Source organism: Nomascus leucogenys, chromosome 2, assembly GCF_006542625.1.
Source record: "Nomascus leucogenys isolate Asia chromosome 2, Asia_NLE_v1, whole genome shotgun sequence".
Lineage (NCBI taxonomy): Eukaryota > Metazoa > Chordata > Mammalia > Primates > Hylobatidae > Nomascus > Nomascus leucogenys.
The window spans coordinates 112050560-112122648 of record NC_044382.1 but is presented as its reverse complement, the minus strand read 5'-3'; positions in this window follow the sequence as shown (position 1 = coordinate 112122648).

Genomic DNA, 72089 nt, shown 5'->3' with positions numbered 1-72089 from the left:
ACAATAATTCTGTCTACTTGCAATCCCAGCACTTAGGATATCACATTTAAATGCACGACAATGGAAAATTTTATACAATATGGCTTTTCTCTAACCATTCTATCATTGAATTACACAGGGGAAATCTTTAATTGAACTGTTTGAACTTAAGTTTTCTTTGTAGCACAACAAACATGTTTATTAGATCTGCTCCAATAAACATTTAATAAAAGCCACTTTGACTTTTAAATTAAATAGGCCCTACCTCTAAATTTTCCAGCCTGGTACTCCATGTTTCTCAAAAATATCTTTTGTATTCCACTGATTTTGATTTTCTTGAAACTGTATACTTGAGACAGCAGTCTTCTATTTTCCAAGTGAGAAATTTTAATTGGTAAATTTAAAGCAACCATTATCTCTCAGTATTCAATGTTTATCTTCAAAAGGATGCTTTTACATTTGAACGACTTCCAAGAACACATAAGTTGCAAAGACGTCTGTCACTATTTAAAATAACAGGATTTGTGCTTTCCTATCATATTTCAGAATATGTATATCAGTATACAATTTGGTTTCTACCAATGCCTTAGAGTCCATACTTTCCTAATTAATGTGGATTTTTGAGATTATTTGTGATATTTAATTATATAAGTTATTATAGAACTGTTCTTATCTTGCTTACACATTTACTTTGATTCTTTTTATCTCATAATGCTGATGGAACCCTGTTGTAAGGACTGTTAAACCAATTATATTGCCATGAATGGTGATGGTTAACAATGATCTGGATCTTGTTTGTACATGGCCCCTTCTGCTGAAAAAATAGTTTGATTCAAAATATATTTAAAATCTGCTACTGTATCACAAAGGGGAAAATAAAGTTACCTTCCAAGTAAATAAGTTTTCAGGAGACATGACTTTAGTGAAAATAGCAGATTAGAAACTTCCAAAATTTTTCTTCTATATGTAAGCAATTAGGAATCTTGCAACAATTGTCAGAATCAACTTTTTCAGAACTCTGGAAATTAGCCACAGGCTTGCAGCAATTCTGGGGCTATATATCCAATAAAAACAGCTGAATCTCAGTAAGAACAGTTACCTCTGTGGCATTTTAACTTGTCTCCATCACTATCCCAGTTCTCTATCTTGATGATAACCCTGAAAACCACCAGTCTGTAATCACAGTGAAAACCAACAACCTGACAGCCAACAGAGGAGCAGAAAAAGAGTTGTAACTCTTTCAAAGCCCAACTTACTTTTCATTATTTGACCTGCCAGGTGATTCTCTGGAAGATCTCATTTGCAAAACTGTCTTTTTTTACATTATTTTGAGCTCAACCAGTATGAAAAACCTTTTCCTTGGGGTGTATATTGAAAAAAAATACAGATAATTGTTTAACTTTGCAGTTCCCTGGGGCAGTAGACAAGAATTAAAGCAAACAAAAGACTAATCAAAAAGCTTACAAGAAAAACATGGAGAAGTATATATCCATAGGGTCTTTGAAAAGTTCAAAACTATTCATGGCAAATAATTTAAATAAGCTACTTTAACACGTTTAAAAAGTAAAAAGAGCCATGACTAAACAGAATTTATGAACAGTATTGTCACATTAGAGAATGGCAATAAGGAGATGGACATTATATAAAGAAAACAAATAGAAATTCTGTAATTTAAAAATAAAAAAACTAAAATGAAATCCTCACAATGGGAGCTAAACAGCAAATTTAAGAACATAGACAAAATAATCAACAAACTTGAAGGTAGGTCAATTTAATCATCCAGATTGAGGACAAGAAAGAAAAAAAAAAGAAAAGAAACATGAACTGAGTCTCAAAGACCTATGAGACATCACCAAGCCTGCCGATACATGCATAATGGAAATCCAGTAGGAGAAAAAGAGAAAGAATGGAATAAAAAATATTTGAAGAAATAAAAGCCCCAAAGTTTCCAAACATTGAGGAAAAATGATTCCACAAATCCAAGAAATGTAACAATCTCTCAGTAGTGAAAATTCAAACAGTTCCACACCTAGACTCATCATAGTCAAACTATTGAAAGGCAAAGACAACAAGAGAATCTTTAGAGCAGTAAGAGTGAAGTGCCTTATCATGTATAACAGATTCTCAATAAGATTAACAGCTGATTTTTCATTGAAAACCATGGAAGACAGGAGGCTATGGAAACATATTGAAAAGTGCTGAAAGTAAAAACAAACAAACAAAAAGTATCAAATTAAAATTCTGTATCCAAGAAAACAAATCTGGAGAAAAAAATGAAAAATTACCACATATGTTAAAAAGTGGAGAAAATTTTTTGCTATCAGATTTACAATGCAAGTAATATTTTACTAAAATGAAAGGACTCTAGAAAGAAACTCAAATGAAATTACTCCTATGTCACACAATATAAAAAGATTACTCGAAATGAACCAAATACCAAATGTATGAGAACTAAATAATCAAGCTTTTAGAAGAAAATAGGTGTAAATTTTCATGACCTTAGATTAGTCAATGGTTCCGTAGATATGATACCTAAATCACATGCAACAGAAAAAAAAAAGGAAATACATTGAACCTTATCAAAATTTAAAACATTTGTGAGTCAAAGGATATTGTTACAAAAGTGAAAAGAATACCAACAGAAATTTAAAAACATCTATAATTCATGTATAATCAGTAGATATATCTAGATATATATCAGTATCATTTGTAACTAACACATCATATATCTAGTATCCAGAATATGTAAAAATCACTTATAAATCAAGAGCTCAAATAATCAATTAAAAAAGTGGGCAAAGGATTTGAATGAAAATTTCTTCAGGGAAGATATAAAAATACCCAGTAAGACACTCAACATCATTATTCATTAGAGCTATAGTTTGAATGTTTGTGTCTCCTCTAAAATTTGTGTTCAAGCTTAATCCCCAGTATAACAACATTAAGTTGTGGCTTTGGGGAAGTAAAGAGCTGGGCTTTGCCCACCTGACTGGATCAGTGCTTTTACAAAAGGGCTAAAAGGGACTACTTAGGTCTGTTTTGCCCTTCCATTCCTCCTGTCATGTAAGGAAAATGTTCAAGGTGCCATCTTGGAAGCAGAGACCAGGGCATGACCAGACACAAAACCTGCTAGCACTTAGATCTTGAACCTCTCAACATAAGTTTCTACTATGTATAAATAACCCAGTCTTAGGTATTTTATTATAGCAGCAGGAATAGACTAAGACAATTAGGTAAATGTAAATAAAAACGATAGTTGCTAAAATGGTTGTAATCAAATAGGCAAACAATAACTAGTATTGGCAATGATGTGGAGAAATTGGAACCCTGATACATTGCCCATGGGAATACAAAATGGTAGTTCTGTTTTGGAAAACAGCAGATCATCAAAAAGTTAAACACAGAGTTACCATATGACCCAGAAATTCCACTCCTAGGTATATACCCAACAAAATTGAAAACGTGTTCACACAAAAATACGTACACAAATGTTGACAAGCAGTTTTACTTATAATAGCCCAAAAGTGAAAACAATCCAGATATTCATCACCTAAAAAATAGATAAATAAAATGTGGTATATCCATACAATAGAATATTATTCACCCAAAAAAAGATGAAGTAGTGACATATGCTATAACATTGATAAATTTTGAAAACATGATGCAAAGTGAATAAAGCCAAACACACAAGGGCACATATTTAATATGATTCAATGTGACTCAAAGGCGTTATGATTCAACGTGACTCAAAGCCTTATGATTCAACATATAAAATGTCCAGAACAGAAAACTCCATAGATACCAGAAGTAGATTTTTGGTATCCACGGTCTGTGGGGAGTTAGAAATGGGGAATGACTGATAATAGCTATGAGATTTCTTTTTGGAGTGAAAAATAATCTGGAATTAAACAGTGGTGATGGTAAACAACTTTCTGAATACAGTAAAAACTACTGAATTGCATACTATAAATTTTTTAATTGAATTGTATGTGTATCATATCTCAAAAAGAAGAGAAAAACAAAAAAATATATAAATAGGTATTAATGACAACAATTGGTTCAAAATTAAAAAGAAACAGAACCTGTGGGATGGATAGCAAGCAGCACTTTGGATTTCGTTCCAGTTAATTTAAGAAAGTCCCTAAAACATCTGTGGATTTGAATAAGAATGAATGCCATAAGCATGCTCTTTTAACCATTGTAGTAGTTTCTGATAAAACTAGACCTAAAAAGAATATAAATCATTTTACTGTGTCACATGTGCATGATATGTCTACTCAATATTAAAAAAACAAACGTGGCCTTTAAAATCCTTTAACAGTGGGTTTTTACCCATGTATATAAACTGGTAGGAAATTATGCAAATTTCTGTTTCTGCTCCTAGGCTTGGAGGCAAATGGTTATTTTTAAAGTGCTGAGTTTATATAAACACACAACGGGACTGAGAGCATCTGAGCTGATCCAGATATATCAATTACTACATATTAATGTATAGTTTAAGAGGCTTTCTTCATCCATAAACCCAGAGAGGAAAAAACACAGTTGACATTCATTTCTTTCTGCCCAAAGTGATTTGTGGCCTGTCATTCTTAAACCTGGTGGGAAGAGAAGATTGACGCCCTGACAGTTTCCTTATCTCTTCTTGAGAAGACACTACTGGCTGGGGTTTTCTGAACTCATATCATAGAAGCTGGGAAATTACTGAGAAGCAGATGTTAAAAATTTAAGCAATTATGAACAATATAGAAATAACTTTTTCTGGTCAATTATTCCTTTAGAAAAGAGATTTTCCAAAATACATCAAACATTTTTAGATATTTCCATAGTTAGGACCCAACTAGAATTGATCCATCTTTCCTTGGACTGATATTTTCTATGTACCTCTGGAAATTAAATCCTCAAAATGCAAATAAACTAAAATAAAAGGGGCATTTGTGTTATATTTTACCTTGTGTAGAAGTTATCTTTATTAGTGCTATATTTATGTATTTCTTATTAAATTTTAATTTCCTTGAATGTCAGTAACATGTCATTTTTAACATTCCCTGTGCATAGAACTGAAGATAATTATTGAATAATTATTTATTAAAAGAATAAATGAGCAAATGGAATCCCATTCGTCAGTCACGGTGAAAGACAACCTAAGCCCTTGAGGACCCAAAAGAGCCTCCATTTATTTCTGATTAATATATTTTTGCTCAGATAGTTTTCAAGTCTGTCATGCAGAACTTATGATTGGCATAAGTTAGTTGTCTTGTAAAAATACGTTATTAAAATATTACATTTTCTGAAATATATATTTTAACTTATGTAGATCAGTAATTTCTACTGTAGAATTTTATTTTATGTAAATTAAAGAACTAAAAATATTGTTTAAAGGTACATGTAGTTACTCAGCAGCTTTAGACACCTTTACTAAGTTTGGGGAATTATCTAACATACGAATTCATGACTCCTGTGTCAGAGATGAGCAATCTTTTCCTCTTCCATAATACAGTTGTAGCACAGCACACGGCTGGCCAGCTAAAGATGACATTTCCCAGCTACTACGGCCTGAGTATGTTCCCCCAAATTCATTCATATGAAACTTAATCATCAATGTAATCATATTAACAGGTGAGATTTTTAGGAAGTAATTATGTCATGAGAGCAGAAGTCACATGGACAGGATTAGGCCACTTATAAAAGGCCTTGAAGTAGTGAGTTTGCCCCCTCTGGAGGATGGAAGCACAAAGCACCTCTCACTAGACATCACATCTGCGGGTCCGTTGACCTTGGATGTCCCAGCCTCCAGAGCTGTGAGAAACAAATCTGTTGCTTATAAATTATCACATCTCAGGTATTTTGTTATAGCAGGGCAAATGGACCAAGACACAAGCCTCCTTTGCAAAAGTATTTGAGTTGTGAGGAGGGTGATTACTACAACTTTTGAATTATCTCTTACTTCAAAGGTAGACCACTTCTATACTAACGTTCTCTTTTCCTCTCCCTCTCAATTGAAAGAGTAACGTATCTGCAATCTAGCTGACTATACAGATGTAAACAGTAACCTTGCAGGTTACAGAGCAAGAGAATGGAAAGATCTAGGCCCAGAATGCCCATGCAGAGCATAGGCACCCCGCAGCCTGGACATTCAGCTTGGGACAGATATATGAGAAAAAAAATGTCCTACTATTTTCTGCAAGCAACTGCCCTTAGGTATACCTTTACACCTTTGCTTCAATGACTTAGCCCTTACAATGATTTAAAAATCTTCAAGACAGAAATGAGAAACACAATTTTCTGGACTCTCTTAAAGTTAGATTTCAGGCAAGGGGCCTAGCTCTGCCAATCAGACATACTTAGGCAAAACTCTGATTCAGAAACCAGTGACACAAAAGAATAGTCATAAAGCCTCTTCTGTGAAAATCATGCGTATGTATTTCTAACTATTCGATAAACACCGTTTTTTAGAATTTGGAGTTAAATAAATTGCAAAGATATGAGAAAGTGAAAGAAGTACCAACTCTTATTCTGAAGACTATTAAAATATAATGTTACAAAGTGAAAATTTTCTAACATTATATTCATGTTAGCCAATCGCAATCATTTTCTTTGTTGTTCTATTTTCATCTAAATTCCCTTTGGCCCCCAGTGAACCCATTTGATAACCACAGTAAGCATCACTTCATCTATTCTTCATCATTTACAAGATGAAACATCTTTCAATATCTTAGCATTTAAACCAAATGCTAAGTTATAAGGTATTATCTTAGCATTGGTTTAGGCACATTTTAGAATATAAATGTAACGTACAGCTCTCAACTTTTTCTCTATAAAACTAGAATGCAAATCCCATCCCTGAAAGTAACATGAAATTTAGAGATTTCTCCATTTATCTAGACCTTATTTTTCTCATATCTGAGTTGAGAGGTGAAGCCAGCTGGGCTTCTGGTTCAGGTGGGGACTTGGAGAACTTTTGTGTCTCGCTAAAGGATTGTAAACACAGCAATCAGCACTCTGTAAAATCTCACCCATCAGCACTCTGTGTCTAGCTAAAGGTTTGTAAACGCACCAATCAACACTCTGTAAAAATGCACCAATCAGCACTCTGTGAAATGGACCAATCAGCAGGACGTGGGCAGGGCCAAATAAGGGAATAAAAACTGGCCACCAGAGCCAGCAGTGGCAACCTGCTGGGGTCTCCTTCCATGCTGTGGAAGCTTTGTTCTTTTGGTCTTCACAATAAATCTTGCTGCTGCTCACTCTTTGGGTCTGCACTACCTTTATGAGTGGTAACAGTCACCCCTAGGGTCTGCAGCTTCTTTCTTGAAGTCAGCGAGACCACGAACCCACTGGGAGGAACAAACTCTAGATGTGCCACCTTTAAGAGCTGTAACACTCACTGCGAAGGTCTGCGGCTTCACTCCTGAAGTCAGGGAGACCACGAACCCACTGGAAGGAAGAAACTCTGGACACATCTGAACATATGAAGGAACGAACTCCGGACACACCATCTTTAAGAGCTGTAACACTCACCATGAGGGTCTGTGGCTTCATTCTTGAAGTCAGCGAGACCAAGAACCCACTGGAAGGAATAAATTCCAGACACAGAGTTACTAAGTTTGGTCTACAGTGCATCGTTCTATAATTATAACTGCACTTGTGTTATTTTATATTAACACAACAATAACAGCAAGGAAGACAGTTGACTAATTAGACAAAAATATTATCATAAAGTTAAGGCATTTTAGTTTATAATTTTAGGCTTAAGGAAGTGTCTAGCAATTAATATGTATTATGTTAATCATATTATATGTATATTATAACATATGTATTATGTTATATTAATATGTAACATATATACATATAATATGTATATATTTGTCAGTGATTTTAGAATGTTGCAGATGAACCAACCAATTAACAAACTTCTTTTAAATTTAAATATCAAGGTAGCTGAGGTTTTTTGTTTGTTTGTTTTTTATTTTGGGGGTGGGTTTTTTTTTTTTTTTTGTATTTTTAGTAGAGACAGGGTTTCAGCATGTTAGCTAGGATGGCCTTGATCTCCTGACCTCATGATCCGCCCACCTCAGCCTCCCAAAGTGCTAGGATTACAGGCGTGAGCCACCGCACCCGGCCTTTGGGTGGTTTATAAAAATTTAATTCACATTCATAATCAGATTCATTGTATCACATCATCACAGATTGGAAAAGGAAACACAATATCCCTAAGGTTGTGACAGATTGTAGGTTTAGTTTAAGGGATAATAATGAAATCTGGGGGCATGTGTGTACTTAGAAAAAAAAGTATAACTAAAGGCAAAACCAAAACATAGAAAATATCAAAAGTAAAATCTATATACTTAAGCAAATCCATGAAATGTTAAAGCATGTAGATGATACCAAAAATCTGTCCTAAGCTGCCAGGAGCTAAATTATATCCCAGGTTTGAAGGGTTGTTCTAAGTCAGATGGCTGTGTTCAGGAATTCCTAATTACAAAAGATTGAATTCCAGGTTTCAACTTTGAAACCCTAATACATCACCATGTAAAGATCTTTTGTAAGAGACTTCAAATAAAATTGATGTATTTTAGAAAGCAAGGGGAGTGTTTTGTTTTAATAAACATTTTTCTCACATCAAAGGCAAATTTGCATTTTCACAGGGAGCATAATTCCTTCAAATGTAATCTCTTCCACGTAATATCAGTTTTTATCTTTATGATTTAATATTTGAAATTTTGTGTTTATTTTCAAATAGGGGAAAATTGTAGTAATACAGTACTGTATTAAAAAGTTTTATGCTTTTTAACTTTTTTAAAAAACTTAAAAGTATTTTAAAAACTTTTTTAAAAGTTTTTTAACTTTTTTAAAAGTTATGTTTCCGATGTATTTTATATAAAATCAATTTATATTTATAATTTAGAATAGCAAAGGCATAATTACTATTGGTTAACTGAATATACCTATTATTTGACCAACATTATATGACCAATATTCAATAATGTAGATAAGAGAAGCTTTGTATGACACTGGATGCAATTTTTTTCCTGATGAATCAATATATGTATCTGTGTTCTGAGATAGTCTTCTCCTTGTATTTAAAAATATAAAATTTTCTTGTCTTCAAATACCTCTTTTTTTTTTTTTTTCGAGACGGAGTTTTGCTGTTGTTGCCCAGGCTGGAGTGCAATGGCGTGATCTTGGCTCACAGCAACCTCCACCTCCCAGGTTCAAGCAATTCTCCTGCCTCAGCCTCCCTAGTGTGCCACCACGCCCAGCTAATTTTGTATTTTTAGTAGAGACAGGGTTTCTCCATGTTAGTCAGGCTGGTTTTGAACTACCGACCTCAGGAAATCCACCCACCTTGGCCTCCCAAAGTGCTGGGATTACAGGCGTCAGCCACCGCACCCAGCTCAAATACCTCTTATACAACAATATAACATAAACAAGGTGCAGCATGATAGTCAAATTCTATAGTAGATATTACCTGAAAATTTATTCCTCCAAAAGCTTCAGTGACAGAAAAATAATAAAAATCACTTAATTGCTATAGCAGCAATTGCATTTTCTAATAAAAGGGTAAACTTACTTTTACAAGGAAGTACGCAAATGTTTAGTTTTTTTTAGATTAGTATGCACTGGAGAAAAAAACAAATGTTCACACTGGGTTTGTGCTTCTTTTGAGGTCATTTTGTATCTCTACTCAGTTTTTTCCTATCCTCATAATGGATAGGAGAGAAAACGAGAGCTGAATAATCTCAGGAAACATTTTTTAAAAATGTTTGGGGGTGTGGGTGTGCATGTGTGTGATTATATTATTTGCCAGTATCTAATAAAGGAGAAGAGCAGTATTTTCCAGACTGACAGTAGGGGCAGCAGATTAAGTGCCAAGGGTAACTATGTCATCTAACATTTATATTGCATGCTTACCATGTGCTAGGATTGTTCTAATGGGTTTGCATATATTAACTCATTTCAACCTCACAATGACCATAGGAGGAATATATTACTGAAATATTTATTATTTCCCCCTTTTTACATCTGTATACTCCTCTTTTGTGCTATTAAATAAATTTTCTGGCCGGGTGCGGTGGCTCACGCCTGTAATCCCAGCACTTTGGGAGGCCAAGGTGGGTGGATCACGAGGTCAGGAGATCGAGACCATCCTGGCTAACATGGTGAAACCCCGTCTCTACTAAAAAAATACAAAAAAAAATAGTGGGGCGTGGAGGCGGGCGCCTGTAGTCCCAGCTACTCGGGAGGCTGAGGCAGGAGAATGGCGTGAACCTGGGAGGTGGAGCTTGCAGTGAGCAGAGATCGCGCCACTGCACTCCAGCCTGGGTGACAGAGTGAGACACTGTCTCAAAAAAAAAAAAAAAAAAAGAACAGAAATTTTCCTCTGGTTATTCTCTCTCTCCAGTGACCTTGATTTTTACACAAGTATAGAAACTGGAATAACCATAGGAAGTTGAGTTCTCTGATTGTCTTTCTGTCTGTCTCTCTCTCTCTCTGTTGCCATCTCTCTCCTCTCATTTTCCTGTTTGACGGAAGAAATAAAATTCACTTAGAATGAGTATATCCTGAGTTCACCATGGGATTATTGAAGTGTTCTGGACAAGGAAGCCTCCAGATACAGATACTGGGATTCTTTTTAATAAAAACACCTATAAATAATTATTTTAAAATAAGAGAGAAGTAGCTACATTTACACCAGAAGCTAGTGAAAATATACCGTTTATATTATTTTATTTATTTATTTCTGAGATGGAGTTTTACTCTTGTTGCCCAGGCTGGAGTTCAATGGTGCCATCTCTGCTCATTGCAACCTCTGCCTGCTGGGTTCAAGCGATTCTCCTGCCTCAGCCTCCCAAGTAGCTGGGATTACAGATGTGCACCACCACATGCCCCACTAATTTTGTATTTTTAGTACAGACGCAGTTTCACCATGTTGGTCAGTCTGGTCTTGAACTCCTGACCTCAATATTTTTAATTACATATAAATGAAGAGTTAGTAAAATGAGGAGCCAACCATCCACATAAATAATGAAAGTAGTGTGAAAGTTGATGATACAAATTGGCTCATTCTTGTCATACCCAACCAAAACAGAATCAAGACGCTGCAGAAAAGCATTCAGTGTACAAAACATTACTCCAAGTATGTAATCTCTGCAAGCATGTCAGCTGAAACTGCCCACTGTAACCTGAAACTAATTTTATTTAATGGCTACTGAAACAACCTGCTGTACAACTCTAAGACTAGTTTTACCTGCTGCTGTCACTTACCAATCAGAACTTGACAGGTCCTCAAAACCTTGCTAGTACCAATGAAATTTCTCAAAAAGCAATATGTAACATTTCTCCTTTTTATAAAACTGCTAGCCTTCCTTTTGCTCTTTGAACATACCAAAAAGCAGCCAATCTGCATATATGCCCCAAATTGCAATTTTTTCTTCTCAAATACAATGTCTTCATTTCAAAGATTCCTCTCATATTTTATTTAACTTTGACAGTAATTATTATAGACACCACTGCATATCTCTTTTACAAAATTAGCCAGGAGTGGAATACCACAGGTTCCAGTGATCCATTATTAAACAGCCATTTCTTTACAATAAGCAGGGTATCCCAATTAATATTAACAATACTAATGATATACTAATCATTTTATTACTATCTTCACTTTAACAGAAACCTTCATTGATATAACCTAAAGTAAAAAATAATATGAAAAGTTGAAGAACTATGCCAGGGCTAGGAGGTGAAAGATTTTCAGCACTCAAAACTCACACCGCAGGGCAGGGCGCGGTGGCTCACGCCTGTAATCCCAGCACTTTGGGAGACTGAAGCAGGCGGATCACGAGGTCAGGAGATCGAGACCATCCTGGCTAACATGGTGAAACCCCGTCTCTACTAAAAATACAAAAAATTAGCCGGGTGTGGTGGCAGGTGCCTGTAGTCCCAGCTACTTGGGAGGCTGAGGCAGGAGAACGGCATGAACCCAGGAGGCGGAGGTTGCATTGAGCCAAGATCATGCCACTGCACTCCAGCCTGGGCCACAGAGCAAGACTCCATCTCAAAAAAACAAAACAAAACAAAACAAAAAAAACCTCATACCATATAGAGATGTGTCTATTTTCTTCATTTATGGAGGAAACTTAGCTTTCTGAATGTTCAGCCTATGAAACTCCAATTTTTGTTCTAATCTTTGCTTGTAATTACTCCTCCTTTCTAGTTCATAGCCGGTAAATGCTAGGCCACCTTTCTGATCTTTTGTCAATCTCAAACTTTTTCTCAATTTTAACTTGTAATCATCTTCATTAAACTGACTAAAATAATTCCATGTGTGTTTACATATTTATCCTCATCTTTACTTGAGTCCTTTTCTAATTTTTTTGGCTCATCTTTTCCTGTGATATCAAAGTGACAGGCAGACAACTCTCTAAAATAAACTTCTCTACTAGTCTTATTAGATCCTCTTCTAATTATTGAGGAGTATTATTTTTAAATGTCTTCTCGCTAGTTTTGCAGTGGCAATTCATTCTCATTTTCTTCTAGTTCACATACGAAAAAACTTTTAAAAAATTATAAAACACCAGATATATCAAAACACACACATACACAAACACAATCCTCTGCTATGGTTATTTCTTCAGATTGTTATCCTATTATTCATTCTTCCCTTCTTTCTCAGTAAAAATTCTTGCATAATAATATCCCACCCCTGATTTTTCATTTATCTCTTTAAATTTCCATTAACCACTACACTGAAATTGGTGTCAGGTCAACAAAAATCTTGTTACAAAGTCTATTGATTTTTTTTCTACCCTTGTTTTTCTTTCAGCCACTTATCACTCTCCTTGAACTTTGTTCTAAAGGTTGTAACTGTTTATGACATCCTCCTTCTGAATGTTGTCTTCTCCTTTGCAAAAACGCAGTATTCTTGTTTTTCTGGCTTTTCTCATTCTCCTAGTTTCTTTCAATTTCCTCTTTTACCATATATTTTTAAAATATGTTCATACTCCTTAACTAAGATTAAGGACTTCTAGGGTTTTTTTGTTTACACTGACTTTCTAGAAATGTGCACTCCTTTATCCTAAAGAGTTAGAAAGTTAAAATATGTCCTCTACCATAGTTAAGATATGGACTCTACCGTAAACTGTACCTCTCTATTTTTTTCCAAATCCTACTGCAGGAGCACTTGATTCTCACACCTTCTCTACCTTTTAAGTTCCTTCTGTAAATAGTTTTGCATTGAAAATCTTTCTCATATAGGACACCATATGCCTCAACGCCATTTTTTACTCTTGCCTGCTTGTTGTTTTGGTGCATCTTTTCTAATTTTACTGTGATTTTTTTTTTGTGAGTACCAATTTATCTATTTAGATATTCTTCATAAATACCTAAGAAATCTTCTTGAGTTGATTTCACTTAATGCCTCATCAAAATGTTGTGGTATTTTATTCCGTTTTATGACTATAAGTCATGAATAGCCTACAGTAGTCCAACAATTCCATTTGTTTTAGTAACTGCCCTTAAAAAGTAAAGAAAATCCAAAAAGTTTAAGAAAATAAACCACTAGCCTTTTTTTTCAAGTTCAATTGGCATATATGTCTCTTTTTTTTAATTTCAGGATTTCTTATTTGCCCTTGAGAAGAAAAACCAAAATCTCTCGACCAAAGCTTAAAATTTCATCCAAAAAGAGAAAAGAGAGAAAATAATTGATTTTAATTCTTTGTGTGAAACTGACAGCATTACTTTCATGAGAAGGCTGCCATGTTTTCCAGCTTGTAAAGGTGTCCTATACCATTAAGGGTTGCCATAAAGAACAACCAGGAAGCAATTCAGTGAAGGGAAATTGTTAAGGATAGATTTCTTGCTGCATTCCAATCATATTCTTTTCAAAATCTGGCTTTATGGATTTTAAAGACATCCTGAGGGGGCACCCTTTTCCTTTTGTCCCACTGAAATATCATCATTAAACTCCTCTAAAAATGGTTTCTGATATGATTCTGCTTTCCAACTGAGGCAACATTTTCTATAAGTAATAACAAAACAGCTGAACTGAGTAAAAGCAAACTGGGCCGATAGGAATGTCAATCCTGATGGGACCAAACGGAGCCTTGTGTTAACTTCTGAAGTACCTGAACTTTTCTGAACCAGTTGGTTTTTACTGAAATTGGAAATGTTCTCTTACTTTCAAATCCCTGCCAGAAGGGGCTGCTATGGTAGACTTCTCTAGCTATTTTTCTTCTTTTTCAGAAGAATTCAAGACAGGAGATGTCAATGTGTATGCTCAAGCATAAAAGTGATCATTTTTTAACCAGTGGTGGGAAAGTAGTTCGCCAGGGGGGAGCTAAGTGTTGAAATCTGGCATCAATCCAGCAGAGTTGGACCAATAGATCACAGATAACTATACAGTGTATGACAGTGAGTTGCTCTTGCTTAAGATGAAAAAAAAAATGGAAAGTATTCAGAAGTGAGGCAGGAGATTTTTCAAAAAGTACACTACACTGCTCTATTGACTTAAGCCAGCCACAAGGAAATTTAAAAACAATTTAGAGAATAGAGTGCAACTACCTCTGTGAAGATCACTCTTCATAACATAGGTGGATGGGGAATATTCCAATATTGTCTGGCATGTGTGTTTGTTTACCTTAAGGCTTTAGCAGATACTAAATTGCATTCTAAAAGTTTGGTCAATTTAAACTGAGCAGGCTGTTTACGTCATGCAGAAGCAGCAACAATGACACCCCAGAACAGGAAGTAGAAGTAAATAGCCAAGTGTTTTACTCTTGGGGGAAAGTTAATAGAAACAGAAATCCAATCCTTCCACCAGGATCATGGTGAGCTGTGCTTCTGTGTAACTGTGGCTAAAAGCTCCAGCTGATGTGCTTTTCATATCAGGTAACAAATGTAAGCTGCTTGATATTCAAAAATGATTATCACAATATTTGACTTAAGGATCATTTTCAAGTGAGAAATCAGAAGGGGATTCTGAAAACAATTTGCTTCCTCTTTTAAAACGTAACTGAATTATCATGACTGGAAGAGGAATTTAAAGCCCTAAATATTTGAATTTAGAAAAAAAATTACCACAAAAATATATCTCTTAAGATTAATCTTTAACTAAAATAGGTAGAAAACCAAAAAGCAAAACTAAAACTATCATATATAAATATTATATATATTATATATAAAACATATACATTTTTCCCATAGGTCTCAAGTAGATAGAATCAAGGGAGTCAAAAGTTGAATTTTTAATTCTCATATGGTGACAGATATTTTCTCTTTCTCATCTTCCTTAAGATGAAATCAGAGTGCATTTAATTGTAAACATTGTTTCTCTTTACTTTGTACCATATTGATTGTTTTGAACCATGTCTTCTCATGTATTCATTTATTAACTCAGCATGTGTTTGGTAACCATTGTGCATGATATCAAGCTTGGTCCTGAGGTAATAATAACTGGAATTTTGGTCCTAACTCTTGAGACAGTAAAAATCAAATGTGTGAACAAACCTAAATACAACTAAGTAAGAAGAAATTGGGTTGTCAGAGACCTTGCCCATGAAACTACAGGAAATAAAGGTAGTGTTTAGGGCAGTCATGGGCATTTTTTTCATTGCTAACTTGTACCTTGGGTAGAGAATTTAGAGCCCTAAGCTCTTTATTTTTTTCATCTAATTTTCCAATGCATTTAGAAGCAACCAAACATCTCCCATTATAGTTCTTATGTACCCTTATGTTTTTATGGCAGTTACTCCTTGCTTACCTAAAACTTTCCTTCTGTTGGCATTTAGTTACAGGTGACTACATGTGATCATTCAAATAACTGTTTTGCCACTGCATGCCATGAGCTACTCATGCTGACAGGCCCATGGATGTCTCTAAATCTACTTAGATCAGAGACTTCCTTACAGATTCCCATGTTAAGGCTGTGTTTCTCTGGAACCATTTCTAGTGCCAAGCTACCCTAAAACTTAATATTTTAAAATAACAGCTGTTTTTATATCTTAGAGTTTGGGGGATTGACTAGACAAATTTACATGTTTGTGCTGCTCTCACTTGGGGACTCCCATGTAGTTGCAGTTATATGGTAGTGAAGAGGGGATTCATCCGTGTGTAAGACTGAAATGTTGGTATAGCTGGGTTTCTTTTCATTCACGCAGTCTCAGGGCTTCCATTGACGTGGGGGCTCCACGTGGTATTTCCAGAAGGGGAGCCAGACTTCCTCTATCATGGCTTATGAAAAGGGGTCTCCCAAGAGCAAAGAAAAGGATGCTGACAGTTCTCTCAAAGGCACAGCCCACAACTGGCAAACAATCACCTCTTCCACATTCAGTGAGAGGGGGTACTACGGGAGGATATACTGGGAGACGTAGTTCACTGGAGATCATTGTTGGAGACTAGGTACCAAAGACAGTTTGGAATTTCTGTTTGTAGTTGTTTGGTTAAAGGCTTATTATTCTCTGTGTCTGTAATGCCAAAGCCCACTTTTTAATAATTATCACTTAATAACATCTGAATTTTAAGCTAAGTTATTGCATCAGTCATGATAGTTTTGCCTATTATGTATACTTTCTCATTTATTCTGGAAATCAGATTGGATTGAAAATGAGACAGATGTCTGAATGTGGCATTTTTAGTCTGAGCAAGTAAGATATCAAATCCTCATAAAAACAGCTCTTTTTTTTGTTTGTTTTTGAGACGGAGTCTCGCTCTGTCACCCAGGCTGGAGCGCAGTGGCGCAGTCTTGGCTCACTGCAAGCTCCGCCTCCCAGGTTCACGCCATTCTCCTGCCTCAGCCTCCCGAGTAGCTGGGACTACAGGCCCCCGCTACCACGCCCGGCTAATTTTAGTAGAGACGGAGTTTCACCGTGTTAGCCAGGATGGTCTCGATCTCCTAACCTCGTGATCCGCCTGCCTCGGCCTCCCAAAGTGCTGGGATTACAGGCGTGAGCCACCGCGCTTGGCTACAAACAGCTCTTGTGAGAAATAAGATGATATTTGCTATGAGGGAGATAAAGCTTGAAAATATGATGTTTGTTAGCTACTGTAAGGTCTAAAATGTATTTTCGATAATAGTGACTGTCATCATAAATATCTGTATATGACTCCACAATATCAGAACATATGCAGGTAAGAAATGCTAGAGAAATACATCTTTTCTCTTAATGTGTTTGTTCCTGCCTGAACTTTGATAGTTAAGAATATGATAGGAATTTAAGATTACATATGCATTTTATTATGTTACACTCTTACAAATGTTCTGTCCTGTGTCCTGTGTAGCCATACTGGTATCTTTAATTGCCATAATTTTGAAATTCCTAATAGATGGAAAAATTTTACGTTTACCCTGGCTTTCTATTCCCACATTACGCATGTTATGGGCTATAGCTATATTTTTTGACATCAGAATTTGTTTTCTGTAATGCAAACTACACATCTGACTATGTCCACAATTCTGTCCATTCATATTTTCTTCTAAGTTTCCTGGCCTATTCATAAGTTGGTCTTTCATAGAGGTAAAAGTTAAATCCAGACTTTTTAATTACCTTCTTTACCCCTTCAAAGAAACGTGGGTCGGGTGCAGTGGCTCACACCTGTAATCCCAGCACTTTGGGAGGCCAAGGAGGGCCGATCACCTGAGATTGGGAGTTCGAGACCAGCCTGACCAACAGGGAGAAACCCCGTCTCTACTAAAAATGCAAAATTAGCCAGGCATGGTGGCGCATGCCTGTAATCCCAGCTACTCGGGAGGCTGAGGCAGGAGAATTGCTTGAACTCGGGATCAAAGTTTGTGGTGAGCTGAGGTCGCGCCATTGCACTCCAGACTCGGCAATAAGAGCAAAACTCTGTCTAAAAAAAAAAAATAATAATAATAATAATAATATATATATAGCTGGTGATCAAACAGCTTACACACCCATCTCTACATATCCCAATATGAAAAATATTTCTTCATTCTCAGAATGGCTAGAAAAAAATTGTGTATACTCTTCAACAATACACTACTTTCATTTATTTATTAGTTTGGAGAAGAGGTAATGCTTACTCAGGTTCTACAGCCCAAGGTTCTTTAAAGGTGCCACTTCTATTGCACCATTCTGTTTCATTTATTTTGTATCCTTAATGTCCCAGTCTCATTTACATCCTGCGGCAAAATAGAACATAAAGCTCTGTATAACAAATACAATTAAACGCTTAAGCTCTACATTGCATTAAGTACCAACACGTATTAATTCACATTTAGATGAAATATTCCTATGTCAAGATCTTATATCGGGAATATTTCAGACACCAGGATTTTATTGGACAGAGAAATTCAACATGCATCGAAAAATGTCCAGGTATTAAAACAGCCATTTAAACTAACCAAATGGAGATCTTACACCTATAAAAACATTGTTTCTACTTAAAATTTTTGTTTGATTCATAATGAGAGAAACTGTCAAGTAAATCCACTGTAACTCATTCTTATTCTCATTCACATTGACTTTTACTTTGCTTAATTTGTATTGCCACTTAGGTATATCAGCTATCCTAGATATGTGAAGCAAATTATTTTCCAATAAACTAAATGGTACCCAGAAAAAAATGTTTACTTTACATGCATGAGGCATTAATCCCAGAGTTTATTGATGCTTACTACAATGCTGTTTCAAGTGTCCTTCTTATTAGCAAATGACTTTTCAAAATCGTCTTTTATTCGTTTTTTTCTTTACCACAAAATTCTCCAGTGTAAAGCTGATTTTCCTTTTCCATGTGGATTTTAGTTTGCTCTACCTCAGCAAATTCAATTTCTAAATTGATTGCATTTACGTATTCATTAATATTTAGGACGATAATAGGGCTTTGGTTTTTTATTAGTTTTTTTTAAAAGAAGAAAGTGAATATTCAAATTATATAAGATGGTCACAAAAACCGTGGGCTTATAATTCCTGTAGCCAAGACAAGGAGGAAGGATGAGAAAAATAAATTGAGCAACTTTTTGAAAAGGATAATTTAGAGGTCTGATAATATGAAATAGCTGCAATCATTTTCAAAACATGCATAGGCAAACACCGCAGCCAAGGATTATAGTCAGGATTGCATCCTTCTAGAATCCACAGGGAGGTAATACAAGGGTGATAATGAATTCTTGTATTTAAAAAAAATCTACTTCCTGCTGTTTCTCTACATGAGGAGGGCAAGACAAACAAAGGCAAGTTTTGAAAAGATAAATAAAAAGAAAATATTTTCAGTCTAGTAAAACAATAGATTTTTGTTCCTTTTTGGTAAACAACAAATAATTTTTCAAAGTACGTTCACAAATTTAACTATTTTATAAGCATTAATTTTCCTTCACTGTAAAGTCTACAAACAATCCCAGTAGAAGGCAAGAAAACAACAGGATAAGAAAATAAAGTTTTTCAAAAAGGAAAGAGCATTTATAATAAAAAATATTGTCTACAAACAGTTCAGCTTTTTGCAGAGGAAACTTTCTCCATGTGGGATCCAAAAAGGAGCCAAAATGTTTTTTTTTTTTTAAATGTTTTATTGGTCAGTTAATTTGTTGTTTGATTTGTACCAGCTGTATGTTTAGCCTACACCCTTCCCTAAATTTCAGCCCTTTCACGTTCCCCCCAGATAGCCTATGCTTTAACTTTAACATGTCACAAACTGTCCTTTTAAGAAACCATCTCTCCTTACCTTCTGTCTACTTTTCCTTCTATAGAACTATTGAGAGGTGACAGCATGCTGGCAGTCCTCACAGCCCTTGCTTGCTCTCGGCCCCTCCTCTGCCTGGGCTCCCACTTTGGCGGCACTTGAGGAGCCCTTCAGCCCACTGCTGCATTGTGGGAGCCCCTTTCTAGGCAGGCCAAGGCGGGAGCCGGCTCCCACAGCTTGCAGGGAGGTGTAGAGGGAGAGGCGCGAGCGGAAATCCGGGCTGCGTGCTGCGCTTGCGGGCCAGCTGGAGTTCCGGGTGGGCGTGGGCTTGGCGGGCTCCGCACTCGGAGCAGCCGGCAGGCCCGGCAGGCCCTGCCGGCCCCGGGCAATGAGGGACTTAGCACCCGGGCCAGCGGCTGCGGAGGGTGTACAGGGTCCCCCAGCAGTGCCAGCCCACCGGCGCTGCGCTCGATTTCTCACCGGACCTTAGCTGCCTTCCCTCCGGGCAGGGCCTGGGACCTGCAGCCCGCCATGCCTGAGCCTCCCACCCCTTCAATGGGCTCCTGTGCTGCCGGAGCCTCCCCGACGAGCGCCACCCCCTGCTCCACAGCGCCCCCCATCAACCACCCAAGGGCTGAGGAGTGCGAGCGCACGGCGCGGGACTGGCAGGCAGCTCCGCCTGCAGCCCCGGTGCAGTATCCACTGGGTGAAGCCAGCTGGGCTCCTGAGTCTGGTGGAGATGTGGAGAACCTTTATGTCTAGCTCAAGGATTGTAAATACACCAATCAGCACCCTGTGTCTAGCTCGAGGTTTGTGAGTGCACCAATCGACACTCTGTATCTAGCTGCTCTGGTGGGGCCTTGGGGAACCTTTGTGTCCATACTCTGTATCTAACTGATCTGATGGGGACGTGGAGAACCTTTATGTTTAGCTCAGGGATGGTAAACGCACCAATCAGCGCCCTGTCAAAACAGACCACTGGGCTCTACCAATCAGCAGGACGTGGTGGGGCCAGATAAGAGAATAAAAGCAGGCTGCCCGAGCCAGCAGTGGCAACCCGCTCGGGTCCCTTTCCGCACTGTGGAAGCTTTGTCCTTCCGCTCTTTGCAATAAAACTTGCTACTGCTCACTCTTTGGGTCCACACTGCTTTTACGAGCTGTAACACTCACCGCGAAGGTCTGCAGCTTCACTCCTGAAGCCAGGGAGACCATGAGCCCACCGGGAGGAACGAACAACTCCAGACGTGCCGCCTTAAAAGCTGTAACACCCACCGCGAAGGTCTGCAGCTTCACTCCTGAGCCAGCGAGACCATGAACCCACCAGAAGGAAGAAACTCCGAGCACATCCGAACGTTCAGAAGGAACAAACTCCGCACACGCCGCCTTTAGAACTGTAACACTCACCACGAGGGTCCATGGCTTCATTCTTGAAGTCAGTGAGAACAAGAACCCACCAATTCCGGACACACTATCAGACTTGGCAATAACCCTCTCTTCGGACCTGGGAAAACCTGATCAGCCCTTCTGTAACAGCACCCCAGCTAATCCCTGTCTCCAAGCAATGCTTCTCCTTAAAATCTCTTTGAAGTCTGCTCATCCTTCTATCCCTTGTACCCCTTCTATTGCTACATTTAAGCTATTATTACATGTTCCATAGACTTTAGGAAGTCCAAATAACCCGAATTTTATTACAGATGAATAAGCTTGGTATGATGCTGTGTATTTTTAAATTAGATATCCCCATAAAAACTCTACAATATAATGGAATTCCAGAGGCTTCATCAGATTCAAGTTTGGTTTTTTTAATTGATTTGACAAGAATGCTTTATAGGTATTAGTTTGTTTTTCTGTTTGTTTGTTTTCTTTTTCTGAGAGGGAATCTCACTCTGTTGCCCAGGCTGGAGTCCAGTGGCACAATCTTGGCTCAGTGCAACCTCCTCCTCCCAGGTTCAAGCAATTCTCCTGCCTCAGCCTCCCTAGTAGCTGAGACTACAGGCATGTGCCACTATGCCCAGCTATTTTTTTGTTGTTGTTGTTGTTGTTTTTAGTAGAGATGGTGTTTCACCATGTTGGTCAGGCTGGTCTTGAACTCCTGACCTCAAGTGATTCACCCACTGCAGCCTCCCAAAGCGCTGGGATTACAGGCATGAGACAATGTTACTTTGTATTATCTTAAATTTTGAAATAAACTGATTAACAGAAAATTCACAGTTCTCTACTCCAACCAAACTCCAGTGTGCCAGTATCTTATAGACTTAAGAGGAAGTCAGTGTCCATCAAAAATGCAGATGGCACAATTAGTGTTTAATACCAACTAAATAATTGAGTAGATTAATGTTCATCCCATTTCGAATATGTTTACATGGGAGTATGTATAATATGGTTATCATTATATTGTCATAATAAAAGCAAAACATATTGAGAGCTTATAATGTGCCAGTGACTATACTATGCTTTCAAGCTTTATCTCATTTAATTCTCAAGCTAAATTTATAAAATGGTTACTGTTGAATTAGGAGACCTGCATGGCTTGTTTTCTTTTTTCTTTGAGACGGAGTCTCACTGTGTCACCCAGGCTGGAGTGCAGTGGTGCAATCTCGGCTCACTGCAACCTCCGCCTCCCGGGTTCACACCATTCTCCTGCCTCAGCCTCCCTAGTAGCTGGGAATACAGGTGCCCGCCACCACGCCCGGCTAATTTTTTGTATTTTAAGTAGAGACCGGGTTTCACCATGATAGCCACGATGCTCTCGATCTCCTGACCTCGTGATCCACCCGCCTCAGCCTCCCAAAGTGCTGGGATTACAGGCGTGAGCTACTGCGCCCAGCCCTGCATGACTTGTTTTCTTGTCACAACCCTGCTGATCAAAGTAGGATCTGTTCCAGACAGGATAATGTGAAGAAATCTGCTGAACCCAGCAGATGGCAAGGAAAATGATCCCCAGCTGCCCTCCTTTCATGTTACCATAAGACACTTCCACCAATGCCATGACAGTTTACAAATAACATGGCAATGACCTGGAAGTTACTGCCCCTTTCCTAGAAAGTTCTTAAACAACTCACCCCTCAATTTGCATTAACATGTGCCTGATTTTGCATTAATCAAAAGGGAGCATAAGTGGATTTAAATACAGTTGCCAACAGCCCAAAAATAAGGCTCTGACATACTGCCTACATGTTAGTCTTGCTCCACAAAAGAGAAGCTTCAGTTCAATAAAAGATTGCTATTTTAACACCACTAATTTACCCAAGAATCCTCCCAGACTAAGCCCCAATTTTAGGGCTAGCCAGCCTGCCTGTGTCTCTACTGTTTCTGTTTTATGGTTGAGGAACCTAAGACCTAAAGTGGTTCAATCACTTTCCCAAGATGAATTGCTGAATGAAACTATAGCTAGAACTTAAGGTTTTGTTTTTCTCTGTAGCCTACGGCTTTACTAGTGGTACTGCATCCTCATCATCAATATTTGATTCTTATTTATTGCTTATTAAAGCTATTATCTTTGGATTTTAACAAAGTTGGGTCCTTTTACAATATCAAATCACAGGTCTTGAAAAATGGAGACAAAATCTTTAATTGCTCTCCTTGGGTTAATCAGAAAATAAAATAACACTTAAAGCTCTCTAGAAAACAAAACAAAAATCAAACAGAGAGATTATAATTGTTTTATTCCCAAGACTACATGTTTTTCTTCTACCATGAAAAACTTATATGCTCTTTGAGGAACTGTGGACAAGTTTGCCACACTGTGGATGAGCACATATGCTATCTTGTGATGCTGTAAAATTAAACTGTGAGATGGAATTCTCTTGTCTGCAGCTGTTAACTTTCTAAGCAGCATTAGAAAATTGTGTCAAAACAATACTGTATGGATTTATAATACATATCATAATAAACAATTTCTTCTGTTTCTATCTAAAAGTAAGCATATAGTCAAAGAAGGAGAAGTAGAATACAAAACTGTTATCCTTGGAATTGTATTAAATTTTGATAGAACACTTTCAATTGGCTGAATAGAACTGAAAGAAAAAGAGATGGAATAAATTTATCTTACACCCATGTAACAGTAAAAAGAAATGTACAATAAGTGTAATAAGTAGCTAATATCAGATGTGTCTCATTTCCTATATAAGAAGAGAATTGAACACTCATTGGACAATTTTTGTTCGGTGGGCAATGGTCCAGAAAATTCAGAAATTGTTTTATTTAATTCATGTTCTTCTAAAAAGCACTTAACTTTATTGTTGCCATCTTATAGATGAAGAAGCTAACACTTTGATTCTGTAAGCTTCAAAAAATCCAGTATCTTTTCAGTGCTAGAGCAAAGTTTCCAAGCCTGGTTTTATGACTCCAAAATTATTGCTCTTTCCATCTTACTAGGTTGTGTTGCAGGCTATAAAATAAACCAAATATATAAAAATGCAAAAATAAAAAGAAGGCATTTTATTCAATATTATTGCTGTAGTTGTTCCTTAGCACTAAAAGTTTAATTGTTTTAAGTAGTAAATAGGTAAATAAATCTAGCTAGAAGTTCTGGGCATTTAAGTAGAGGAAACAACATTGGCCATTTTGAAGAATTTTAAAAACTACTGAGCTGTTTTGAACGTAGAGGTTTTAAGTGTCACCTTCTGGTCTCATGTTTGAAAGAGAAACATCTTCAAGCTTATGTATGAAAGAGAACAAGTGGTATCCAATCCTGTGGCCAATTAATATTCAGCTGACACCTTTACCACACCTGCCACCTGTACCCTCTAACCAACTGTCTGGAAAAGTATTCCTTCATGTTAGCACATCGCCCCCACTCAGACATTGCAACCTCATATGCAGGAACCTCGCTGTCAAATCAGAAATTTTTTTTGTTATTGCTGTTAATTTTTGTCAAAATTCCTCTTTTCTGATAAAAACACAATCTCCCAGACCCAAAATAAATGTGACCTTTTCTGATCTTTCTTTTTATTCATTGTCTAAAAATCCCATTGACATATCTTGAAAGAAAAGTTCAGGGTAGATGTTTTCACATGAACTCACTCCTTTAGTATTTCCCAAACAAGATTCATAAATCAAACATCAGTTGACCCTTAGACTCAAATCCTGATAAGTTTTTTTTTTTTTTTAATCTGTGAAATTTCTTTCACTTACTGATGACAGTTTGTCTTCAGCTGCTTTGCAAATTCTTTTGGGGGACACAGATAGACAGGCAGATGCAGCAACTCCCTTTGCTTCGTTCTAAACTATCAAAAAGTGTCCAAAAGCTGCATCCCGACCTTCAGAATAAATGGACACTGTTCTCTGTCTAAAGATAAAGATAATCAAATTCCAAATTAGCTACACCAATTTTAAGAATACATCAAAGTGTCTATAGGGATAATCATTTCATATAATATGGAAAATATGTATTGGCTCAGACCTTACAAAGTTTGTTACCTCTAAAACCATAAGAATTCAGTTTTTAATAAATGTCGTTCTTCCGTTGATCTGCCACGCAACTCTCATATAGATATTTATTACTTAGGTAGTGTAAATCATTTTCTTCTAATAGCTACAGTGATAATTGAATTAAATCAAGTGATTAAAATATGCTCTTCAGCTTTGACTTCCTGTCAACTCCATAAGGGCACCAATAATGCTTTGGCATATTTGAAAGACCATTCCATTTGCAGGGTTTACTTCTATTGCTGGATGTATTACTTTGCCCACCAGGTTCTAGAATGACTAGTCATTCTAATAGACATCTTCAAAATATCAGCTCTTGAAACTTATAAAAAATCTTCAGAGTGTTATTCAGAGCATTAATATAGCATATCCCAAAAGGAGTTTTAACTGAGAGTATAAGCCTTTGTTATAAAAAGAAACAAACAAACAAACAAACCCAGAAAATTGGTTTTTGAACATGGATAAGTGAAAATATCACTTTAACTACCATATCTATTAAATTTAATAACTTCATCTGGTGTCCCCCCTCTTTTTTTGAGACAGGGTCTTGTTCTGTCACTGAGGCTGGAGTGCAGTGCCATAATTATAGCTCACTGCAGCCTCAAACTCCTGGCTCAAGCGATCCTCCTGCCTCAGCCTCCTGAGTAGCTGAAACTACAGATGTGCACCATCATGCCCAGCTAATTTTTAAAAAAAAATTTGTAGAGCTGGGGTTCTCATTATGTTTCCCAGGCTTCTCTCAAACCCCTGGCCTCAAATGATCCTCCTGCCTCAGAGTCTCAAAGCCACTCATATTACAGGCATGAGCCACTGCACCTGGCAGTGCCCATTTTTTGACAATTCTGAATGTTTGGCATTTCTTAATAGGAGAAACCTTTAATTTCTGCAAGCGATTTTGCATTAAATATCTATTAATTACAAAACTGAAAATATTGAATTGTGTTTCCGTATGTATACTATTTCATTTAATCAGCATTTTGACCTTGTAAGTTAGAAAGGAAAGGTATTATACGTCATTTTACAGGTGAATGAGTTAAGGTGCTACAAATTTAAGTGACTTTTCCAAAGTCACACAACTGTACCAAATTACAAAAATGGGAGGCTTTGGAGCCAGATTTAGGGCATAGTCTTCTAATTCAATTCTTCTATTCAATACAAAGCCAGAGATCTGTATTTCTTCTCCCACACCTGCTAATTTTAAATGGCTTCTGGAAACACTGAGTAAATTACCTAATTTTCATTGCTTCTGTTTCTCGACTGGAAAACTTTTAAGTAATTTTATTTATACAGTGAGAATTACAGTGAAAAGAGGGTGGGAAAAAGAAAAGGAAATATTTGTGTTGAATCTCAATTATTTTATGTTTGGGACGACTTTTGAAGATTTTTGTTTTGATTAATTTGTTTTGATTTTTGTTGTTATTGTTCTTAGTCGGAAAGTCCATAACAGTTGAACATGCAATAACTAGATGAATACATAAAGTCTCTGGTTTATTCATTATGCATCTCAGTGTCTGATACAGTGACTGCAACAGAGTAAGTGCTTATTACATGTACGTTAAACTGAATTGAACATTTTCTTCCTCATCTGAACAAAGAATCAAAATGCTAAAAGCATATATTGTCAAATATTTCAATCAGTTCAATGATTCTGTCATCACGATAAGGAGAATAAAGTCAATGAGGTCAATTTACTGAAATAAAATTTTATACAAATCCACGTAACTTGTGGATTATCTTATGATGATGCAAAGAAACCATGTTTCTTTTCTGTCCTTTATCATGTGAATCCATGGCATGTGCATAGGTAATTAAAATTTGTCCATTTTTCATAATGGGATTTTAGGGCAAAGGATTTTATTCACATCCGGTATTTTTTCTTAGCTCTGAGACATACAATTCTTCACATTTTTAAAGCAGTTCAGCACAAATGACACTTGGCAACATCATAATAAGTGGTAAACAACTATTCCAAAAGCCACATTTTAAAAATAAGAGCAGATTTGATACTGAACATTTACCTCTAAGCAGTCTGCATTCTGGCAGAGCCAGTTTCTCATCTTTTCAAACCCTAAGGGATCGCCTCAGTTAAGTACATAGGCTAGAGAGTCTGTATTTTGGAATCAGCACCACAGAAAAATATTGTAGTTGATATATGACATGACTGAAGCCCCACTGAAATCTTAATTTTTTAGTGTCTTGAGCTTTCAAATTCAGTTTTCTTTTTCTCTCATATTCTGATTAGTGATTTTTCTAAGGATAATAAAGTCCTCTGAAACTGGAAATGAAATTTAACTTGGGAGTATTTTTACTTATCACTTATTAAGAGTGGTTACATAATTCCTAAAATATTTGGCTTTGCCTGTCAAACATGAAAAATTGACAGTTGTGGTTAATGACATCTGTTTCACAGGTATCATACCCTATGGGAGAAGTAGTTTATGCTTCTGGACATTGTTCTCAGAGTGCCTCTCAATACTAAATTACAAGCACTATGGACTTTTAGAAGAATAAGAAGGCAATTTATTCTCTTTTACATGCAGCCTAGACCGGTGTTTAAAATCAAGGCTGCCAACATAGCAATTGTGTGGTGTTTCTTTAATGAGGGTGTTGCTGGACCAGAAACACAGCTGAGACATTTAGATGTATTTTATGGCTGTCCTGAGAAACCATCTAGTCCTAATCAGAATAATTTACCCATAAACGACTTCTGACAGAGCTCCGTAAGAAAAGCAAATCTAAAATTCTTAATCTCCCAAAGCTGCAAATCCCAAGAAGAGACACATATACCTTTGTCCAATATGTTTGTAAATTAACATATCAGTTAAATAGGTATAAACAGAATAAATTATATTAAACTTCCTCCATAATAGGATAAATAAAACTTTAGTTGGCTTTTCATTTTGATCTTCTAGTTTTAGGGATCTTAATCTTAATCAATATCCAGATGTCCAAAATACACGCATTTTTCAGTCTCTCCCACTAAATTTAAACTATATTTAAACTATGTTTGTTCATTGTGGGACATAGTTTTTAAATTGTCCAATTGCCATCCAATTTTTAAATAACAAATTTAATAAAAATAATTTTTTTACTCTGAAAAGTTCTGTGGGTTTTTTGTTCTTTTTATTAAAAATTAAAATTTAATTATTAACTTGTATAGCTTAGAAACTCTGGGTTCACATGTTTTCAACAATCAATCAAAAAAGCAGGATGAGCAAAAAGATCTTTGATTCCAAAATAGACAAGAAAAGGAGAAAATTATTTCCAGAAGGTATGAATTGGATGGAAAGTGATGATGATAAATTTTACCTGGTCATTTTAGTGGTGATTCTATGATAATAATTCTTTACTAGAGTTCACAAATTAAGTGACTATAAAGTTTTTATGATAAGCTTTTGTAATTTAATAAATTGTGCATTTTCTTTTAAAATATTATTTTCAAATATTCTACATATGGCATATTTGTTAAATTAGAAAATAAGTTATTAATCTTTTTCTACCTTGTTATTTGATAGGAGACAACTGATCAACAATTTAGCATATGATTGGACGATGCAATTTTCAACAGGCACAATGAACAATACTTCATCTTTTTTAAAAACCAAGAGGTTTTCCAATACAGCACTTCACAATGAACTGACATTTGGCAGTGAACAACCTTTCTAAAGTTCAGGAACTGCATTAAAAAGAGAATTATAAAGGGTATCATTAGAATTTAGGTAGAAAACTGTTACTGAGCATTTCAATTACAAAGCTACCTGACCGGCAGTAAGAAATAATAGACACAAATTAGGACTATTGACTGTTTCTTAACATCTACTCAACTGGCCTGAGGAGTTACTGCTTTGGATAATGTCATAAATTCTGTAATGCTCAGAAATCTTACTTGTCTGATTATCTTCACTTTCTGACTGTGACCCTTCTAAAGAACTTTTGTTGGTGTAAAAATTATAGACCCAAAACATTCACCTTATTAGCCTAACTACAGTTCTGCTTAGCATTTTCTCCACCTTTCTCTCTGCTGTAGACATACCTCATTTATTTAAATTTTACACAGTACTTAGAGACCAAGAAAATAAGGAGGAATGCTCATTCCATAAAATGTGATACTTCTAATTAGTCTGCTGAGACATTTGGAATATGCATAAAGCTGTGAATGTGGCATTAAATCACGTCTTTATTACCCAGAAATTAATGTTTACCATGTGTATGCAAAGGTGTTAAGGATCTAAAGAGTAAATTTCAAAGATACTAAGAGGTATTTTTTCACAGTATAATTCACATGCATAGGTTTTTTTTTCCTTCTTTTAAAAAATTGAACAAAGCATTTTGCTTTTCTTACTTTAACTTGATTTTCAATTTAATTTTATTTTGTACTCGACTGTTAAAGAAACATAGACTTTTGACTTAATCTTTGTTGTTTTTGTTGCTCTGGGTAAAATATTTCCTTTTGCTTCAGATAGTTTAAATAAGCTAGAAATAAATAAACTCTAAATAACAAAGAGGGCATCTTTGAGGCCAACACTTTATTTAGCTCACTAACAGAGATAAAGCTTTATAGATTTAAATAGTATTTGGCTGTCACATTTACTCATAAGAACTGATAAATTTGTAATGGCTGACAGACAGAAATTGATTTATGAGTTTGCAGGAATGTAAGGAAACCAATGGAAATGGCTTTATTAAAATTCTGCAATTTTTCACTCGGACCAGGTTGCCATAATAAATGTGAGAATAGGTTTGATTTCATTCAGAATTAATGTAGTTTGAAATTGAAATGAGTCTCACTTCCTGCCTCCAGGAGGTCTGCTGACATTTCTTGGATTGCTTTAGAGAGTCTGCATGACAAATAGAATGCATGTGCATATATGTGTACCCATGTATACATTATATACAGCAAAAGGACAATTAATAAAGTAATGATGTGTCCAAAGCAAAGAATATTGTGGAGGTAAAACCCATACAATTTAGATAATGTCCATTTGGTAAGATTATGAATAAGTTTAGAATATTAATAGCTATTAATTCTATGTTAGCTGGTGAACTTGGTTAAGAATAATATTTGTTAATGAAATTATTTTAGACCTTTCTCACTCTTGCTCTCATTTGAACTATTCCTTATCTCAGAAATTGCAAATGCCTCATTCATGTTGCAGAAAAACTCAACGTTATTCCAAAATAAGGATCACAAAATGAAATGGAATCAATCTTAGCATTACCAACATATAGTGAAGTTTAAATATCTTCAACTTCACAGGGAAAAGTCAAAGCAAAGGAAGAAGCAGCGTTCAGCTTGAAATAATAATCCTTTGTAGGTGAGTTCTGTTTGGAAAGTTAATTTCACCTTGTAATATTGAGGACTATATATCTTTTCTAAAGTGAAGTTCTCAACCATATATTCAAAGGAGTCTACAACAATCTGGAATTTGGTACTTAGAATAAAGTAGTTAAAATCATTATTGTATATAATGTGGCAGTTGAAGTTCTATACTACTCTTTCATTTTCCTCCCCAATAGTGCCCATGAGGCTTTTATAAAGGTCATCTGGTTTGAATTCAGTCAAATTTAAATTGATAGCCCAGTTCACTGATGGATCCTTCAGCAGAACAAATCTGGTCACCAATTCATGTGGTGACAGACTTTATGGTTCCATTCAGAACAATTAGCTCTTATTCTTTTGCTGGCACTAGGTTTATATATGATATAGGCCTGGACTGTATCGCTGTGATACCTAGAAAAGTCAAATTTTTATTACGTAAGAGCCCTTTTATTAGCACTGACTACCACAAATACCGAGAGAAACTGAGTACATATCTATTCTAATGAATGCCCAAAAGTTCTGACACACCAAAGATAGTCTAAAATAAAATGTTTACATTGTTTATATAAACAAAGATATACCATAAAATTGTTTAAAATAGAATCTATGGAAGTGTAACATTATTTTCAAAAACTATCAATTAAGTTAAAATAACTGAGCTGAAAATAAATTCCAAGGACAACTACATAAAACAAAAAGGAACGGAAAAAAGAAAAAAATAGAAAAAACAAGGCATCTGAGATTAATCCTGGTGACCTAGAAGTGAATGGGAGGCACATCAGACTATTCAGACAAAAGAATAATCAAAGGTAATGATTATCTTATCATTTGACAAATTGAGGGATTCTTTTGAAGTGTAGTAATTTACATGGTAATTCTAGGACTACATAAAAGAAAGCAAATAATATTTAATTTAGGAGAACAGTGGTCACTTTATATCAATTATTTAACTTTGGTATTCAAAACAACTTTAATTCAACAAATAATCTACTTAAAAATACTGTTTTGTCTTTGCCATGTAGTTTAGAAGAAAACTAAACTATTTAGGTTCTTAATTATATATGAAAAATCCCTTCACAGCAGTAGCTAGATGAATATTTGATTGAATAATGGGAGAAGGCATGTGTACACCAGAATCCAGAAATCTCTGAGGTCACTTAAAATTCTGCCTAACACAGTCTTTCCTCTGTTCCCAAAAAGATTCATGTCTCTCCCAAATGCAAAATACACTCATCCTTTCCTAAGCTTTCCAAGAATCTCATTCCATTATAGTGGCAGCTCAAGTCTAACATTTCATCATTTATTAAATCTAAATTTCACCATTTAACATTTAAATGCTCGAAATTAGGAATGATCAGACCCCAACTTAGGATCCATCCTGGGTCACATTTTCTTTGTATCTGTGGACCTGTGAAACTGAAGATAAAATCATGCGCCTAAATTATGTGTCCTTGCAACAACAGTGGAACTGGCATAGGTTAAAGTTATAGACATTCTATTTCAAAAAAGATAAAAGTGCAAAGTAAAAGGAGTCACTGGGCCAAAGCAATTTTGAAATCCAGTTAGGCCACAGTTCCTTGATCTGGCTTCAAGGCCTGGGACCAATCCTTTATGGCTCTCAGAGTCATAATTGGGGCTCTTGATTTCACATTCTGAGTCATCGTTCTGTAGTCATTAAAGACAGCAAGCATTTTCAATTAAGCAGTTTCATCAGCCTGCTTCTACACAGCGGAATTTCAGGTATATGATAGCTTCTTTTCATTTCCTACTTTCTCTGTCCTTTTCAATCCAACCTGGATGTATTTTTGATAATTTTCTCAAGAAATATATCAATCTTCTGGGAATTGTGCTGGATTTCCTGATTTCCCTCTATTAAACAAAAGCCACAGCTACAAATCATCTTTTGGAGATTACCCCCCTTTTTTTTTTTGCTCCTGCTGCAATGGTCAGGAGCCAACTCTCTTAAGCTTCCTACAGGTGATCTAGTCTGTTTGAGAGGATCTATAAGGCATACTCTTAATCTATTAAAATATCCTTTCCTGTGACTGATTTTTTTTTTCTTTCTAAGGTTTTAGCAAACAATTATATGGCCACACCCTTGTCTTTTACTCTATGCCATATTTTGGAAGCAATATCTTAATTTTAGAATCTTCCACCATATGGATAGGCTACACACTTCCCAAATCATCAGATGCTTGTTTAATTTGGGAAGGCATTCTGATGTGTTTCAGTCTTTGGACCCTCTTTCAGCCATATAAGAATAGGAGTTGAGCTTGGAACTCAACCAAGAGATAGAGTCCTCACATCTTGTACTGGACTTATGACCTTGTGTGGGAATATCTTTCCCTCTTTCAGATTCAGCATGTGCTCCAGTGTTCTGCCTATGTATGTGCATCACACAGCATCTGGCTAATCCCTCTACTGTATCTTTTCCTGCAGGGGACACTTGCTTAACGGTTGATTTTGTTTAACGTGTTTTTTCCATAATTTTTGTCTCTCCTCTCAAATTTTACCATAAGTAACAAGAAGAAATGAGAAAAACCTTTCGCACCCTGCTTGAAACTTCCTTATCTATACAGCTGCATTTATTACTTAAAAGTTCTGCTTTCCAGATAGCTGCAGAATATAGTTTTGCTCTACATTCTGCCACTACCTAACAAGGATCTCCCTTCTTTCACTTTCCATAACATACTCATAACTTCCTTGTGAGCATCACCATCAGAATCCTGAAGTTCAAGATTTCCACCTGCAATCTGTCCAAAGCTAGTTGGGCTTTCTCTATCATGCTCTTCATTTCCTTCTAAGCCTTCACCGTTAGAGGCTTTCATGTTCACATTTCTTCTAATTGTTCAAGGGAATATAGGCTTCCTCTGCCACATGCCTCAAAATTCTTCCATTCTCTCCCCACTATCCAGTTCCAAGTATGTACTCCACATATTTTAATTATTTATTATAGCAGCACACCACTTTTCATACCAAAATCTGTATTTGTTTTATATTACTACATAACAAATGACTATAAGCCCTGTGGCCTAAAACATAAAAAACTTATTACCTCATTCTTTTTGAGGGGCAGGGGCCCAGGTAAAGTAGGTGGGCCCTCTGCTCAGGGTCTTGTCAGGCTTAAATCATGATTTCAGCTGGAGCTATTATTCCCATCTGAGGATCAGGTTTTCTTCCAAGTTAACCGGTTGTAGACATTATTTATTTATGTTTGTGTGACTGTATGAATGAATTTCCCATTTCTTGCTGGCTACCAACAGTGGACCACTCTCAGCTACTAGAGACCACCTCCATTTCTTGCCAAATAATCTTCTTTGTCTTCAAACCAGCAACACTGCATTGAGTCTTCTTGCTTCCAATTTCTGATTTCATCTTTTTCTGACTTCTTAACCCAGATGTAAAGATCTGTTGGGATTAGTCAGCTTGCCCAGATAATATCCCTATGTTAATGTAAACTGATTTAGGCCTAGTTACATCTCTAAAATCCCTTTATAGCCGTGCCTAGATATTGTTTGAACCATTGGGAGAAGGTGTGTATATTAGCAGAGGCTGGGAATCTTTGGGTCCATCTTAGAATTATGAATACCGCCGTCCCTATGAGGCTGATGAAACTATATTTCAGTAAAACCATCCTTCTTGTTTCTCTTGTATCTCTTCTCACTGAGTTTTGAATAGACACAGTTTCAGCTCCTTTCTTGATCAAGAGTTAGGTGTGTGACCTTGGGCAATTTTATTAAAGTCTCTGATACTTTTCTGTAAGTTGAAAGTAACTTTATAGATTGCTATAATAATAAAACAATTGCTCTGGCACATAGGAAGCATTCAATAGATACTCATTCCTTTCTTACTTTCCCTTGAAAGTCTGTGATACTGTTTGGCTCTTTGTGCCTACCCAAATCTCATCTCAAATTGTAATCCCCATGTATTGAAGGTGGGGCCTGGTGGAAGTCCTTGGATCATGAGGGTGGTTTCTAATGATTTAACACCATTCCCCTAGTGCTGTCTTATGAGTGGGTTCTTATGAGATCTGATGGTTTAAAAGTGTGTGGCGGGGCCAGGCGAAGTGGCTCACACCTGTAAGCCTAGAACTTTGGGAGACCAAGGCAGGTGGATCGCTTGAGGTAAGGAGTTCAAGACCAGCCTGGCCAACATAGTGAAACTGTCACTAGTAAAAAAATACAAACATTAGCTGGGCATGGCACCACACACCTATAATCCCAGCTATTTGGAAGGTTGAGACACAAGAATCACTTCAACCCAGTGAGCCGAGATCGCACCACTGCACTCCAGCCTGGGTGACAGAGTGAAACCTCAGCTCAAAAAATAAAAAAAATTTTAAAAAGTGCGTAGTGGTTCCTCTCTCTCTCTCTCCTGCCAACACACAAAACGTGCCTTGCTTCCCCTTTGCCTTCCACCATGATTATAAGTTTCCAGAGGCCTCCACGGCCATACAGGACAGTGAGTCAATTAAACTTCTTTTCTGTATAAATTACCCAATCTCAGGTAGTTCTTTATAGCAGTACGAAAACGGACTAATACCTCCCCTTCCATAAAAAGAAAACAACTCTGTGTTACTTCTTGAACATAACTGCATTGCACAGTAATTCTCAAACTAATTCATGCGTCAGAGTCACCTGAGATATTGTTAGAATACAGATTTCTGGGTCCCATCCTCTACTTTCTGAATCAGTAGGTTTGAGCTGCAACCTGAGAATATGCATTTTTAATAAGCTCCCAGGTGATGCTGATGCTGCAATTTGAGAAACAAACTTTGAGAAATTTTGGATCACAGCCTTTACATTACGTGTCTTAAAATTCACATATGAATATGCATATATTATTTTTCCTGATCACATGGTATTATAAATATCTATGGGGTGGGTTAGACTCTTACTCTTCATCTTAAATCTCATTGTGCCTAGAAAAGGGTTTTACATAGTAGGTGCCCATCCAAAAATTGAATGATTATCACTGCATGTTAAGTGGTTCAATAAAAGGAATAAGAATCTATTCTGGTGAACAACAGTTATTTTCCATACATTTTGAAATAAGTATATTTTTGCCAACTGGCTCATACAATTTTCTCATTTTATGAACCGTGTGACTTTCATGAAATCTTCTTAGCAAAACATATCACTACTTATTTTTAAAAATCTTGATATGCATGTAATTTGTGTAGCTAAAAATGTGTCATTAAACTTAATAAAATATGTGAAATGATGGGTAAGAGGAAAATAATAATAGAATAAGCACAAACATAATCACACCAACCAGTATCCAAAGTAAGTCTTACAAATCTCAGATATGGCATAAATGTTTTGGCATTAGATATCAAAGGGCAATAGTGCCCTTTGAAAAAAAGCAGCCCAATAATGATGTCTCAGGTGCTGTGCTATGCTCTGCAGACAGCCAAGGGAAAGTTAAAATTTTTCCTCCCAGGCAGGGATGATTTATTCCATGTTGATTTTATTTGACAGCAGGTGCCTGGTCTGCATTAAACTATTTTTTTCCCTCCTGCTTCTGAAAACCTGCCCTGAACAAAGCTGGATAGCCAAAACCTGGGCATAGCACCTGCTAAAGTAATGAAATCAAGAGAATAATGGTCCCAAATTTAGGATACCTATAAAATGAAAGGAAAACTCCATTTAGAATACAGCCAAAATAGCCACATAGGTATGATGTCAGTTTTTATAGAGCTAAAGAATGAGATACTTAGGATATAGTGAAGGTTAAGTAGTGACTAATTAAGGAAAGTGTTTTAATAAACCATATAGAGAATATCTTTAAATTACTGAAATCAGAATGATTTTTAGTTTCATTATGAAAGGTTTAACTCCTTACTGAATTCATACTCTAAATAGCTTTATTACATTTCTTTCGTAAAATTACAAACACATAAAAATGCTATTTTCTGAAATTTTTTCCAAAACCACATTCTTCAGTTTAGAGCTTTAGACTCTTACAGTACCATTCAAGAACCGTTCAATTTGTTCCTTTACAATTACACCTAAATATTGATTTAGTGAGTGTAATCACTTTAGGACACCTGTAGCTAAACTCATGTTTTCTTTTCTAGTTTGTACAATTTTATTTGGGAAGTAAGCCTCTAAGGACTTTCCATAATTTGAAAGACAGACTTGAGATTCAAATGCAGAATTTTTCCCCCATTTTAAATCCCACCCAAGACCTTTCTAATGGCTCCAGCTGTGATAGAATAGTCTTGATTCTAATCACCAACAGCTCATAGTCATAGTCATGGACAGCTGAATCCATTTATACTGCACACGTAGTGTTGCTTCTCTATTTCTCTATTCTGATTTTCTGGCTCTAGGGAAACTATAACCTTTTATGGCCTACAGCCTTTCCCTCTACTCTTTGACCAGTCAATACCTTTAATAACTTCAAACATTTTTACTCTTTTACCCTAGATATTGAAAACAGATATGATTTCTATCGTTTTAATTATATCATCTATTCTTTTATATAATCCAGGTTCTAATACCTATCAACACCCCAGGAGTTAACACTACTTTGCTATTAGCCTTCTGAAAGAAAACCCCAACTTACTCTATTTCATCCCATACCTAGACCTTGGATGTTGCATTGATTGGATTTTTTATTCTTCATTAAACTGACGTGTTGATCCCTGATAGTCTCAGAAGTCTAGCTCTAATAGAGGTGTCAAATCCATGTCTCCCTCTGTGAAGATTTTTTTTAAATTGATAGCTGTAAATTGATTTTGGATAAAGTCCAATCTCCCCAAACTATTTTTTTTTGTACAGAAATAGCTAAAGCTTAAACCTCAGTGTGATGGCTTGTAATTTCCTATTATATAATTTCCAGCCACATGATGTATGTTAGCCTTCCCTCCTCTACTCTACCCCCTCCACCCCTGCAACCAGACTCATCTACTTTAGAGTTCATAGGCTGCCACCGAATAAATGGTGTGCAGTCGAGTGATGAACAGTGCTGAAAATCAAAATAAACAAGATGTCCCAAGTTATGTGGATTGCTTCAACATATGTCTCTAGGCAAGACAATTGCCATTTTGCAAAGAAGATAGAGATGCCTTTTAGAATCACATCAAACCTAATTCCCATTCCAATAGGTAAGAGACATTTTTAACACTCAACTCAAAGTAAACTTGACTTGTTGTTCAACTGATTTTTTTTCTGTGTGATTTTGCATACCAAAAATTAATAAGTAATTTTTTTAAAGTTTTTAAAAAATTAACGCTCAAAAGAAACAAGATGTCAAACTGTATCTAACTTCATCATATTTATAATCCTCTGCAAACCTCACTCACATTGAAAAGTGTGGATTTGCCTAAGATTAGATTAATCCCTGTTTACACATATCACATAATTCTATCTTTTTCACCCCAAGGGACACCACAGAGAATTTCTGAGACATAAAAGAGCATGCTAATTTTATTCCAAATAAAGTGTAAAGACCTAACAAATGTTCATTATGATAACAGTAGAATACAGAAAATAACTGAAATATCACTCACCAATCATCTATTACTCTCAGCCAGACATGTAATTTCATTGACAATCCTGGTTTCAGACATACAGTCTTAGGTAATTTCATGGGCACATTCTCTACCTCATGACTTCTCAATTTTAAGAAAATGTGCTTCAGTTTATCAGGATTTACAATATCCTTTTTAGGAAATAAGTTCATTAATTTATGGTAAATGATAAAATACTACCCCTTGATATAAAGACTACATATAAACACTTACATTTTTCTCCAAATTTAAAATAATAATTGGTAAATTATTCAGGGAAAAATCAGATAGTTGAGCCCTCTATGAGATGACTAGAAAGGAAAAAAAAAGTTAACATTCTGGAAATGTATTGAATTCTTAACAAAATATTGTGATATTATTATGTTATCTTTATCATACAGATTATTTAAATGTACACTAATAAGAAGGATAAATTTTCATATATGAAAGAGCTGGAAAGTGATAAATTCATAGTTCAAAACCAGGTTCCTGTGACTTCAATGGCTGGGTTTTCTTTTGTTATATTTTCTTTTTAATGTTAACAGATCCTGGAAAAATCAGAATAACTATAAAAACCTTACATAGTCTATAAGGTTATGTATTTATTTAATATTAATTAACTATAAATATCTCTTTTATTGTCATTAAATTAATTGTTAGTGTGAAATAAATAGCAAGTTAAGAAGTCATTATGTCAGTACATTTATCTAAATGTAGGTAAAGCTAGCTTTAGATTTTGTTGTTTGAGGACAAAAATCACTGTATTGTATCACAGCATGAAAGAAAGAAAAATTGTCCTGAGTTGTGATTTGAAAATTTAACAAATTACAGAAGTTGGATTGTCATTGTGGTTGCTTTATGAATGAATGGAGTCATTTTGCGATGTTTATTGAAGAGCTTATCTGCCCCTTCCATCTCTTTATTGGATATTTCAAACATACCTGGATGTTTTGAGAGTTATGAGTCTTTTTTTTTCTTTTTATTATTACTATTATTTTAATTTCTGTTGGTACATGTTAGGTATTACTTATGGGGTATATTAGATATTTGGAAATGGGCACACAATGTGAAATAAGCACATAATGTAGAATGAGGTGTCCATCCCCTCAAGCATTTATCCTTTGAGTTACAAACAGTCCAATTACACTCTTTTTTAAAATCTGCAATTAAGTTATTATTCACTATAGTAACTCTATTGTGCTATCAAATAGTAGGTCTCATTCATTTTATTTTTTTGTACCCATTAGCTATCCCCACCTCCCCGCCCCATCCAGCTCTCCCCTTTCCCAGCCTCTGGTAACCATCCTTCTACTCTCTATGTCCATGAGTTCATGATTTTTAGATCCCACAAATAAGTGACAACATGTGATGTTTGCCTTTCTGTGCCTGACTTATTTCACTTAACATAATGATCTCCAGTGCATATGCACCACATTTTTTTATCCATTCATCTATTGATGGAACACTTAGGTTGCTTCCAAAGCTTAGCTATTATAAATAGTGCTGCAACGAACATTGAAGTGCAAGTATCTTTTCAATATACTGATTTCCTTTCCTTTGGATATATACCCAGCAGTGGGATTGCCTGATCATATGTTAGATCCATTTTCAGTTTTCTGAGGAAACTCCAAACTGTTCTCCATAGTGATTGTACTAATATACATTAAGTTGGGAGAAGTTTGGCTCTGGACTCTGTCCATCCTATCCTGTGTCATTAGGGCTCTAGTCCTCATATTTCTAGATCTGCATTCCTAGATCTTTGCACAAGCTGTTAGCAACCAAGTAAATTGTCCTAGTTATGGCTGTCATTCAATCATAAAGAAACAGTTGGCTGGGTGCAGTGGCTCGTACCTATAATCCTAGCACTTTGGGAGGCTGAGGTGGGTGAATCACCTGAGGTCAGGAGTTTGAGGCCAACCTGACCAACATGGCAAAACCCTGTCTCTATTGAAAAAACAAAAATTAGCTTGGTGTGGTGGTGGGTGCCTGTAATCCCAGCTACTCAGGAGGCTGAGGCTGGAGAATTGCCTGAACCCAGGATTTGGAGGTTGCAGCAAGCCAAGATTGCACCATTACACTCCAGCCTGAATGACAAGAGCGAAACTCCACCAAAAAAAAAAAAAAAAAAAAAAGGAAACAGTTAGCATTTGAGAGTTTGGTAAGATAAAAATTTAGGGATAGAAACTGAGAAGCATGCCAAACATCCCTTTTCCTCCTTCCTGCCATACATACAAATTAATACTAGGGTAAGTGGGAGTAAAGTCCACTCAAACTTTCTCACATGGATGGCTTCTCTATGTTTACCATATTTGGAAATAGAAGGTTACACATTACAGGGCAAGTCAAATAATTGTAATATTAAATTACTTTATGTTGTTCTAAATGTCAGAAAGGCTTAGCTCATTCTTTGTAATCTATTTTCTTTATTTTTGTCTGTCAAAATTATTTCAAAAGACCTGTCTTCAAGTTCTGAGATTCTTTCTTCTGCCTGATCTAGTATATTATTTAATCTTTCTAGTGTATTTTGTATTTCCTTCAAATAATTCTTTAGTTCAAGAGTTTCCATTTGGTTCTTTTTAAAAATATCTATCACTTTGTTAAATTTCTCATTCATATACTGAATTGTTTTGATGATTTATTTGTATTTTTTTCAGAATTCTCTTATATCTCACTGGGCTTCTTAAAAATACATATTTTGAATTTTTTTCAAAAATTCAGTTTTTGTTAAGAATGTTAATGTTGTTAATTTCATCTTTTGCTAAAGAATCATTGTGTTCTTTTGGAAGTGTCATATTTCCTTGCTTTTTAAAATGTTTTCTGTGTCTTTACATTGATATCTGCATATCTAGTGTAACAGTTGATTCTTGTTTCTGAATTTACTTTCATAGAGGACATTTTTCTGAAGATGTATTGGTGGTGTTGGTTGGATTAAGCGCTTTGGCTTCAATTCTGGGTGTCTGTACTAGTACAGTCTCTGTAAGATTTATTTAGCTGTAAACAGTGTTAGTGCTTTCTGTGATTTCCTCAGAGGGTTAGAGTGTGGTTATTATTGAAGGCTATGATAAGGTTGTGCTAGGGACTAGGAAGCCACGTGGGCCAGTCTTCAGGTCCTGGTGGTTGCAGAGGTGGCCTGAGCATGCCTATCTTTGTGCCCAAAGGCAGTGCACAGGGGAACTTGTGTTGGTGGTTACCAATGGGCTGATTCCAGGTGGCTTACATGAATTCTAGTCATGGCGGTGGTGGGCCAGGTGGGTGGGCTGGTGCTCAGGTCCCTGGGCAGCCAGAATGGTATGGGTTACAGTAGTGCTAGTGGTGGTATGACCCTCTTGGACCCAAGTGATACAGGCTGATTTAAGTGGTGGCTGCAGTGTGGGGTTGCTGCCCACAACTCCAGACATGCTGCTTTCAGGAGCTCCTGCTCTCTGTGGCACCCCAAATAGGCAGCCCTCCAGCTCACTTGCTAAAGCATCTGGCAGTGAGAGGAGTTGGGTGTTTTGAGGCGGAGGAGAAGTCCTAGTCTCTACTTCTGTACTTCTGAGCCTTAGTGCAGACGCTGCTCTGCCAGTGGTAGAATTTACTCTCTGCTTACAAAACTGGGCACAGAGTTTGTGCAACTATTGAGGGCAGAGTAACTTCTCATAGTCCCAGACAGAGAGCTCTCAGGCTCTGGGAAGCACATACTTTTGTTTCCTTTGTCCCATGGGGCTACCATTTTTTGTGTGTTGCACTGTCCTTTCCACAGTGGGTAGTAATCCCTGTGAGCTAGAGTCCTGGGGACATGCACATCTTTAGGTCTAGCCAGTGCAATGCCTCTATAGTCCTCCAGGTAGACACTGGGAAATGTCAGCAGGATCTTCTAGGATGTGGAGATATGGGGGCTGTGGTTCCCATGGCTGGATGTAGTCCTGTGATGGCTGTGCTCCCCAAGTGGTGCCTTGCCACAGCACTCAGGTCTTGGCAAGGGGTTGAGTAACCCTGTGTGAGTTCTCTGATGCTATGGCCTTGTGTGGTCTCCAAATCACCACCGATGCTAGTGTCACAGTTCATTAGGTTAAAGGAGTTTTCCCATGGTTCAGGTTGCAGAAGTCCATACTGGGTATGTGAACCACTGAAACTCCCTCACTGATGCTTTTTACACAATACCAAGCCCCTTCAGGCTCCCAGCTAATCTCAGCCAAGCTGTCCCCTTGCTTTTTTTCTCCTTCTGTGTCTTGGGTGTTTTCCATGATTTTGCCATTGGTCTCTAGTGTTCTGTCCTAGATGTTCTATTAGAGATATGATCATGCATTTATAATTTTGCTTCTTTTACCTGAGAGGGTGGGTGTCTGATGTCTCTAGTCACCCATCTTGAAACAGAATGGGAAAAAGCTTTTTAAAGGAGTCTGAATGTGTCTTTGTTCCTGTTAGCATAATGTGAGAAGGTGGACAGACCAGCCCACTACCCCCATGTCCACCATGACCCTCTTCCCCATACTGCCCTGTGTGTCTTCCTCGATCATCTTTCCTGTTCCAAAGAGGTGGGGCTGGGGTGGGGGGGGGTCTCCATTTCTGTCTAAGCTTCATGGTGCATTGAGCTGCAACTTTTTGCTTCTCTGTTAAAATTAAAGTCTGAGTATAAATTTACTTTTTCAAATTCTTGCCATTAGAGGGTTGATGGGTTAATTAAAGGAGGAGATTCCTAAAATTTGAGAGACAAAATAAATGGGAGACCTGAGAACCTTCTAGAATAAAAAAATCCTTTTTAACATCGGTGTAGGCAATAATTTTTATATGACCCCAGAAAACACAAATAACAAAAGCAAAAATAAATGGGATTACATTTAACTAATGAGCTCCTGAAAGGCAAAGAAAAGAATGAATAGAATGAAGAGACAACCGACAGAAGGGTAAAACATATTTTCAAGCTATACATCTGACATGGGATTAATATGCAAAATATAACAGAAACACAAGCTGTGAAGTTTACATACAACGTATCTAAGTGTCATTTTTTTACTTAATGTTCTTTCAACTTCCAGCATGGTCTGGTGTCTAACATTAATTTGGGGAAATTCTCAATCATTATTGTTCCGAGTATTTCTTCTGTTGCTTTCTTTCTTTACTCCCCTTTTGGTATTCTCATCACACATACATTACACCTTTTGTAATTGCCCCATAGTTCTTGGATATTCTGTTCTGGTTTGTTGTTTGTTTTCATTCTCTTTTTTTTCTTATTACTTTTTAGTTTTAAAGGTTTCTGTAGAGATAGCTTCAAGCTAGAGATTTTTCCTTAGTTGTATCCATCTACTTGCAAGCCCATTAAAAGCATTCTTCATTTCTATTACATTGTTCTTGCTCTCTTCCATTTCTTTTTGGTTCCTTCTCAGAATTTCCATCTGTCTGCTTACATTGCCCATCTGTTCTTGAACATTGTCTATTTATCCATTAGGGTCTTTAGCATATTAATTATAGTTGCTTTAAATTATTTGTTTGTTAATTCCAAAATACCAGCCATATCTGAGTCTAGTTCTGATGCTGGCTCTCTCTCTTCAAACTGTTTCATTTTGTTTTGCCTTTTACTATGCCTTATAATTTTATTTTGATTGCCACACATAATCCACTGGCAAAAAGAATGGCTGTAAATTGGAATTTAGTAATGTCACAGTAAGTTTTGGGGGAAGGGGAAGCATTTTATAGCCCTACGATTAGTTCTCATTCTTTTATTGTGCCTGTGCCTCTGGGCTGTGAATGTCATCATTGCCTCTCAGTTACCACCCTCCTTCAGGTAGAAAAGGATGGCTAGAGTGGATTGGAATTAGGTTTTCCATTCTCCCCTGTGGAAGGGTAGTGGACCTAAAATTTGATATTTCCCTTCCTACACATGAAAGACTAGAGTTGTGTAGACTTGGGTAATTCCCTTCCTTCTGGTCAGTTAGGCTCTAACAAAACTTAAGTAGGTCAGGCCTTGGTTAAATAGTTTCTCCTCAGGGCCAATCTTGTTAAGAAGAACAGAATGCTATGGTATATTTCAAGATGGGTCATCTTCTGTCACCTGCCAGAAACATGAGGGAATTTTCTCTGCTGTTTTTCTGTGCTGTTAACTATGAGAACCTGGTAGCACTCCAGGAGTTAAAACTCACAAAACTGTCAGGGGTCCCTGATGACTGGGTCACCATAGAATGTTTATCTTTTAGCTTTTTTCACACCAAGCCTCCAGCATTTGTTAGTTACAGTTTAGGTTTTTCTACTAGCAGTGACTCCCACAGAGGTTTCTGCTCTAGTAAATTGTGATTCTCTGTTTTTGCCTGTTTATCTCTCTAATTTTGGGGGCAGCCATTTGCCTTGTAACCTCATTTCTCTTAGGGGTCTAAGAAGAAATGTTGATTTTTCAACATTTTTAAATTTTTTTACATGTTTGTAAAATGGATTGGCAACTTCTAAGCTCCTTACATGACATACCAGAAACAGGAAATCCAATAGCTATCATTTTTAAATGCTATTATATTCATAAATATAAGATAGATAGATAGATGATAGATAAAGTGATTTAAACTATACACCTTTTACCCTTTTTATTTTATTTAGTCTTTGCTGTACTGTATATGTCATTTCCAAGATTCACTGTAAGATATTTTGTAAGACAGGTATCTGTATCCCTTGCAGTGAATAATGTAAGGCCAACAAAAGTAAATTTGGTTGGGGATAAGGATCTACATTTATATTAAATATAGTTGCAACTAAATTAAGCATAATTTTAGGTACATTAAAGTAATCATTTATGTGAAAAAAAGACGGAGTTCAAAATACATAGAAGTTTGTCAAGACAGCAATGAGAAAAGAAGAGAATAAAATAATTTTAACTTGTATTAGTAGAAGTACATGAATAGAATTATTTGTATTTTGTCATTCACATTTGAAATTCTTCAGTTCAACCCTCAGAAATACAGAAGAGGCTGGCCAATGTTAGGAACCAACATTACATCAAATTAGGAACAAAAATAATTTACTTTTAATCTTACAGAAGGTGAATAAATTTTTTAATCCAGATAATTTGACATTCAATGTAGTGTGAACACTACAAACATTATGTGAAAGCACGTATAAAATTGTTTACACTATTTCTTTTTGCTAATACTTTCATTACTGTTTAACACTTATAAAATCTCAATGTCACACAATATTGGTTTTATTCTTTTCTATTCGTAACAAATTTAATGAGGAATATTATTCTACATTCTTTGATAGCTAGATATACATCTAAATGTATCTTTCTATACCATATCCCTAATGACAATGTTTTGTAATGATATGCTTAAAATCTATGAATATTATTCAATGAAGTTTTCAGGTAAGATAAGGTATGTTTTAAACTACTCCATTTGCTTTAACTTACTTCTATTAGATCAAAATTCATGCTTAAAATGAACTGGAGAAGGTCTTTACATTTTTTCGTAACATAAACTGAAACATGCTTTCCAAAAGTTGGGAAAATAATATTTAATGATATGCCACTAAAATGATAGCTATTAAATTTGTGATGTATTAAAAACTGTATAAAGTATGTTTTCATTGATGTTTATAAATTGATTCTGCCATGTGTACCTGCAAAGTAATTATAATTTTAAATTACATTCATGCTTTTATTAATGCCCTCTATTTAAAGGTTGGAAGAAACAAAAGCAGGTCTGTAATAAATGAAAAATGACTAAAAGCAAAATTAAGAGTTACTGTTAAGGAAAATTTGGAATAATTGGGTTGCTACAACAATGGAGTTGGCTATCCTAAAGTATATTGAGCTTTCCATCCTTAAATTTGCTCAAAAATAGGACAGATGACTTGATTCATATTATTTTACATAGGACTTATGGGTAAGTTAGGAAGATGTAATACATAATCTTGAATTTTTTTTCTATTGTCTCAATATTAATATTCCATGTCTTCACTAAGAAAAAAAATTATGGCATAATAAAGAAATAATGCTGAAACATCTGTGGCTTTCAAAAAAGCAGGGTTTTGAGTAATAGTAACTTCAGACCTCAATCAAGCAAGTAATAGGGCTATCAGAGATTTTATAAACCTGTGTTTTCTGAAGCCTAGGATATTTATACACTCCCTTCCTTGTCCTTTCTTGGCACATATCACATTGCACTCTGACTCACTGTTTATGTATTAATCTCTCTTACTAGACTGTGAGATTATTCAATTCATATCAATAAGAGAATACATCATATTACTCATTTTTGAATGCCCAGTGTAGCCACTAGTATTTGAAATACGTTAATAGTAATTGTAAATGCATGAAAAGGTAAAAACCAGTATAAAATGTATCTCTCACCTCACCTGTTCTATAGTCCTAAAGTCCTTAATTATTGGGAGGCATTATACTGTAGAAAATGAATCAATGTGTTTTCAAATAAAATTTTAGTAAACTAAGTATAATAAAAGCATAAAATTTTAAAATAAATAAATTTAAGGAATTTCAAGTTTTCTAGATTACATTCATTAAATATTTGTTCTTGTTTACTCCCTTGTGTATGACATTTATTTTTCTCTGATATATTGAGAATATTATTTATGTTTTCTGCTTTACTTTGTTTATAAACTTTTTATTTTTTATTTTGAAATATTTAGATTTACCAAAAGGTTGCAAAGGTGATGTAGAGAATTCCCCATATTCCACACATAGTTTGTTATTATGAATATTTTACATTCATATAATACAGCTTTTCAAAATAAACAATTATTATTAAATATTATCAAATAAAGTCTATATTTTATTTCCTAAGTTCTTATCTAATATCTTTTTAATTTTTTTTCCTAGTATCTGTTTTAGGATACCGTATTACATTTCATCCTTGTGCCTCATTAGGCTCTTCTTGGTTATAACATTTTCTAAGGCTTTTTTCTTCTTTATGATGACCAGGCAGTCTTGAGGAATACTGACCAGAAGTTTTGTAGAATATCCCTCAATTTGGGTTTTTCTGATGTTTATTCTCATGATTAAACTGAAATTGTAGGTTTTTAGGGAGGATGAACACAGAGGTAAAGTAACATTCTATCACATAATTTCAAGAGTACACACTGTCATTATCACTGTTAATTGTTAACCTTGGTTACTTTGGCAAGGTAGTGTTTGTCAGGTTTCTCCACAGACAAAGGGTTTGAATCTGTAGGATTGGGAAAAGGCACACAAACTTGAGCATTTTAGGGTACTTCCCTAAAAAAAAACAAATAGGAGGCTGTCAATACTTGTCCTGGCTATGCAGTAGAACACATATAACCTTAAGAAATCCACACCCCAAAGAGGGAACAAAAAGCGTAAAGTAAGTGAAACAATAGAATAGAGTCTAAGAAGACTCAGAATCTCTAGCTGGGTTGTTTTTTAAGGTTGTTTTTCTCCGGAAGACAATTGTTAAAGATTGGAGGTGATGACTCCTACTTCAAATGCAAAAACAGCAGTGCAAGACTTCAAGGTGCACAAAATCCTAAGGAAACCTGACACCACCAAAGGAACAAGTAAAATCTTGTAAAGGACGCCAAAGAAATGGACATCTATGAATTACCTATAAAAGATTCAAAGTAATGCTTTAAGGATGCTCAATAAGCTGTGAGAGAACAGAGATAGACAACATGACAAAATATAAAAACTAATACAAGAACAAAAGAAGTTTAATGATGAAATAGAGTCATTAAAAGGGACCAAAAATATATTTTGGAGTTGAATAATACAATGAATGAAATGAAAATGCAATAGATTCTGTAAACAGCAGACTGAAGGAGAAAGAAGAACCTATGAGCTCAAAGACACGTTATGTGAAAATACTCATTCAGAGGAAAAACAAAAGAACAAAAAAGAATGGAGAAAGCCTGTGGGATTGATGCGCACCACCAAGAAAGCTCTATTTCACATAATAGAAGATACAGAAGAAGCAAGAGAGAAAGGGGCAGAAAGTTTATTTAAATAAAGACTGGCTAAGAACTTTCCAAATCAGGGACAAATGTGACATTGAGATACATAAAGCTCAAAGATCAAAACTCATGTTCAGTTCCAAAAAAACTTCACCAAAACGTATACTCAAACTGTCAAAAATCAAAGACAAAGTGGGAATCTTGAAAGCATCGGGAGAAAAGGGATTCCTTACAATGAGGGCAACTCCATAAGGCTATCAATAGACTTCTCAGCAGAAAATTTACAAGCCAGGAAAAAGTAAGATGAAATATTTACATTGTGGACAGATAAACTTGTCAACCAAGAATACTTTACCTTGCAAAACCGTCCTATAAATGAGAAATAATGACTTTTACAGATAAAATCTGAGAAGTTCATTACCACTAGACCTTCATTATATGAAATGCTAAGTAAGGTTCTTCCAGTTGAAATAAAATGACACTAATTAATAACATGAAAACATATAAAGTATAAAACTCACTGGCAAAAGTAAGTATATAGTCAAATTCAGAACACTCTAATGCTGTCATGATGGCGCGTAAATAAATCATATCCCTAGTATAAGGGTAAAAAGACAAAAATATTAATAATAACTATAGCTACACTATTTTTAAATGGATATGAAATATAAAGAGTTGTAAATTGCGACACCAAACCATAAAATATGAGACACGTAGAGTAAAAGTGTACAGTTTTTGCATGTGATTGAAGTTAGGTCATTATCAGCTTAAAATAGGCTAACCATAAGATGTTTTATATAAGCATCATGGTAACCACAAAGCAAAACCTATAGTAGATGCACAAAAAAATCAAGAGAAAGAAAGCACACCACTGTAGAAAATTATTAATTCACTTGAAAGTAAATGGATTAGACTGTCCAGTCAAAAGACATACAATAGATATAAAAGAAGACCCATCTATACACTGCCTACAGTAGACTCATTTCAGTTTGAAGATACAACATACACAGAAAAAGTGCAAAAAGCTCTTCCATACAAATAGAAGCTAAAAGAAAACAGAGGTAGCAATACTTACATCAGATAAAAAAGAATTTAAGTCAAAAACTGTGAAAGGAAACAAAGGTCATTATTTAATAACAGAAGGGTAAATTAATCAAGAAAATATAAGAATTATAAATATATATATTCCCAATATCATAGCACCTAAATATATAAAGTAAGTATTGACGGAACTGAAGAGGATAACATACACCACCACAATAATAGCAGGAGATTATCAGAGTGAAAAGGAAACCTATAGAAAGAAAATATATTTGCACACCATGTATCTAAGATGTGGTTAATCTCCAAAACATATGTGGCATTCCTTCAGCTCAATAGTAAAAGATCACTTAATTACCCAATAAAATTTTGCTAGCCAGACATGGTGAAGCATACCTATAATTCCAGCTACTCAGAGGGCTGAGGCAAAAATATCCCTTGAGGCCAGGAGTTTAAGGCTGCAGTGTGCTATAATCACACCTGTGAATAGCCATTGTACTCCACCCTGGGAAGCACAGTGAAACTCTGTCTCTACGGCTCATGCCTGTATTCCTAGCCCTTTGGGAGAACGAGGCGGGCAGATCATGAGGTCAGGAGATTGAGACCATCCTGGCTAACACAGTGAAACCCCATCTCTACTAAAAATACAAAAAATTAGCTGAGCTTGGTGGCACGTGCCTGTAATCTCAACTATTCAGGAGGCTAAGGCAGGAGAATTGCTTAAACCCAGGAACAGAGGTTGCAGTGAGCCGAGATCACGCCACTGAACTGCACTCCAGCCTGGGCGACAGAGCAAGACTCCATCTCAAAAAAAAAAACAAAAAAACAAAACGAAAAACAAATGTAGGGGAGGGGCCAACGACTTGGATAGACATTTTTACAAAGAAGAAATACAAATAGCCAACAGGTACATGGGAAAATTCTCAACATCACTAATCATCAGGAAATGCAAATCAAAATCACAAAGAGATATCACCTCACATCTGTAAGAATAACCATTATCTGAAAGACAAAAGATGACAAATGTTGGTGAAAGTGTGGAGAAAAGGGAACCCTCATACACTAATGGTGGGAATGAAAAATGGTGCAGCTTCCACGGAAAATACAATGAAAGTGCTTCAAACATTGAAAAATTGAACTACCATATGATCCGATAATACCAGTTCTGGTATTTACTCAAAGAGTTTGAAACCAGGGTGTTGAGATATTAGTGCTCCCATATTTATTGCAACCATGTTCACAGTAGCCAAGATATGAAAACAACATATGTTCATCAACAGATGAATGAATAAAGAAAATGTGGGGTATACTGCAATTGAACATTATTCAGCCTTAAAAAAGAAGAAAATTCTTAAATATGCAACAACACAGGTAAAACAAAGACATTACGCTAAATGAAATAAACCAGTCTCACAAAGAAAATACTGCACGATTCCACTTATATGGGGTATCTAAAATTGTTAATTTTATGTAATCAAAGAGTGAAATGGTTATTTACAGAGGGTGGTGGGGGGGACAGGATGAATTATAATCAATAGACAAAAAATTTCATTTCAGCAAGATAAATAATTTCAACATATCTGTACCTATATTCAAAAATACTATGTTGTACACTTAAATGCTTAAATGGGTAAGTCTTAAATATTAAGTATTCTTGCCACAATAAAAATTTTTTTCAAAATTTAAAGCATCTTTAAACTGCACTTACATTCTTCAAGTTTGTCCAAGAAACAGACGAACTTGGTATAACGTTCTTAGCAATTTTACCAACTGCTAACTTGAAAAATTTTTAGCATGTTAAAATACATAATGACCATTCTTTATAGCTTACTTCTCTTACCACATCAACATCACTCCTTGTGTAATTACATGCTTATTTTGCAAAATACCATTTCAATTAAAAATAATGGCTAGTTGCCAGACTCAAACAGTAGTAATTTACTGTCTTGTTAATTGAATACACAAACCAAGAACAAATTTAAAGGGTGAAATTTTACCTTCCTTAATCTTTATTTTAGAGGAATAACTTAACCCACAAAGGTAAACTTTAGTGGCTTTCATGGTAAAAAAAAAAATGCCTTGGGAATGAATTAAATTATATGTCACATTATTTAATAATCAAATAAATAAATTTTTCTGCATTCAATACCTGGTTCTATTCAATGTATATGTTCTAGATAAATATATAAACATTTTTTTACATTTGGTATAATTTTTTTCACTTGTTTGTTTTTGTTTGTTTGTTTGTTTGAGACAGGGTGTCACTCTGTCATCCAGGCTGGAGTGCAGTGGTGCCATCTCAGCTCACTGCAACCTCCACCTCCTGGGTTCAAGAGATTCTCCTGTCTCAGCCTCCCCATTAGCTGGGATTACAGGCACACACCACCACTCCCAGCTAATTTTTGTAGTTTTAGTAGAGACAGGGTTTCTCCATATTGGCCAGGGTGATCTTGAACTCCTGACCTCAAGTGATCCACCCGCCTCGGCCTCCCAAAGTGCTGGGATTATAGGTGTGAGCCATTGGACCAGACCATTTGGTATAATTTTTAAATTATGTAATCTCATGTTACATCAAGCCAGTATTTAATCCTGTAAATCCTTAGAGATACATATATTGAGAAAAGAATTAGTACTGGTCATTCAAATATTTGAGATCTATTCCTCTAGCAGTGCTAGAGAAAACAAAAACAAAAACAAAACAAAAACATCACATGTAGTCCCAAATACTTATTTTCCAATATCCCTAAGAAGGCAATAAGGTTTTTCTCATCACAATGTTTTTTTTTTAACAATTGCCATATTGTAATTATCTAGACAGCAGTTTATATATTAGTTACAATTCCAGTTAAGATTTTGGAAACAAGAGACATATTTACAGACCTTCTCTCAAAACGAAGTGTTCCAGCCAGTCAGTCATTATTTCAAGAAATATATTGTAGTGCACATTTGTGATTTCTCCCACAGGATCAAGTCCTACTTCCCCGTAATCCTCAGTTTCCATGTCGGGAGCCAGGAAAACTAACTGTACTGGTGAAGCATACAAGCTTGACTAAGCCAATCATATTGCCTATCCCCCAGCTAAACAATTATGCAACCCAAACATGAGTAACTGGTGAGAATCTCAGGACACTTAATGAGAATTATGGAACAAACACTCTTTTGTCTGTACTGTGTAATATATGGCCAAGAGACCTAGAAGACCTACAGCCATTTTTGCAACCATGCAGGAAGCTATTCAATGGATGGAACCAATACATGAAAGAAGTTAGATTTAGAAAAATAAATGACAACCTGATATAAAACTTCTGCATCGAATACCACCTGAACGTGAGCAACCTCTGTAAATAGATTTGACCACATTAGGGACACGTAATCTGGGCAGTTCCACAGGGTTCATTCTCAAAAGGGACCCCACACCCTTGATTTAATACTCCACTGCTGCTATTTTGAAATTCATCATTATTATCTTTGAAACTGTGTTTGTAAATCAAGTCCTATGGGGCAATGGAGCATATCCCTGAGCATGGAAGATAACACTCAGCAGCATCTAGCACACATGTGATTTGGCCTAGCACACAGGTACATGCCTAGGGCAGTCCAAGACTCAAGAAACTCTGAGGGGGAATCCCAGCCAGGACTTGGATACAAATCTGTCCGCAACAGCATCAGCAGAAATAGCAGGGAAGACCACAATGTGAATGGTCCAGCAAGAGAAGGCAGACTCTTCATGCCTGCAGTGCGTGGAAGCTGGCTTGCGCTTTTCTCTAGCCTAGCCCACTGGCATCTGTAAAAATGTTAACTCCAGGGACTGAGATTTAAAACTGTTGACACTCAGGCAATACATTTTGTCAGAAAATTACAATTAACTCAAAGAATAAACTTGGAGATTGCAATAAAATATATTAAAAAGTTATTAGAATCCTTCAAAGAGTTGAGAATTTCTGGTTTCGAAAACTGTTGCAACATTGCAAAGCAAATATTCACAGGCTTAGATAAATAGAAATTAAATTTAAAGATAGTCTCATTTGATGGTAAATAACATTATATTCATATAAAGTCTCAGATTAAACAATTATTAACAAGATAATTTTTTTTTTTTTTTTTTTTTTTGAGACGGAGTCTCGCTCTGTCACCCAGGCTGGAGTGCAGTGGCGCAATCTCGGCTCACTGCAAGCTCCGCCTCCCGGGTTTACGCCATTCTCCTGCCTCAGCCTCCCCTAGTAGCTGGGACTACAGGCGCCCGCCATCACGCCCGGCTAATTTTTTGTATTTTTTAGTAGAGATGGGGTTTCACCGTGGTCTCGATCTCCTGACCTCGTGATCCGCCCGCCTCGGCCTCCCAAAGTGCTAGGATTACAAGAGTGAGCCACCGCGCCCGGCCAACAAGATAATTTTAAAATTAATGTTTACTTGCAATTGCAGATACAACCATAGAACGCATAAACAGGCATTTGAATTATTTACAAATTATAAAGTCACTTTTGGTTTCATGAACAATCTTTACAAGTTAAGAAAATGTCAGAAGAGAAAACAAAATGTCAGTGTATAAATTTACACTTGAAGTTGAATTCAGAGTTACAGGCAATTGATTTGTACAAAAAAAGTGCTCCTCAAGAATCATCAGCTCTAGATATATCAAAATCTATATTTTAAAATAATTTATGAGAATTTTTTTCCTAAGAGGTCACAGCCTATAAAGACTCTTAACAGCTCCAGAAGCAGTTGAATCAGTTGGAGCTTTCTCTAAATCACAATTATCAAAAATTATTTGCAATCTTGATTTGCCAAGGGCTATTGACATCAGCTTCAATTATATCAATTGAAAATCAAGCCACTAAAAATACAAATGTTGATAACCTAACAAATCAATTTGCAGAAAAACAAGCCAAGAAAATATTATACTCAAAAAATATATACACTAAAGGCATTATTATTTATTGTATTACATAAAATTATGAAACTTAAAAATTGTTAATTTTGTAATTTGTAAATTTATATTTTTATCAATCGCTATTACCCCATTATGTACGTAAGTGTAAAATATTTTAAATGTAAAGGTGTTTTTGATAGCTTTACATGCACACCTTTTCCTGCTTTTTGAACTAGGGACTCTGCCTTTTCTCTTTCCACAAGGCCCTGAGAGTATGTAACCATTCCTCTGTGAACTTTTCAGTTATATGATCCAGCCTGGTTCACGTTTTCAGTATTTTCAGTACCCATAACTGAAATCATTCTTGTTTCCATATTTATTGATCATTTTCTAGGAATGAGGCATCATGCTAGACATGACGCTATCATGATACTTGAGACCCATAACTTAGTAGGAACTCAGAATGCATTGTCTTACAAAAATAAGTAAAAAAAAATGATATATTGGCATAAGTATCATATTAGACCTATGTTTTGTGTATTTGGAAATAGAAAGAAGGGAACATACAACCCAAACAAGAGTGGTCCATGAAGACTTTGATGTGGCACTAATGCTAGTTAGTTATGTCAGACCCATTCTATGAGAAACAAGTTGCTTATCTCAGTGGCTTCACACATGAACATTTATTTCTCACTCATGTAACATATTGGTTGAACAAACAAGTAAGTGAATGACTAGCCATATTGCCTTTAAAGTGTATACTTGGAATCCAGGTAGCGATGTCTAATAGGTTATTTAGAAAAGGAGTTAATCCAGGAGATGTGTCTTCCCTAGTGAAAAATCATCTACAAATATGGAGAAGTTGAAACTCGTGTATAAGTTTGGGGTTCATTACTTCTTAGAATCTGTGGCCTTATAATTTTCATCAGATTAAGAATATTTTTGGGGATAATTTATTCGAATAAATGTTTTGTTACTGCTTTCCTTTAGAAACTCCAATTATACATATATCAGGCCATTTCACATTGTCTCACAGGTCTCATATGTTTCATTGTTTCTTTTTTTTCACTCTATGTTTCTAATTTTGAAGAATTTTTATTGCTATAGCTTCAGGTTTGCTAATCTCTCCTTCTGCAATATCTAATCTTCCATTAATCCCTTCAGGTTATTTTTCTTTAACCCATCATAGTTTTTATTTCTAAAACTTCCATTTTGGTCTTCTTTAGATTTTCCATTTCTCTCCTCAACATGGTCAATATTTCTCCTATCTTTTAAAATATATTGAATACATTTAAAATAAGAATTGTAATGTCCCTGTCTCCTAATACTTAGATCTATGTCAGTTCTGAGTTGGTTTTGATTGAATGGTGTTTTTCCTTTATATAGGTCATATTTTTCTGCTCTTTTGCATACCTTACAGTTTTTTAAAATTACATGACAGATATTATAAATTTCACCTTGTTAAGTAATGAATATTTTTGTATTCCCGTAAATTTTCTTGAGTTTGTTCTAGAATACAGTTAACTTATTTGTTAAGGGATATTTTCAGGTCTTACTCTGAAGACTTGTCAGCCAGGACTAAAGCAGCATTTACTTTTGGTAGATTATTTCCCACTACTCAGACCTTTCTGAGTATCTATTTAGTGGCACAACTTTTATAAAACTGTCCAGTCTGGCTGAGGGGCAGGTGCTCTCTTCTTATCCTTGTGAGAGCTCCAGCTATTGTTTTTTCTAATCCTTTTGAGTGGTTCTTTTACCGTCTCAAGTAGTTTCCTTGAAAACATCTGCTGATCACTACTCCACTGAAGACTAGAGGAAAGCCCGCAAATCTCTTCTGCTCTCTGTGAACCTCTGCTATCTAATATTCTGATGTATGAACTCAACCTGTCTTGGTGTCCTCGGAATCTCAGCCCCATCTCCTCAACTCAGTGAGTGTGCTGGAGTCTATCTGGGTATCCTCTTCCTAAACTGTGACCTGGAAATGGCTTGAAGCCAGTAAGTTGGGGCAGTCAGTGTCTACCTAATTTGCTTCCTGCCTGTTAAGACTCAATGCCATTCAATGCTTAATGCCCAATGTTTTGAAAATCATTGTCTCACAGATTCCATCTATATTTTTAGTTGTTTAGGCATGAGAGTAAATCCTGTCCTTGTTATTCCGTCTTGGTCATTTGCAGGAGTACAAATTCATGTGTTTAGATAATTTCACATAGAAACTGAAGAAAATGAGATACAGATGAAGGCCTGAATACTTTCCTATTAAAATCAAAATAAAAAAATAATGAAAAGCCTGTAAAAGCAACAAAGCAGGAGTGATCATGGAAGGAAGAAAAAGAAAAATGGAAAGGCAAATACCAAAGGCTTAAGGTAGAATCAAGAATACAGTAGTAATCAGTGATGCCAAATACCTCAGAAAAGTCAGAGCTGGACAAGAAAAGGAAGTGAGAGAGTGTCCTTAGAACAACTTTGGGTTCTTGAGTTACAATATCTTTGGTAATCAAGTGGAAGTGAATGTTTGCTTATAATTTGTATGTGACCACCTATAATAGCCACTATAGAATAGTCTTTCAAAAACTTCAAATCTAAACCAGAAATAGAAAGGTTGGTAGAGAGCATAATGATGTAGGGAATTAAGTTTTTGTTTTCCATATGGATAAGGTGGGGTAACTAGCAACTGCTCATCTGATGGAAGAAAAGAGCCAAATGATAAGATAGTGTTAAAGATAAAAACAGAAAAGAACATTTCAAAAAGAGAGTAGGCATCACTTCTGTTCATGCACAAGGAGTCTGAAAGGAGAAAGACCAGAACTGGTACAAACACATATACCTTCACAGTGTCAAGAGGAAGGGAGAATTAATATATGAGATGTGGGCAAATCATTTCTAGCTTTCTAGGATCTAATATCTGCAGTATCTAATATCTGCAGCATCTAATATCACATTTATCCTTCTGGTTTTTTTTTTCACACGTTATAGGTCTTATTTCTAACTACCTTTCTACTTTCTGTGAAGTGGGAAGGTTATTTGCTAAAGAAATGCTAAAGTAGAATGAAGGCCACATGGAAAGTGACAAAAATGTGAGAATATACACCCAGGGAAGGGGCAAAAAACCTGGTGATGGCCAAACAATAAATTCTGGGAACAATGAAGGTACTGCTTGGTTGAAGCTATGAACTGTAAATCTGAAGTAAAATTCCATTACAGCGGTAGTTTTTTTGTTTTTGTTTTCCTCTCACTATGACACTTGCAAGGCATAGAAACAGAAAAGGGTGTTGTGAATGGAATCAAAGTTGAAATCTTGATTGGGATCTTCCTAGTGTATGTGATGGAAGAGAAAACAAGCAAGATTATGGTGACAGCCCAAGGAGTTGAGGATGGAAAAGGGAAGAAAGAGAAGAAAGAAGGCTTAGTTGGCTCAGGGAGAAAAGGCACAGGACTGGAAATCGGGATGCCTGTGAGATGAACAAATTCAATATGAGTAAGCTGGTGAGAAATAGGAACTCAGCGAATAGGAAGTTTTGTGTAAGAGTCAAGTAATGGACTGACTCTAAGATTTCACAACTGAAAGAGTTGTCAGTGATGACTAGCTCTACTGAGGAACTTTAGGTGTGGGTTGATGCTGAAGTAGGATGGAGATCATGCTTTCCTCATGAAAATCAAATTGCTAAGGTGCTGGCTTCATCTTGCCAACAGCCCTTGAGGCTCCCACTGTAACTTGAGAGACCTGAAAGAGGGAAGCACATCCTAAGTTAGTTGCCAAATTTTCAAAAGCACATAAGGAAGTGTTGGCTAAGAGTAAGTAGTGAGGAATATGAGAAAATAACATCGACTATTCAAAGAAGCAGCCTGTTGGTCAAGATCGGAAGACACATTTCTATTCTCACTCCCACTATTAAGCATGTGGAGAATGAGAGAATGAGTGGACTTCTTTAAAAAGGACAGTAATAGAAACAGCTTCTTAGAGATCTTTCCACTTAATTTCATGTATTTTATGTGTATACCTAATTGTTCCAATTTCAAAAAGTATTTTCTAACTTTGTCTCTGAACTCTAGGGGGAAACATTTAATTAAATCACACAGAGAACCCTAATAGGCTATCTACTGAAACAGGAGGAAACGCATTTAGTCACATTAGTCAATGACAGCAGTAGGGATGGCAGTTAGGAAAATCAGTTGGATAATAAGCATACAAATCTCCCTGGGGGTATATCTGAAAAGCAGTGTTGGGAAAGGCAGGTTGCTGTCAGGGATGCATCCAACTCCAAAGACAGTCTATCAAGGAATCTTTATTCAGAGGTTATTGTGTTTTATTTGTATTCATAAATATGAAATTTAAAATAAAGAGATATTACTTAAGGTGAAATGAATACCAACATCTCAACACTACTTGATGTTCCAGTGAGGCACATCCTAAATGCTAAGAATATCTTTCTTTCCCCTTTCCTGTCTCTTCTTTTCCTCCCTCCTCTCTCTCTCTCTTTATCTCTCTCTCTCTCTCTTTCTCAATGGGCTTGCAATAAGAGCAGTGACAGAGGGCAAGGCTCTGGGAATAGAAAGACTAGCACTTGGGGTTTAATGGTTAGCGTCTCTATCTTGAAAATCCTAATCCTTTTATCTTTGAATTTGTGTGTCGCTGGTGACGCTCTTTAGAAAACAGAGCATACCCACAGGTACTTGGAACCTCAGCTCACTAGCAGTTCCATCTCCCTCCACTTCCTCTGGACATATTCTTGGTCTCTCCCTCCCCTCTCCTTCCCAGAGACTGCTGCTGTCTTGGGTCACCAGCTGGAGCCTGAGCAGGAGCGTCTGGAAGGTGGGTAATGTGTGCTAACCCTGTGGAGCCCTGGGGAGGGGCACAACAGGACTTGGTGGAGGTCATTCTTTACCCACCACTGATATGTTTAACTAGTGCTCACACTCCAGAGCAGAAGTTGAATATTCTTTGGAGTTGTTGGTCCACCCGAGTTGTTAGTCCACTTAGGTTGTGGCCCGGCTTGATGTCCCTGCCCTCTATAAAATAGAGTTTGTTGGTCTGGCAGCTTGAGGGAGAGGGGAAACACCAACTGGAGGCCCGTGCAAGCCTGCTTACTTATGGGACAGGGCCGTCAGTTGCCTGTGAGTATCTGCAATGGCCCCACAGGTATCCCCAAGCCTGAGGAAGAATGAGATTAAATAGTAAATTAAACATATATATTTTTTCAGGTTAAGAGACACTGCAGAAGAAAGAAAAAATCCTTATATTTTAGTACATTTACTAGTACTTGTTTTCTACTACTTAAAGTGGAGCCTGGCATTGTCATTATGCACTGAGCCCCACAAAGTATGTAGCCTCTCTTGCACAGACCTATCAGCACAGAAGAGTTTAATTGTCAAAGCCATTCACATGCATTTAGCAGATTCTGGGGAAGGCTCATAAGAACACTTCTATCTTCTTTTATAGGTAAATGCCCTCTCCCTTTACACGGATATAGTTCTGTGTCTATTCCTGTCTATGACATTGTGAGGTCTAGAGACCAGAAATCACATCAGGTGCAACACTTAGAAATTGAATGACGTATGTTAAGTATTGCAACTTTATGGTTTGTTTTAAAATCTGTTAGAACTAGTCCCAGGAAAGCTAATTTGAATGCACACATAAAATCTGCCTTCCCTTAATCTGAGTTTCATTCCACCAGCACAGCCCAACAAGCACCATTTTTGTTCTCTTAGCTGGGTCAGGGAGAAAAGGCACAGGACTGGAAACAAGCACCATTGTTCTCTACCTCTTCAAACATCTACTAATGATGGGCTAATGTCATTGAATGTTGCGTCTAGTCCAGATTCTGTGCTTTGATGTGTAATTTCATTTAATCATGGAAATCCATATATGGTAGAAATTATCCTTATTTCCATTTCACATATGAAGAAATACCTCAAATGGTTTATGTAACATCACCAGCAATGAAGTGTGATGAAGTCAAGATTTACATATGGCCCGTATTTGGCAATACAATAATTGGCAGGTTGGTCATGTCCTAATACACAGAAAATCCTTAATTTGAAAATAATGCTGGGATTTAAAACTGCCATCTAATTTTTAGTTCATATATAAGATTTCAAAAATTAAAAACCTATCTATCTTTTCAAATAATGTTTTAACTGATTTAAATAGGAAGATCCCACCCCAGTCTTTTTTCCAGCTTTACAAGTGACAAAGATTGTATATATTTAAAGTATAAAATGTGAGGACTTCATATATGTATACATTGTGCAATAGCCACAATAAAATTAATTAACACATCTATCATCACCTATAACCACCCATAGTTACCATTTTGCCTGTGGGGGATGGAGGTAAAGAAAATCTGCTCTCATCAAATTTCAAGTAAACAATACAAAATTATTAACTGTAATTATCATTGAGAGATGACAAGGTGCTAGCAGCCCTCGCTCGCTCTCAGCGCCTCCTGGGCCTTGGCATCTGCTCTGCCCACGTTTGAAGAACCCTTCAGCCTGCCGCTGCACTGTGGGAGACCCTCGGTTTGGGGGAGGTGTGGACAGAGAGGCGCGGGCGGAAACCGGGGCTGCGCATGGCGCCAGCAGGCCAGCGTGGAGTTCCGGGTCGCCACTGGCCTGGGCAGTGAGGCGCTTAGCACCCGGGCCAGCAGCTGCAGAGGGGGCGCTGGGTCCCGCAGCACTGCCGGCCCCTCTGTGCTACGCTTGAATTCTCGCCAGGCCGTAGCCGCCTCCCGGCAGGGCAGGACTCACAACCTGCAGCCCGCCATGCCCGAACCCACCCACCTCCAACACCCCTGTCCCCTCCCCCCCTCCCCCATGGGCTCCCGCACAGCCCTAGCCTCCCTGGCAGGGCTCCGCCCTCTACTCCGGGACTGGTGGGCAGCTCCACCCACGCCCAGGCGCTGGATCCACTAGGTGAAGCCAGTTGGGCTCCTGAGTCCGGTGGGGACTTGGATAACTTTTATGTCTAGCTCAGAGACTGTATATGCGCCAATCAGCAGTCTGTGTCTAGCTCGGGGGCTTGTGGATGCACCAATCAGCACTCTGTATCTAGCTAATCTGGAGGGGACTTGGAGAACTTTTATGTCTAGCTAGAGGCCTGTAAATACACCCATCAGCACTCTGTATCTAGGTAATCTGGTGGGGACTTGGAGAACTTTTATGTCTAGCTAAAGGATTGTAAACGCACCAATCAGCACTCTGTGTCTAGCTCAGAACCACTTTTTAAAACAGACCAATCAGCTCTCTGTAAAATGGACCAATCAGCAGGATGTGGGTGGGGTCAGATAAGGGAGTAAAATCGAGCTGGCTGCCGGAGCCAGCAGCAGCAGCAGCAGCAACGACCCATTTGGGTCCTGTTCTGTACTGTGGGTCGCTTTGTTCTTTCCCTCTTTGCAGTAAATCTTGCTGCTGCTCACTCTTTGGGTCTGCACTGCCTTTATGAGCTATAACACTCACCGAGAAGGTCTGCAGCTTCACTCCTGAACCCAACAGAAGGAAGGAAGAAACTCTGAACACGTCCAAACATCAGAAGGAACAAACTCCGGACACACCATCTTTAAGAACTGTAACACTCACGGCGAGGGTCCGCGGCTTCATTCGTTAAGTCAGTGAGCCCAAGAACTCACCAATTCAGGACACACTGTGCTTACATTAGATTGTGTATAACTTAGCCATCTTATAATTGAAATTTGGTATTTTCCCCCAGTGTTATTCAATATAACTTGTTTTGATATTCTGAATAAAGCTTTTATCACTCCTTTATAACATTTATCAACTAATTTACAAATAATGAGATTTTTATACATGATATAAGGTATTAAAACATAAATTGTATTTTAAAGGGATTTTTGTTCACAATGTAGTTGAAAGTTTTCATTTTAGACATTCTTTTCTTTCATACAATATTCTGTGTTATAACACATATTCAGCAAATTTACCCAACTAAAATTATGTTTTACATAGTAAATATCTTTTTTAAAGAATCTATTTGCAATTCATTTATTAAATCTAACTAAAAAAAGAAATCAGTTCATTGAGAACTGAAGTAATATAACTTTTTTTCATACATTATCAAAAAATCTTACTAATTTTTTCAATGAACTTTTTAAAAATTTTAGTTAGAGATTATGATCGTTTGTCTTCTACCTGTTTTTATTAAGGGATCTAAAGATTTCATGCAGATTACAGAAATAACCCAAATGTGTTATCAATAAATGTGGTTAAACAGAAAAAAATAAACTTCCACAGATAAAGGGAAAAAATGTTCATCTATTTTTGAAAAAGCACTTTGTTTCTAAAATTTTACTATTGGTTCAGACTAGAATATATGTGCTCCCAACTGAAGAAAGGAGAAAAACATAAGTGGTAATTGCTGAAGCAGAGAGACCATTTAGATCAAACAGATATTGTTTAAAGGTCTAAAGATAAAATATATTTTTATTGTAGCTTTTAGCTTGCTTCAAGATCTATTGCCTTTAAGGGTGAAAAAACACTCCAAAGGGGGCAATAATGATTCCAAATACAGACATTATACTCTACTGATGATGTCCTTTCCCATCGTCCTGTAAGTGGTTTTCTATTACTGATGCACACCAGACTACATTGTGTACCTTTCTCCATGAGTAATGAAAGCAGGCATAAGCACAAGAACTATAAGGGAACTGCTGTAAACAGATACTTCTGTTTCATTACCACTGTTTTATTAACAAATTACTTCCATTAAACAGATTACGAGGTTGCAAAAAGCAATCCAGAATGAAATAGTCCAGTCCTAAATTTCATTTTGTAATGAATTGAAGTGATTTGCCTGCAGTAGGTTCAGTTCCTCATTGTTTTGTGACTGCATGAGTCCATTTTATATCTTGAATTGTGAGTGTGCCCTCTCCAATAGGACTTTATGAATCACCTTTTCTAGGGGGAAAGGATGTTTCCAATTAAGTGAAATATACACATCTCACCTCCTGATGTGAAAAGGGTTGTGCTATATATAGTATACCTCACATTAGAACAATGTGCTCCACAGCCCCGTGTTTTCTACTATGGTTATTCTATAATCCAATAGTTTGTGGGAAAACAATTGGCTTTTCAGCAGTCACAACTCCAAAACTTACGATTAGCATCACTTTAATCTTAAACCAGTACTTCACTTTTGAAAACTGAAACTTTAACCCTCTAAATTTCTTGGAAGATCTCTACAGTGTTCTGTTTCAAACAATTTTAAGAGAAGGGAACAAACTATGGAAATCGGCTTTTATGTCTCACAGCCTATAGATATTTAGGGGGGTTGTTTGGTATACAATCTTATTTTTTAGGATCTAATGAGAAGAGGCTACATTTACATTTGTTTTATTGTTGGAACTTTGACAAATGTTGGTAATATTATATCACTCCTGAAGCTAATTTCAAAGTAGGTTTCGTCTGTGGAAACCAGAAATCTGATCATCACAGTTGCTGAAGGAATCACCTGCTGCAGGAAAAGGACTCACACCAATATCCTCAGGTGCTCAAGTTCAGGGAATAAGGGAGATTTCCTAGAATTGGTTTCCATTGGAATGAGTGCTAGATATAGCGGTGAATACATTTTTATTTTAAAATACACATTTGAAGTTAAACCTCTGTCTGTTCCTCAGAAGTTCCTGTATTTGCATACTATTGTGTTTAAACTTCCTTTACATTATATATTTAAAAGACTTCATAAACAAGGTTCTGCCAATCGGACATTTTACATGCTAACTTAAAAAATGTAATTAAATCCTGCAAAATACCAATGTTATTTTTTACATTTAGTTCTTTCGTGATTGAGAATGTTTTGCATATTTCCAAAATAATGCACTTTTTTTCTGAGACACTCCAAATATTCATAAGAATTACTTCTAAAAACAGGGAAAATCAAAAAACAATAATTAAACAAAAGAAATTACGCATTCTTTTACATTTCTGTTTTTAAACATTTATTTGTTTTAGAAAATAGATATTTTATTTTATATGGTTGTCTCTTTTTTCCCAAAAATGTATCGTTTAAAAGGAGAATTCTCGGTAATAAAGTAGAATTATAAAATCTGCTTTCCTCAATATTAGATAAAATGAAAAAAATAGTAACATCCAAGCAAAAATCTCCAACAGCTAGAAGTTGTTAGAAGTTAGAAGTAAAATTTCATGTCATAATCTTTAAAAAAGTTTGACCAAGGTAAGAAATAAAATCTACTGCAGCTGGGCACGGTGGCTGACGCCTGTAATCCCAGCACTTTGGAAGGCCGAGGCGGGCGGATCACAAGGTCAGGAGATCGAGACCATCCTGGCTAACACGGTGAAACCCTGTCTCTACTAAAAATACAAAAATTAGCTGGGCGTGGTGGTGGGCGCCTGTAGTCCCAGCTACTCAGGAAGCTGAGGCACAAGAATCGCTTGAACCCGGGAGGTGGAGGTTGCAGTGAGCCGAGATCACGGCACTGCACTCCAGTCTGGTGACAGATCGAGACTGTCTCAAAAAACAAACAAACAAACAAAAAACAAAAAACCTACTCCATCAATGTTTATGTCATAACACTTTGATGTCATTTTGGGCAAGAATGTGAGTCAAGAAAATCTCCAAACTTCTCAGTAGTATCAAATTTGAAAATAAATTGATAAACATAGTTACTAGGAAGTCTAGGAAAAGCAGAGGTTCAAACCTTACAGAATAAAAGCTCCTAGCCATTTGCAAGTGCTGCAAGAGGAACTGTATGGATCTGCAAGAGGAACTGTAGTCTTCTGCCTAGGGATCCTGATATACTACTGCCTAAGTAGAGAGAACCCTGGTTCGTAACATTAAATAAACGAAAGTTAAGCAGTGCTCAGGATACCCAATACAGGCAATAGTTGCCACAAAACTCTTCCTTCAAAGTGAAACAAAAATCTGTATCTCAAATCACAAAGGTAGTTGGATGTGGAGGAAAATAGCTTTCAGAGAGAGCACTTAGGGAGTCGAGGAGAATTGATCCACAGGATGCAACAACAAACAAGGGTTTTGGCACAGCTAACCATATTCATGAACAAGATGAAAAGAAAATGCATGGGAAATTAGCAAGCATACCACAGAAAGAGATAAAGGAAATGCCTGTCACTTTTTTTTTAAAACATCAAAGACCCTAATCTGAAAGACAGCTCAATGCAAGGGACAAAGGAAAAAAAAAACAAAACAAAAAGATATCTCTTTGCCTCACAATCAAGAAAAAACAGTGAGCTTATAGTTAAAAGGACCAATACAAAACTTATAGAAATAAAAACTAAATTAGAAACATTGTGTTCAACTAGCCGTGCCTGGAAAAATCATAGTATTTATGTAAAAAAGTCTTCCACTGGGAAAAAGCGGGTAATCCAACAAATGAAACAAACATTTAAATAAAAGTATGTATCAATATTAAAATGGTACACTACATTTAAAAAAATATGACATAGAATAAGAGACATCGAAATATATTGCGATTATACTATTGAAGTTGAAAAATGAAAAATTCTTCAGGGTCCATGCAGAAAATATCAAGTCACTCATGGAGACGAGAGGTAGGCTTAGTCATATTGGCCATAGATTTTTTTCATAACAAATTGCAGACACAAGTGAACGAATTATATATAGATCCAAGGAGAATATATTATAACACAAGAATACTATAAACAGCTTTTGTTGGCTTACATATAACAGCAAGACAAAAATATTCTCAAAACATAATGAACTCAAGGAATCTGTATAAATCTATATACTAAGAGACCAATAATGATGTGCTCCAAATTTGCTATTTCCGGACAGAGATATATTTTGGTTATTTTATTTGACTCTTTTCCTTGCTTCTTAAAATAATGTTGACATATTAGTTTGTATAAAATAATTAAATGATTCTTCTGAAAAGTTTAAAATGTCATTTTAATGATTAGTAATCATTTTAGGGCTATAATTCAATTATCATAGTTCACATTTCATTTGTTTCTCAGTTATTTTGCTGTCAGTCATATTGTGATGAATGTATTTATCCTATATATAAAACTTTGTGTCACTGATTATTTCTAGGAACTGATTCTAAAAATTACTATTTCAAATGATAATATTTTAAGATAATAATAAATTGCTTTACAGAGAGATTGTCTTCATTTACTCTTCTATTAAAAGTGAAATTCCCTGCTTAGCTTATTAAGTATTATTATTTTTATCGTTCCTGAATGTTCGTGAATTATTGTTAATAAATCAATTTGATTTTAATAGCATTTATAATTAAAATTAAACATGTTTAATTTTTATTTTCTGGTCATATTCCTTGTGTTGTCTTCTCACATCCACTGTCTGTTACTAGAATGCTTTTAATAGATTAAAGATACCAATTTTTAGTTGCATTCGTTATAATGTTCCTAGTTCTTCATTTACATTTAATTTTAGTAATGTTCTTCAGTACCATTTATTTTTATTTAGCAACATATTAAATTTGTGTTATATTTTTTATCATTTCATTTCCTATCCACAAATCAGTTCAATATTGACCTGTATTTTATTCAGTTTTCCACTAATATTTTCATTTTATAACTTTGATACTTTAATCAACCTGAAATTTATTTTGAGATACAAGATAAGAAGAAAACCTAATATCACTGTTTATAAAAAAAATCTTTTCCTCAACAGTATTTTAGACAATGAACTTTATTTTTTCATAATTATTCCTGGAAATTAATTTTTCCAGATAACTTGGCAAAAATTTTGGTAAGAGACAAAATCAGCACCATGGAGTTTTAATTTGTTTGTATAAACTAATAAAATATTTAGAAAGAATTTCTTTTTTTAAATCTAGGGTTAAACCGTGATTATCCATACATTTAAATTTAATTGATAAATCTAAAAATGTTTGTAATTTATTATAATTATACAATTAATTCTTTTCTATAATTATTCCCATGTCGTTTTTGTGACTTTTTGGGGGAGCAATTGTAAATGAAATTATTTTTTCATCTTTGATTGATGACATAATTTGAGTATTTATAGTCAAAAAAATACTGAACTTATATAAATAACAAGTATTGGCTGACTCTCTAAGGCTTATGTAATGTCTATATATCCATTAGATATAATAGATATCTATATATTATCTGTATATATTATATATATTACATAAAGTTTTAGATAGGATATCTTCAACCTCACCCTTTTCCTTGAAATAATTAGAAACAGAACTCTAATTCTGTTTCATCATTCACTGATCAGAATTGCCAGAACAATTATGAATGTTTCTGGTAAAAGAAAGTAAGATTATTTTATTATTAATTTGAATTAAAACGAACAATGATGTAGGTTATTTACTATTCACTATATTAATGGAATCTCTCTTACCATAAAATAGCTAAATTTTTAATTACAGAATAATTGAAATCTTCTAAAATGACATTACAAAAATATAATTATGTTTACAAAATTTTCATTTGGAATAACTTGCTTCATATTACATATTCTCAAATATTAAATCACCTTTGGCATATTAGAACTAATTTTACTTATTATTTCTATAATGTACTGCTGAATTATATTGTTAATTTTTAAAAAAAATTTGAATAAATATTAGGAATGACCTGTCATTTTCTTTTTATGTGTTTTGGAAATAATTAAGAGAAGAATTTGGTTAGTTTGAAAACATGAGAATTTATTATTTTGTGTTTTCTGCAGTTGCTTACACAGAATGATGATTTTTCTGATAGTTGAAATGTTTTGAGAATTTATCAGTTAACCCTTTAGAAAAATGTAAATAATTTGTATCTGCTCAGATATAGATTCATTTAAGTGAGATTTTAAAATAATAACCCAGATAGCAGTTAAATTTATATTTAATTTTGGATATATACCTTCTCATACCTAATGTTCTAATATATTTCATGTTCTCTCTCTCCTTGATGTCTGTGTGTGCATCCAATGATACAGGGATTAAATTCAATTAATTCTATGTTTCTATTTTTTAATTTATCAGTTTCTGCTTTTATATTATTTTGCTCAAAATTGTTTCTGTATGCTGTTTTTCTCTTTTTGGACTTTTTGTTCTAATTAATAATATGAACCATTTGGTATATTTGAACAGTTTCAAAATGCAATGTTCACATGTAATGTTTATTAAACAGGTTGGATTAATATTTCCTTAAACGTATTCAATCAAATTTCCTCCTTAAACCATACATTACTCTTAAAGGATCCAAGGTGGCCAGGCGTGGTGGCTCACGCCTGTAATCCCAGCACTTTGGAAGGCCGAGGCAGGCAGATCACGAGGTCAGGAGCTCGAGACAATCCTGGCTAACATGGTGAAACCCCAACTAAACTAAAAATACAAAAAATTAGCTGGGCATGGTGGTGGGTGCCTGTAGTCCCAGCTACTATGGAGGCTGAGGCAGGAGAATGGCGTGAACCCAGGAAGTGGAGCTTGCAGTGAGCTGAGATTGGGCCACTGCATTCCAGCCTGGTGACAGAGTGAGAATCCGTCTCAAATAAATAAATAAATAAATAAATGGATCCAAGGCATATATGATTGAATTAATCAAATCCATAAGTCACAATACATTAGTATCATTAGTCCATGAATGCCCTTCTTTTACTTACTTTTAAATAATATGATGAACATATGACACCTCAGCATGTGACACAAGAATTAAAAGATCACCTTTAACTTATGTGAGACTTTCTTCTATGTGCTCCTTTACTATTCAACTCCCCTTCCTTCCAATATATGTGTGTGCGCTTGTGTATTTATTTACATACAACTGAACAACATATTTTACATTTTATCTATTTTCAATTTTTATATAAAGGTGATCATACTGCATGTGACCTTCCATCCAATACTATTATAATAAGATTGCCTATGATATTACACGTAACTATAATTCATTTATGTTTCTTGATGCATATTCTATTGTATGACTGTAATGCAATGTATTTATGTATTTATCATATTCTTGGGATTCATGATGTTTTAAGTTTTCTCTCTTCAAAAAAATACTTTGCTGAACCTTAATTGTACATGCTCCTTGTAGACTTCTGAAAGAGTTACTCTTGGATAAATACTTAGGAAACTATCAGGGTTATAGGGGAAGCAAAAGCTCATTTTTAGAAGACAATGCCAAATTGTTTTCCATACTGATTGTTCCAATTTATGCTCCTGCCAGCATAATTGACCTCTGTGATCCACATCATCTGTAAAATTCAGTATAGTCAGATTTAATTTCTGCCTTTTAAATGGGACTGAAATAGTATCTCATAGTTATCTTGAATTATACTTTTATTCTTACTAATGAGTTCAGCATATCTTCATATCTTTATTGGCCATTTGTATTACTTTTCTTACAAAATACCTGATTATGTCCGAATATTATTTCTTTTTACTTGTTTTCTGATGGTTCCATAAGAGTTCTCATATATTTTGAAATGAATGCTTTGTTGTCTATGTATGTTGCAACTGTTTTATGTCAGTTTGTGTTTTGTCTTTTCATTTTCTCTGAAATGCATTTTCATGACCTAAAGTTCTTAATTTTTATATAGTCAAATTTGTCAATCTTTTACGTATGGTTGCTGCCTTGTTTCTAGTTAATGAAATCCATATTTTCCAACTCTTCTTATGGATAGTCACTTCTTTGCCCCAAAACCTGCCATGCCATGTCTGTCATAAACCAAAGTTCCTAATAAGTGATTATTCTTTTCTATTGGTAATTGCCTATCTCTGAATAACCCCAACACAGTCTTAATATTTTGGTTTTATAAAAGGCTTCTTATCTACTTTTCTTCCCTCTTTTCTTTTTCTGGAGAGGGTTCATGTTTTTGATCCTTTGCACTTCCATGTACATTTTAGAAACAGTTTATTGTTTCAAGAAGCTTGTTTGAGGTAGTTTGAATCTAGATTTAGGAAGTTTGACACATTTAAAATATTAAGTATGCCTATGCATGAACATTAAATATCTCTCAAGTTATATAAATCTTCATGTAAGGGTTATTCTGCATGGTAATTTTTGTGAATACTAATGGTTAGCATTATTTAAAGCTTTTATTAATTTACAGTTATTTTTTAATATTGTTGAAACAAAGATCTACATTTTGGGATTTATTGATTATTTTCTCTACCATTTTTTGGTGATAGATTTTTTTCTATAAATATAGATATAGCTGATGGCTTTGTATAGACATATATAAAAATGCTTATATTAAAATTATATGACAAAAATAATCAATATACCTCTTTTTGACCTCCTTTGATTTTTAAAATATTGATGATGCTTTAAAGAATCCCACCAAACTCTTTATCTATGTTTCATTGTTTGCAACATTTTTATGTGTCATGAAGCTATCTTGTTTCCAGAAAAAATATTAATAATTTTTCAGCTTCATTGAAGATTGTATTCACTTCTATGATATAAGATAAACATTTCTTTTTTTGTTTAATATTATATGCTTTGAATTATTCTTTAAGAAGAATTCACTCTGTTTTCTTATTTTCCTGGCGATAACCTCATATCCTTGCCCAGCCTTTTATTTTAACTCTTTCTGCTTTATTACTGCAAACAGATGTAGTCGGATTGTTATTGAAGACGTATTTTTAGGTTTATATCTAGATTGTTAGCTTTTTGGAAGGAAGAACTGTCCTTTAGATGTTTTTTTATCCCCTGAGCAATCTCTACATTGTTCTGAATATTAGAGAAAGCCTTTAGAACTTTGATCTATTAATTCTGAAATAGCATCTTTTATGAATTGTCAATGTAAAAGGTTATAGTTTAAAAATCTTGGGACCTTAGATAAAAACCTTACATATTAGTTTGCTATCACAATGCCATTTAACCTGTCTGTCTTACACTGTCTCTAGGTAAAAAAGAAGGAAAATTGTGTTTCTTCATCAGGAAAACAGTCAGAGGTTCCCAGAGTAAAGGCACTTAGTGAAATGCTAGTTAACATTATTACGTCTTCCATAAAACTTAGCACAGGTGCTACCAGTTTTTCACAAAATAAATTTCCAGAGCCCAGACAATACTTAACTCATCATATAGGTCACAGTTTAAATTTTTGCTGAGATGATATTAAAGCGTCACCTGATTCAGATCTAGCCAAGAACCAGAGATGATATTAAAGCGTCACCTGATTCAAATCTAGCCAAGAACCAGAGAAATAAATGAATTGGTTAATTCTGCTCAAGGTGACAAGCTGCCGGCTGGCAAAGCGTTTAGAAACCAGGCTGAAAATGCTACATCTAATTTTACTTAGGACGTAAGAAGAGATCCAGAAGACTGGTCTGTTTACTGGCAATGAAACATGTATTCCCACGCTTAATTCTTAAATCATCTGGGAGGTGAAGGGCTTGTAGAGGAAGAAGGCAGCTCGTTTCCATGGATGTTTACCAAATTATTATAAAATTGGGTGTGATATAACGTAAAGTTTGACACAGAGAATGTCATATTTTTGTTACAAAAGTAAACGTTGTTATTTAAAATTTCTAACAGGAAAGAAAGCAAATGTTTAGCATTCTAAATTATATGATTATATGTACATTTTTTTTCTAATGACTTTCTATTAGAATATTCAGAAAGTTCAGAGGTATATTTCTTTCCATTGTTCATGTGCTGTGCACACAAACACATCTCATATATTCTGGTGGTAGAATAAGAATATGCTGCAGATAGAGAGGGCAGTAAAAAGTCTACAAGTTCTACTGGCTTCACAGGGGCTATCTAAACTCTTCCAGGGAAAGGCCCATGATACAAAGTCTTGCTATACAGACAATGGTAAATCTTTCCACTTAGCTTTCTATTTTCTTTCAGGCTTTGATTAGCAGGCCATCTAATTATTCATTCATTTTTGGAGTCGTGTGGCCTCTAGTGGTATGTAGAAATATCATACAATGAATATTACAAACCTGAACATGTCTATCTCCCAAGATTGAGAATTCTAAAAGATGCTGAGTACTCTTTTAACTTAAAACAATTAGATATACATTACTTTGACTTCATAGGATGTTCTTATTTGATAGCTTTAGATTTTGGTATCCTGTTTGGTCTAAAGTTGCTGTTCTCTCTCTCTCTCTGTATATTTGTCAGAAAATTATGTGAAAATGATTATTCTGGTTTTCTTCATATTGTTTCTTACATTTTTCCCAGAGATCAGCGACAAAATTTAGAATTTATAAGAAGATATTTTCCTCGAATAATAAAAAAAAATTATTTTCAAGAGTGTAATCAATTTTTTAAATTTTGCTTAAGAGTTTTCCAGGCATTTTGCCTTTAACCCAAAATTTAGATGTAATTTATAGTGTATTTTTTAGATTACCTATTTTTTACCGAAAATTCTGAGGCTTCTATTTACAAGCCTTAATACGAGACCTGACAGAATTAATGTGCTGATGGAGAGATAGCAAAATTAATGTCACTATATTGTGTTC